General features: G+C 29.5%; 7 protein-coding genes and 1 pseudogene across 10 annotated transcripts in view; 3 read left to right on the plus strand and 5 right to left on the minus strand.

Annotated features, from left to right (window-relative positions):
• Positions 1-4,157: 4,157 nt before the first annotated feature.
• Positions 4,158-8,969, plus strand: LOC114186554 (nuclear transcription factor Y subunit B-9-like). The gene is made up of 2 exons (XM_028074488.2): positions 4,158-4,330; positions 8,123-8,969. The coding sequence occupies exons 1-2, from the start codon at positions 4,276-4,278 to the stop codon at positions 8,740-8,742; spliced, it is 675 nt and encodes a 224-aa protein (XP_027930289.2). The 5' UTR covers positions 4,158-4,275; the 3' UTR covers positions 8,743-8,969.
• Positions 8,970-9,994: 1,025 nt separating this feature from the next.
• LOC114187417 (putative L-type lectin-domain containing receptor kinase S.7 pseudogene) lies at positions 9,995-12,216 on the plus strand (annotated as a pseudogene).
• Positions 12,217-16,789: 4,573 nt separating this feature from the next.
• Positions 16,790-20,985, minus strand: AHG2 (Polynucleotidyl transferase, ribonuclease H-like superfamily protein). The gene is made up of 7 exons (XM_028074688.2): positions 20,605-20,985; positions 20,327-20,457; positions 19,534-19,853; positions 19,249-19,362; positions 18,697-18,823; positions 18,345-18,615; positions 16,790-17,829 (listed from the first exon to the last, which is right to left on the minus strand). The coding sequence occupies exons 1-7, from the start codon at positions 20,964-20,966 to the stop codon at positions 17,004-17,006; spliced, it is 2,151 nt and encodes a 716-aa protein (XP_027930489.2). The 5' UTR covers positions 20,967-20,985; the 3' UTR covers positions 16,790-17,003.
• A 6,459-nt stretch (positions 20,986-27,444) lies between these two features.
• On the plus strand, positions 27,445-30,545 carry NOI (RPM1-interacting protein 4 (RIN4) family protein). 2 transcript variants are annotated; one of them, XM_085675320.1, is made up of 3 exons: positions 27,445-27,694; positions 29,294-29,482; positions 29,975-30,054. In XM_085675320.1, the coding sequence occupies exons 1-3, from the start codon at positions 27,689-27,691 to the stop codon at positions 30,005-30,007; spliced, it is 228 nt and encodes a 75-aa protein (XP_085531446.1). In that variant the 5' UTR covers positions 27,445-27,688; the 3' UTR covers positions 30,008-30,054. The 2 variants fall into 2 exon arrangements, with proteins under 2 accessions (XP_085531446.1, XP_027932415.1); XM_028076614.2 differs by lacking the exon at positions 29,975-30,054 and adding an exon at positions 30,170-30,545 and having other exon boundaries at positions 27,446-27,694.
• Positions 30,546-30,636: 91 nt separating this feature from the next.
• Positions 30,637-32,238, minus strand: LOC114188091 (transmembrane emp24 domain-containing protein p24beta2-like). 2 transcript variants are annotated; one of them, XM_028076613.2, is made up of 5 exons: positions 31,978-32,238; positions 31,453-31,668; positions 31,104-31,290; positions 30,902-31,009; positions 30,637-30,775 (listed from the first exon to the last, which is right to left on the minus strand). In XM_028076613.2, exons 2-5 carry the CDS (start codon positions 31,654-31,656, stop codon positions 30,645-30,647), a joined length of 630 nt encoding a protein of 209 aa, XP_027932414.1. In that variant the 5' UTR covers positions 31,657-31,668; positions 31,978-32,238; the 3' UTR covers positions 30,637-30,644. The 2 variants fall into 2 exon arrangements, with proteins under 2 accessions (XP_027932414.1, XP_027932413.1); XM_028076612.2 differs by lacking the exon at positions 31,978-32,238 and having other exon boundaries at positions 31,453-31,674.
• Positions 32,239-33,025: 787 nt separating this feature from the next.
• Positions 33,026-38,172, minus strand: LOC114188089 (cellulose synthase-like protein E1). Its single transcript, XM_085675318.1, has 8 exons — positions 37,628-38,172; positions 36,397-36,718; positions 35,977-36,117; positions 35,597-35,728; positions 35,281-35,493; positions 34,903-35,133; positions 33,886-34,233; positions 33,026-33,752 (listed from the first exon to the last, which is right to left on the minus strand). Exons 1-8 carry the CDS (start codon positions 37,897-37,899, stop codon positions 33,195-33,197), a joined length of 2,217 nt encoding a protein of 738 aa, XP_085531444.1. The 5' UTR covers positions 37,900-38,172; the 3' UTR covers positions 33,026-33,194.
• Positions 38,173-44,821: 6,649 nt separating this feature from the next.
• On the minus strand, positions 44,822-48,713 carry LOC146885830 (cellulose synthase-like protein E1). Its single transcript, XM_085675319.1, has 8 exons — positions 48,201-48,713; positions 47,752-48,073; positions 47,330-47,470; positions 47,021-47,152; positions 46,704-46,916; positions 46,332-46,562; positions 45,599-45,946; positions 44,822-45,453 (listed from the first exon to the last, which is right to left on the minus strand). Exons 1-8 carry the CDS (start codon positions 48,470-48,472, stop codon positions 44,896-44,898), a joined length of 2,217 nt encoding a protein of 738 aa, XP_085531445.1. The 5' UTR covers positions 48,473-48,713; the 3' UTR covers positions 44,822-44,895.
• A 19,324-nt stretch (positions 48,714-68,037) lies between these two features.
• Positions 68,038-72,089, minus strand: part of LOC114188088 (cellulose synthase-like protein E1) — a 4,970-nt gene continuing 918 nt past the window's right edge. The window contains exons 2-8 of one of the 2 annotated variants that reach the window (XM_028076608.2): positions 71,190-71,511; positions 70,678-70,818; positions 70,254-70,367; positions 69,937-70,149; positions 69,566-69,796; positions 68,954-69,301; positions 68,038-68,808 (exon numbers count right to left, since the gene is read on the minus strand). In XM_028076608.2, the coding sequence (XP_027932409.2) occupies positions 68,248-68,808; positions 68,954-69,301; positions 69,566-69,796; positions 69,937-70,149; positions 70,254-70,367; positions 70,678-70,818; positions 71,190-71,511 (1,930 nt within the window). In that variant the 3' untranslated portion in view covers positions 68,038-68,247. Of the gene's footprint in view, positions 68,809-68,953; positions 69,302-69,565; positions 69,797-69,936; positions 70,150-70,253; positions 70,386-70,677; positions 70,819-71,189; positions 71,512-72,089 lie in introns of both variants that reach the window. The other variant, XM_028076607.2, reaches the window with a different exon arrangement.

The raw sequence follows: 72,089 nt of genomic DNA on the forward strand, positions 1-72,089 counted from the left end.
CTGTCTCTACTGTGGGCACAACTCTTCACAACAATGGGCTTGGTCCGACCCATTTCGAACATGGGCCTATGCCGACTGTTTCGACTATCGACCCAGACCGGCCCTACTCGGTTGTCGGCCTGGGTCGATCCATCTCGACAGTCGGCCCATGTCGTCCTGTCTTGGCTATCATCTCAGGTCGATCCATCTTAGTTGTGGGCCTAGGCTGGCCTGTCTCGTCTTTTGGCCCGGACTAGCCTGTCTCTTCCGTCACCCCGACCAAGTCTTTTTCGGCTTTTTGTCAAACTGTTCTTGCTCGTCTCGACCATTACGATGGCCCATTTCGACTTTCGGGTTGGCCCTCTCGGTCTTTGGTCCAACCTGACCCGATCATCCAATCTCAACCTTTGTTTGGGTCAGTCTAAGACGAAATGACTCCATCTTTGACTCAAACTCAAAATATTGTTTTTAAGAATAGTTAAAGGATTTTAGTGGGCCAAACTCACATTGACTCTAGTCTTAACCCACTTGAGAAAGGGGTTTTGGGAGTTGAGACTTTCTTTTGGACCCTTCATTTGAAGACATCCTCAAAGGGAGCTTGACAAAGAGTGGGCTAGAGATGGCCCATGGACCATTGGTCAAATTAACGTCTCTAAGTAGTTCACACACAAAGTTAAGAGTTCTTTTATACTTTAAAGTAAAAACCTCTATTTACATCTATCTCTTATGTTATCATTAAAATTAATGAAGTTTGAATATCTTCTTTACTCAATAGTTGAAGTGTTCAGTACACATTACATTACACAAGTCAACTACCATTTAGGTAATTTTATCTTTTATTGATCGCATTCAATGTAATACAACACTTCACCATACCGCATATAAATCCATATCAATACTTGTATACATACACGTACATATACATGTACGATATTCATATAATTTAAACACAAATAAATCATTTGAACAATTAAAATTTGAATTAAACTGCATGCAAGTATCGCTTGAATGATTTTTTTTCCATTTGAGTGATATTTCTTAAAGAAAATAAAGAAAACTTCTCATATATATATATATATATATATATATATATGTGTGTGTGTGTGTGTGTGTATGTGTGTGTTTTGTATGGATGAGAAAACAAATTAAGAAGATAGAGAAAAAACAAATATCTCTTAAAACAATGAACCTATTCATATCAAAAGTTGACTCATTCTTTATGTTTTAATGGTCAATGACTTCAACCAAAGAAAGATGCCAGAGAAAAATATGTATGTGTATGTATGTGTGTATGTATGTATATATGTAGGTAGGTAAGTAGATATATATGTATGTATATGTGTGTTGATATGCATGAGAAAACAAATTAAGGTGATAGAGAAAAACAAAGAACTCATTAAAATATTAAAGGTAAATATGCTTTTGGTTCCTTAACTTTCATGAAAAATTAGAATTAGTTCATCTTGCAAACATTAGTTCAATTTATTTAGAAATGTTTGGATTTAGTCCTTTTAATCAAATTTTGTTGAATTTATTTGACGTTTAAAAAGATACAAAAGTTGACTTATTCTTTCTCTTTTAGTGGTCAATGACTTCAACCAACAAAAAATACTAGAGAACAATATAAAAAATGATTAAAAAATTTTATGAAAAAAGATATAAAAGAGACTTTACATGATATGAATTTTAGATTAATGATAAATTTAAAGAAACAATTAATAAAATTATTTTTATTAGTTATAAATGTCGCTTTTAATCTAAATTTAAGTTTCGCCTTGTAAGCAAGTTCTCATTTAAATTAAAATTAATTATAAATCTCTTGCGTTTACTATTATCATTTTAAGTTTACTAGGATTATTTTAAGAAAAACATTAAAGCAACACGATACATATAAAGTAATTTTAACAAAATCTTGTAAAATAAGATTTTAGAGTCTAAGTTCTCTATTGATTTTTTTTATATTGTCTCTTTGTTTTATCTTTAAAAAATATATATTTTTTAATATACTTTAAAACATTAAAATCAAGGTACATTAATATATTTTGAAGGTACAACACGGATATAATATAAAAACTCGAACAAAGAATTTGAATTTGAGTTTTTGTCATACATTTTTTTTACAATTTGTATGGTTTTTTTCCTTCTCTTTTTCATGTGCTTTATTTTTAGGTTTAACTAAATTTCTTCTCTCTTATAAATTTAAAATTTTCAAGTCTTTATTAAAATTTTATGGTCTAAGTAGTAAGCTTTTTTATACTTTTCAAATGAATTTTCATTTATAATTTTTTTTTTTGAAGTGGGTGACATTATTCTTATATTATCCCTAGTAGATGAAAGGTTTATGTTATTGAACATTTCAATTGAGAGTGTTAAACATTCTCATGTGAAAAAAAATATACAATAAATAAAAATATTAAAAAAAATAGTAGAACTATTAAAATGTGAGACATAAAAAGTAATTAATTGGCATACATCATTTAAACATAATTGCATAAAAGTTGTGATGAGATAAAAAAACATCTTGGGAATGTGAATGATATGACAAACCAAACAATTAAAAGAAATAAAAAAAAAAGAAAGTGTTGTAGTATGTGTATATGTGTGTGTGTGTGTGTGTGTGTGTGTGTATATATATATATATATATATATATATATATATATATATATATATATATATATATATATATATATATAAAGTTACTTAAAAGATTGTGAGTATTTTAAAAAATTTAAACGAAAATGAATATTATAGTGGGTATGAAGATAGGAATGAGACAAATATGTACACCTCATTCCAATATTCAATTGAAAAACTCGAATATTCTCTATACTTATACTCATATCCAATTAAAACGAAAATTCTCCATTAAAACTATTAAAAGAGGAACCTAATCTGACAATATCCACAAAACAAGTTTATTTATCATGTTTACTTGTGTTAATCTTTGAAGAACAAAACAACGGTAATTATAATAATTAAATTTAACAATACTAATAAACTTATTATTATTGTTATTATAAGAAAATCTTTTAATACTTATCAAATACTTATGTCGAGAAAAATAACTCACTTGAGCATACTTCACCCATGATAACATATCTTCTAAATTAACAAACTTTTATCCTTAATGAAAAATTTAATAAAGATGATGTTTCATAGTAGTTATCTAGAAATGAATATACAATATAAAAAATTATTTTAATGGTAAAAACAAAAATGAGACTGTATATTTCCAAATAACCCAAACACCTTATTATTTCATTTTTTTATTCACATTTCTCAAAGTTATTCCTGTGTTACTTTTGTCGGCCTTTTCTCTTTTTTTTTTTTCATTAGGAACCAAAAGACAAATTTAATATTTATTTTGATTGTTCATTTTTTTTCTTTTGTAATATAGAGAGAGAGATAAACATGTATAACAAGTTATTTTAGATTTAACAAAAGTAAACAGACAAAACAAAAGAGAAATTCCTTCATCAGTCAGTTTGTTCTCACAAAAAAAGAAAATTATTTGTTAAAGTAAGATTAGTCGAGTCATTACTTGCATTTAACCATTCTCCCCAATGGTAAAAAAGGAAATAATTTTTATGATCTTAGAGAAAAGAAAAAAAAAGATATTTCCAAGCATTGTAGAACAAAACAAGAAGATATTGTAATTATAAAAAATATGTAAATACAATAAATAGTCTTTGAAAGCAATAAATAGTGAAGTTATTTATCTATCTTCTTGTCTTTCAATATAATTAAAATTTTCAGTATTCCTTTGAATGCGTCAAATTAGTCAAAACTTAATTCTAAAAGAAAAATTAATCCCAACACTTTAAATCAGTCAAATTCCTCCATCAAAAACAATAAAACTTTTTTTTCTTAGATGAGCATTAAATATAAAATTTAATTTAATTAAAACGTGTAGAACTTTACAAATTTAGACACGTCAAAATTTGGTATGTCAATTAATCTTTAATTTAACAATACTAATTGAGAAACAATACAAGGAATTAATTAATTACTTTTTCTGAATATTAAATCAATGAAAATATTTACTCCGATAATAAATTCTACCAAAAAAAAATTAGGGTGAAAATAAATTTAGCATTATTTATATTGCATTAATCATAAAAAACCTACAAGGTAACTCTTTACACAACCAAATACTGTGTTTCTCATAACTATGCACTTATAAATATTCAGTAGTTGAACTTCCATGGTGTCAGATTGAAGCATTGAACCTCAAAAATCTGACCCCTTTTTTTGTGGTTTTTAAGGAAGAAAAAAATTTAGTGTTTTCAAAGGCTATGGAGCATGGAGGTTCCTTCTTTCACATTGATCAACATGTGAAATCAAGTTCTGGTAAGTTCTCAACACACCAACAAAACTTCTTATCACAAATAATATGAGTTTTTTTTCTTTTTTTCTTTTTTTATGTATATGTATCTATGTTTGCAATAACCTTTATAAGATACCATTCTAATACTTTTTTTTTCATCATATTCAATCAAAATTTATATAGTTTTGTTATCATATATTTCTACTATTGATGAGCATAGTTTTCGTATACCAAGGGATTGGGTTGAATTTAAGGAAATAATTATCTAATTCCTCTTTTTGTTCTAATGATCTAATTTCATGTTCATTAAATATGCATGTATTTGCATATTTTCAGTTTATGTAAAAGTTTAAGTACATGATCATTAAAGTTTTATTGGTTAGGTTTGTGTAACTTCATATTTTATGAAAAATTATTTAAGAAAATAAAAGTAAAAGTTTATTCTTGAAATATGTGTAATTTTTGATTTAAACTAAACTAATTTATCTTTTCATAAGGGGTATATGTTAACATGTTATAATTTTGATTATCTAAACACAAACACAAAAATTGTAACTTGTTTAAATACATTTATATAAAAAAAAAACGAGTTAAGTCACGTTAAAAATAATGGTTATTGAAATTTATCTTTTTCAATCTTACACTATAAGAAAAATTGATATTATCGATAGTCAAAATCTGTTGATAATGGTTAAAATCTGTCGTTAAATCAACATTATCGACGAATTATCGATGGTCACCGTAAAACTTTTCTCGATAAAAGAAATTATTGTATATAATTATTTGTGATTGCGAGGAACAGAAGAGATGTGAGAAAATGAAATAGTTGGTCAGATTTTGAGTAATGAAGTAGTATAACTTTTATAAAATATCATGTAATTATTTGACACCTTTTAAACATACTTTTGACAAGTGTTTGACATTCACAGGATTCAAATAAATATTAGATATTCATTCAACTTCATTTGAATATGTATAAAAAGAATAAACAAATTTGTTTTTGCTAAACATTTTTCTAACATTGTTATCCTAATAAAGTAAGAAGAAATTAAACCGAAACAATTTATACTATAAACTTAATGCTTTTAATACATTTTATGATGCTTCTTTTCATAAGACATAACCAGTTATTTTAATTATCATGAGATATATATGTTTTAAAATTTTTTGTGAGGTTATTAAGAAACTTTAAGTATGATCATTAATAAGTTATATATGATTTAATGGTTAAATTTGTAAAAGGAAAATTATTTAAGAAAATAAACATTTTTCTCTTGAAGTATATTTATTTTAATATATTATCTTTATTTGTTTATTTTTAAAGAGTGTTCTAACATTTATAATTTCGGATTATCTAAAACACCAAAATATACTTTGTTAAAATAACTTTATTTTTTTAAGAAATAGTATTTGAAAGACATAAAAGACTCGTTTGTTTCAATCTCATTTGGATATGTTTAAAATGCATAAACAAACTCTTACTTTTTACTAAACATTTTTTAAACATTGTTATCTTAATAAAGTAAGAAGAAATTAGAAATGGAAAACTTATACTATAAACTTGAGCTTTTAATATTTTTATGGTGCTTATTTTCATGAGACTTAACCAATTATTTTAATTACTATTGTGAGATATATGTTTTAAATTTTATTGTTAGGTTATTAAAGAACATTAAGAACATGATCATATATTAAGATGTTATCACATTATTTAGTGGTTAGATAACTTAGTATTTCATGAAAAACTATTTAAGAAAATAAGTATTTTTTTTCTTAAAGTATACTTATGGTACTATATACTCTTTGTTATTTTTTTTTAAAGAGTATTCTAACATATTATAATTTTGGATTATCTAAAACACATAAAAAATACATAACTTGTTGAAATATCTACTTTTAAAGAAACTATATTAAGTGTAAATTAAAAATAATGGTTATGGAGATTTGTCTTTTGATATTAGTTGTTCAAATAATAAAAATAAATAAACTATGATAAATGAGAGGTTTTTCCTTTCAAATTTATTTTAGTCTTAGATGTTTAATGAAAAAAATTATTGCATATAATTATTTGTGGTTGTGAGGAATAGAAGATGAGATGTTAAAGAAGGAAATTGTTGATGAAATTATAATAAAAACAACTGATCAAGAGTTTCGAAAATTTTATATTTGTCTTGTTTAATTACAAATTGTTATATATAAGTATTTGTCATTGTGAGGAATAGTAAATATGAATGTAAAGGGAAAAAAATATTGATAAAGTTATGAGTTATAAAACATAGAGACTTTTTAACACCTTATGACACATGTTTGATATTTTTATATTTATATCACTTTAGAATAGTATAGGGTATTGTTTTGTTCCACACTTTTTTGAACACGTTTTTCTATAATTGTTTAATATTTTAAAGATTATAGAATAGTGTGTAATAATATGTCACAATGTTTGATACTTTTCTTAATACATGTTTAACATAGTTTAACATTCTTTAGCATTGTCATATTATATATATATATATATATATATATATATATATATATATATATATATATATATATATATATTTATATTAGACATTTATCCAAACTAATTTGAAGTTGAGTAAAGAAAGGAAGTCTAACTGTTTTTTTAACTAAAGTTTTCTTTAGACATTATTATCCTACCAAAAATAAGAAGAAATTTAAACAAAAACAACTCATTTTACAAATTTTGTTACATCTTGATATTTTTTATGGTGTTTTTTTATAAGCATCAACCAATTATTTCAATTATTAATAAGATATTTCTTAAATTTTATTCTGAGAGTCTTTAAAAAAAGTGTTTTTATAGTGTGAATTATATAGATTTGAAGTTTCATTTGAGTTTGGTGTCATAATCATGTACAATGTCTTGTATTATTTAGTTTTAACATATATGTATACTTACATTTATATTTATGTTACCTTGATTATTGCAAATTTTGTATTGAAGTGATGATGGTAAATGTATATTAAGGGAATAGTTATTTAAATAATTAATGTTTGCATTGGTCAATTTCTAAATTTAAGAATTTGTTTAACTATATCTAATGGTCTATACACAAAGTAATTTAAAATCAAGTGGGGCATTTTTGCTAAGCTAAATTCATAATTATTTTAGTAAAAATCAATTAAATGGTAATGTTTGTGTTATTTTATTTTAAAACTTCTGTTGAATAAAGTCCTAATTCAACTATAGTACTTTCTTTATGTGTTAATCTAATGTCATAATTGTGCCACATATAAACTATTGAGTTTGTTTTTCATGAAGGATAGAAAGTTTTTTTTTTTCATATTTTTTCTTATTCCAATATATTTGTTTTATTTATAAATAACTTTGGCTTTTGCACTTGAAACATGATTTCAATGTGTAGTTGGTCTTTGTTGAAGACTTTTTATTTCAATTTTTTTCTTATAATGAACCTTTATAAGAGAATGCATCTACAATAGTTGAATGAATTTTATTTTACCATTTTTTAACAAATGCTTAAAAAAGAAAATATCACAAAAGTAAGTAATATTTTGTAATTAATGTATACAAACACTAAAAAATTAATTTCTCAAACTAATTGCACCATTTTTATTTAGCCACTACCTTGCACTAATCCAAGAGATTTGTTGAATTGCAGGTAAGAAAAATTTGCAAAGCTTATACCCTTAAATTTTTACACTACTCTAAAGTACACAAAATAATTCCACACATATTTACTAACTAGTTATTTAATAAATTATATTAATTTCCTTAATTCATAGTTTTGGATCTGAGTTCTAAAATGCAATGATGAATCTCTTTCTTGAAGTGTTGAATGATCCATTGGAGCAAGAAAACAACTATGCCAACACAGACACTGCAGCAGCAATAAACTCAAATGAAGTTCAAATCCCTAATGCAGTTCAAATCCCTAATTTGATTGGGAGAGATAAGAGCAAAATGCCAATTACAAATGTGACAAAAATCATGAGAAAATTTCTTCCAAACACTGCAAAAGTCTCTGATGGAGCCAAAGAGATGATTCAACAGAGTGCTACAAATTACATAACACATGTAACAAGAAAGGCCAAGGAGAAGTGCCAGAGTGAGTACAGAAAGATTATGAATGCAGATGACTTGTTATGGGCCATTGAAAATGTGGGCTTTGATGAATACATTGGGCCTCTCAGTACTTTTCTCCAACGTTGTCGCCACATTGAAGGAGGTAGTAGTAATGGGCCTGCTTTTGGGCCTACTTTTGAGCCTGAGCTTAACCCTGTGGAAATGCCCCTTAACGCTGTGGAAATGCCCCACCCTCCTCTACCACCTCCACCACCGACGCCACTGCCACCGCCACCGCCTCCGGCGGCGGAGATGTTTGACCCAAATGGTGTGAGTGGTTTTATCAGCTTTGATCCTTTTTCTCTGTTCCAACAGGATCAGCTCTGAGATGATAATGATCAACAAAGAATAAGTGGCTTGTTTAAAATCAAAGGCAATATAGTTGAATTGTCATTCTCATTGTTCAATTAGGGATACAACTATGAATGTTTATTATATGGGAAAACCAAAGCTTCAAGCTTTGTTTTGGATGAAATAATTTTAGATTGAGTGCATTTATTTTTGTTTACTTTAATGATGATGAATCTCACATTTATAACGGCTATGTTGTTCACCATGAAGTGGCTTGCATTAATATGCTTTGTTTTGAATTGTACTTTGAGGACTTGGTGGGTCAGAAACCAGAGTGACTCACATGGGTTTCAAATTTCAATGATTTCACATCGGAAAATGCTGGATTTTGCTTCTGTCACTTTACATATTTATCATACTTTGAATCCCTCCTTTGACCACCACCTGTTTGATGAAAAAGAAAGGTTTCAAGAATTGTAAAGCCACAAAGTTTCATTTTTCATCAATCTCGTTCATGAAAAGTTTTATTACACAAAATAAGACCTTATTAACTGTTTTTTTAGTAGATTGAAAAAAAAAATGGCTGTCTATGTAGTAAAAGTTGGGATAGGACTACATAGTTTTAAGTTAAATATAAATTTAATCTTTCAGATTATACCCCACTAGTTAAGAAAAATTAAATAAATTTATGAAACCTTTAAGATTTCATTTAACTATACCCTTAAAATTAATTCCTTCTGCAGTTATTTGATTATGATAATTATATAAATTCAATATTCTATTTTTTAAGAAAAAAAAAATTCAAAGGCTTATTTAATGTTTTCATTTCAAAACCTTATCAATCAATAATGAACAATTTTAAAAATTAAATGAGTTATTTAATGAATAAATTTTCATAACTAACACTCCTTCTCTCTATACCTTTTTTTTTTCAATCCTTCTAATTCATTTACTTGAAAAATGTTAAAGTAATCCCAAACTTCTCATAATCCACGATCTCTGTTAGTCTTTTGTCACATATATTCAAATTTTCTAATTCAAAGTAAATTATTAATGAATGATCGAAAAAACATCATACGTTCATAATAATCTCACTAATATCTAGATAATTAGGTAACTAAATTTTTTGCCACAATCCTAAATCCTTTTATCATGAACATATAACTTTTGTGACATAATAACAACCTAAGTTGTTCTTTCCCACTTTCCCACTTTGCAACTTTGCACAACCGTTATGTTCCCACATTCCCACCCATTCCTTATTTAAATCCCATCACCACTTTCACACTTTCTCAATTTTCCCACATTCATCTTCAATCTTACAACAACACCACCATGTTCTTAAGAACCACCACCACCATCTTCTTCATCTTCATCATCACAATCTTCTTCTTTACAACAACAGCAACATCAACTCTTTCTCAGAACAACACAAACTTCTCCTTTTCCTTTCCCTCCTTCACCCTCCGCAACATAACCCTCCTCGGCGACTCCTTCCTCCGCAACGGCCTCGTCGGCCTCACCCTCTCCACCACCGTCCCCGCCTCCTCCTCCGGCACCCTCCTCTTCAACCACCCCATCACCACCACCCCTTCCTTCTCTCTCTCCACCAACTTCACCTTCTCCATCACCAACACCACCACCTCCGCCACCCCCTCCTCCACCTTCTCCTTCTTCCTCAACTCCTCCCACACCCTCCTCTCCCTCCATTTCCACCCCAACCAAAACCATCTCACCCTCGACCTCACCGCCTCCTCAAACTCCTCCATTACCAACTCCACTTCAGTTTATCTCAGCACCGACACTCCCATCACTTCTTGGGTTGATTATCATCATGCCGACAAGAAAAAGCTTCAAGTTTTCTTGAACTGCTCGTCACTAGCCTCTTCCAAGCCTCAAAACCCTGTCTTGAGCGTTGACCTTGACCTCTATGAGTACTTTAAGGATAATCTCTACTTGGGGTTTTCTGGTTCCACGCAAGGAAGCACCGAGCTTATCCAAGTCATGAGTTGGAGTCTGGAGTTTGAGTCAAACTCGCACCCTCTGATCAATGGTTCTAGCAGCCCTTCGAATGTTGCTGTTGAGGGCATTCCTGTTTCTTCTAATTCCACTGAGGGTAGTAAGAATCGTGGCAAGAGATTTTTGTTCGGACTCTGTGTTGCCATTGTTGGTCCTGCTTTTTTCTGTGTGGTGCTTGTGGTTTTGGGGTATTTTTCTTTTCTGAAGTGGCGTGGTTTGAGGAAGAAGAAAGGTTTTGGGACAGTGGGATGTTGTCCAAAAGAGTTTGGTTACAAGGAGGTGAAGTTGGCCACTAAGGGGTTTCATGCTTCAAGGGTAATTGGAAAAGGATCTTTTGGGACAGTGTACAAGGCTTTGTTTGAGTCTTCTGGAACAGTAGCTGCAGTTAAAAGGTCAAGACAGTACGATGGAAAAACCGAGTTTTTGGCAGAATTATCAATTATAGCTAGTTTGAGGCACAAGAATCTGGTTCAACTCCTAGGTTGGTGTGTTGAGAAGGGTGAGTTGCTGCTTGTGTATGAGTACATGCCAAATGGAAGCTTGGACAAGGTACTTTACCAAGAACATGAAGGTGGGAATACTAACAATGTGTTGAGTTGGGTTCATAGGGTTAACATTGCTGTCGGATTGGCTTCTGTTTTGAGTTATCTGCATCAAGAGTGTGAGCAGAGGGTGATTCACAGGGACATCAAAACAGGAAACATATTGCTAGATGGAAGCATGAACCCTAGGTTGGGTGATTTTGGGTTGGCCAAGCTTATGGACCATGACAAGAGTCCTGTTTCAACACTAACTGCAGGGACAATGGGATATCTTGCTCCTGAGTATCTTCAATGTGGAATGGCAAATGAGAAGACTGATGTGTTCAGCTATGGGGTGGTGGTGCTTGAGGTGGCTTGTGGGAGAAGGCCAATTGAGAGAGAGGAGCAAAAGATGGTGAATTTGGTGGATTGGGTTTGGGGGTTGCACTCTCAGGGGAGGATCATTGAAGCTGCTGACAGAAAGTTGAATGGGGAGTTTAAAGAAGGGGAAATGAAGAAGCTTTTGCTGTTGGGGTTGAGTTGTGCTAACCCTGATAGTGCTCAGAGACCTTCCATGAGAAGAGTGTTGCAGATTCTCAACAATGAAGGAGGAGTGTCTCTTGTGGTACCTAAAGAAAAACCAACACTTACTTTTTCTTCTGGCTTGCCTTTGAGTCTTGAAGACATTGTTTCTGATGCTGAGGAAGAGTTGAACTCTGGCCAGGTTGTGTGTGAGATCAAGATTGATTGAAGATGCTGAATTTCTTGTTGTTACTGTTATTTTAATTATTCATTTGATTCTTTATTTCTGTATGAACAATGACATTTGTATTTGTTATTGTAATCTGACATATATAGGGTTCATTGGTTGGAGTTCAAGCTATTACATTGAACTTCATGGTGACAATAATGTATTAAGACAGAGCAAGTTTGTTATATGTTATACCGAAATGAACTTTGTTTCTGGTCATATATGAGTATTTCTCAAACTTGCTCTCTGAAACAATTGTATTGTCCACTTTCTAGTGAAATATATTCTCTCTTAAATATTGAATGGTGTTGCAACTTTGGAGTGAAACATGTTTAATGTGCACACAGAAAAATCTGTTCATTAAACAAAACATTTATCATTCCTATGTTTAGCTTCTGAATCTGACACCAAAGCATCAACATGTGTTGGTGTGTGTGTGTTCAATAGTCTGCTGTATTATTGAAATGGTTTCTCTGTTCTATGCATTTAGTGCACAAGTCTGAACAATTTTTTTGAAGTAATAAATGATTTTTGTGACTTTGATGTAGTAAAAAATGGTTATTTGAATGGTTCAATCATCATATAGTGTGCCAAATATTTTGTATAAAAGTATATATTTGTTATTCAAGATTATGTTAACGTTCACAAGGTTATGTTAGGAACATTTGGTAACTGATTGATTGAATCATATGTTAATTTGCATTATTGGCAGCATTGACTGGACCCATATGGGATTGACTTATGCAACGGCTATTTGAGGCAAACTCTGAAACTTATCATCATCACCATTGACCAATACGAAAAGAAATAAAATCACCAAAAAATAAATTGAGCTGATAAAGAAAGAAACCTCCTACAAAACTATTAATTTATTAATTTGGTTTGTATGGTTAGAGAAAGGCCCACAAACAATATAATATAGTCATCAATTCATTCTAACGTAATTAGATGCTTAATTTCAGAGAACATTCATTAGACCGAAATAACTCTTCATAAATCATTGTAACGTGTTGTTGTAAAGTGCAAATGTATAAACACGGTTAAATTTTATGGCTTGGAATTGTAATTCTCTGTCTATAAAATGAAGAAATGTGTACAGATATTATAAGTATTGCTTCTGTAAATCAAACATGTGAGATGAAGAAGAAAAAAAAAACACAGCATGTGACATTCAAAGCAAATAACGTTAAAACGTCACAAATGAAACATTTGCAACGGTCACTAAACAAGGAATGTGAATGGAATCATTGGTGTGGAAAATAGTAGTAATGGACCCCATCACATGACCTTTGTTGTGGAAACTAAGTTTTTTCCATCACACATATTATTGTATTTGTATAGATGTAATGTGCCAGCTATATTAATAAAGCCTAGAAATATCTTTTTTTTTATTAAAATGTTTAATATTATATAATGGTATATTAATAGTTATTAGTTTTAATATTATTTGTGTTAAATATGTACAAGAATATATCTAATTTAACAAAATATTTATATAATTTACTCAGAGTTGTAGTTCAATCCTGATTACTATAATTGTGCACACACGAAATATCTTTAATGTCATAATTCAATTTTTTGACTTATATTTCTCTATTAGCATTACATATGTACCATAAAAGTTTTGGCGTAAAAAAAAAAAATTTTTTTAAATAACATAATCTTTTAATATATTTGAGTAAAATTATTTTAAAAGATAGAAACAATTTTCAAATTCTCTTACAAAAAATATAGCTTTCATACAAAATAAAATGTGGTAAAGAGAGAAACTTTAAAAAAATTCACAGAAGAGCATTAATTTACAATTATAAAATAATTACTCATCGATCACTTTTTTTTCTCACAAAACAAATAAACTCTATTATATTAATTAATTTATATTAAAATATTATTAACTATAAAAAAAAATTATTCTAACAAATAATTAGTAAAAAAGAGCACTACTCACATATATAGTTTCAAAATTAAATTTAAGATAAATTTATTAATACCATCAATCTAATCACTATGTTTAATCCAATAAAATAGGTAACTGAGTTTCAAAAATAAGGTGATTGAGCCTATTAATTTTTGGTTGAATTAGAATTGTACTAGTTGGAAACAAATTTATGAACATATGAAGCAATATTATATCAAGTTTTGGCAAATTGAAGGGAAGAAATTTCTTTCTTTTTTGGGTTAAATATGTTTTTGGTCCCTCAAGTTTCAGCGAAATTTGGAATTAGTCCCTCATCAAAACTTTTGACCAATTTAGTCCTTCATCTTTAGAGATGGCAAATAAACCCGTACCCGTGGGTATCACCCGAACCCGTCCCCGTTTTGACAGAAAATCCCCGCTTTGACTGGGTATGGGTATGGGTATGGGTAATACCCGAAATTTTCAACTGGGGATGGGGATGGGGATGGGGATATATATATACCCGCCCAAATACCCGTCCCCGCTTAAATTACTAAACTATTTATAATTTATTAAATAATCTAAAAAATATATATAAATAAATAATATATTTACACATAAAATATAATATAATATAATATAATATAATATAGTATATATACATATAAATAAAATATACTTTTATATATATATATATATATATATATATATATATATATTTACACATATACATGTAATATAATATAATATAATATAATATAATATAATATAATATATACATAATAATATAATATAATATATATAATATATACGTATAAAACAAATTAATCATTTAACTAGTGAGATCTTTTATAAACAAATTTATAACATTACAAATTTATAAAAATTTAAAAGAAATATATATATATATATATATATATATATATATATATATATATATATATATATATATATATATATATAAAAGCATAAAATATCTACGCATATACATATAATATATATACATAATAATATAATATATATTATTATATTTATATTATTATATAATATAATATAATATATACTTAAAATAAATATATATCTATATATATATATATATATATATATATATATATATATATATATATATATATATATATATAAACATAAGATATCCACACATATAATATATATATATACATAGTAATATAATATATAATATAATATAATATAATATAATATATATATATAACATATTTCTCATTCTCTTTGTTTTTTGTTATACACTTTGTTTACTCTCTCAATTGTCTGGTTTGTTTTTCAAGATTTAATTTTGAAGGTAATTTTTCTTCTTCTTATTACATAATTTTTACTCTCTGTACATGGTTATGTTCAAATATGTGTTTCTCAATTTCATTCTATGAAATAATTTTTAGGTTACACATTTGATTATCTTTATTTATTTATTTATTTTCATGAAAATGTTTGACTCTTATTTTGTAGCTCTTCTTTTTGTTACTTTGGTTATACACTTTTTTACTCTCTTTTAATTGTTTGGCTTGTTCTTTAAGGTTTAAGCAGATCTTCAAGGTACTTTTCCTTTTATCATAATCTTAATTATACATTTTTTTTTCCGTTATGTTATGTTCAAATGGATATTCTCAAATTTGGGTCACACATTTAATTATCTTTACTCCTTTATGATAATTTTATTTATTATTTATTTTTTGTTTCATGATAATGTTTAATTCTCAATTTTAAGTGCTCAATTGCATAAATCCTTAATTTAATTCAAGATCAAAAGATGAAGAATCTATGTTTAAATTTGAATTATTATTAATTTAATTTTGTTATTTGTGCTATTTCGTTTAAGTGGTATAATATAAATTTTTAATAGTATAAAAAGTATTTGAAATATTTTTAAACTTGATTATTGGTTTTCCTTTTATATTTTGTTAAAAAAGAAATTAACCTTTTTACTTTGTTTGATTTTTTTTTGTTACGTATGTTAGTTTCTAGAGAAAATGAGCACAGGAGATCAAGATTTGCAGGTACCAAGTCCACCACAGTGTTCACAACAACCAACTCCCTTTCAAAGTTCTAATAATGACAGTCAATCTCCATTGAATCCATCTACGCAAACACCTTCAGAAGTTCATGATGAAATACATTCAACAACACAAGTAGAGCCTGAGAAAGGGAAATTGAAAAGTGTTGTGTGGGAACACTTTGAAAAGATAAAAGTTGATGGAAAATACAAAGCTAAATGTAACTATTGCAAGAAAAGAGTATGTTATTTTAATATTGAATATTTTGATAGTATCATGATTCCGTTGGTGTAATTTTTAAATTTTTTTTATAAAAAATATTTAATTGATATATGGAACAATAAAAAAATGGGTATGGGTATAAGAAAATACCCGTTACCCGGTGGGGATGGGTCAAAAGTTGTATACCCGTTGGGTTTGGGGATGAAGATGAATTTTTATTATGGGGATGGGATCATGATACCCGTACCCGCCCCGTTGTCATCCCTATTCATCTTTCAAAATGCGTGAATTTAGTCATTTTAATCAAATTTTGTTAAGTTTATCGGACGTTTCAAATGCATTTCATGATAGTATTTAAATTATTTACATTGTTTGACACATTTTTGCTTCAATGTTAACTTAAATACTATCATCAAATAAACTTAACAAAATTTGATTAAAAGGACTAAATTCATGCATTTTAAAATATGAAGGACTAAATTAGTATAAAGTTTTGATGAGGAACTAATTCCAAAATTTACTGAAACTTGAGGAACCAAAAACATATTTAATCTTCTTTTTTTTTTTTACAATTTGATGTTATTCGACAGAATAACACACCACTGACTACAGTTAACCTTCTAAGACACCGAGTGAAAATCTAAGCTGGGTTAAAAAAGTATAGAATTATCATAGATGAAAAACTATATAAGAAAATTTGTGAGTTTAATCAAATATTCATGATCCTGTAACAGTCAAATGGTTACATTTTTTTTATGATACAATACTAGCCCCGAAGTATAGATTGATATGTAAAAGTTTAATTAGATATAATATTATATCTTCATCCTGACCTTGTACAAGAAGTCATTAGCCAGAAATCACAAGTTGGCTTCTGCAACACAAGAATCTTCATCCACATATGGGGAGACTTGTCTCCGAGATGGAGCATTTCGCAATTCATCAATTGTGTTCTGCTTGGTCCTTTCCACATCCTCCGTAGCAATATTTACATTACCTCGTACACTTGAATTTTCATGTTCTTCGGCCCCCAATACTACCTTTTCTGGCAATTTGGTCTTCCACTTTATACCAACTGCCTTTGCCTGATCAGCAAACAGACATTCTGATAAGGGTGAGCCACAAATTTCTTTATAAGTACCATAATTAACAGCACATGTATTTCCACCTTCCAAAAGTTTTGACAGTGGATGCAAAACCAATAGTGCACCATCACTTCTCTCTAAGGTGTTCTTCAATAAAAGAAAATCAGAAACTAGTTCTGTTTTGCTAAACTGAACGAATACTGCAGTTGCATCCAGGTGGAAGACAGAAACTATAGAAGTTGGTCCAAATACTTTAGATATGCACTCTCTTACTTCAATTGCCTTCAGCGTAGAAGGAAATCCCCAAATAATAACAATGTTCTCAAACAAAATTGTTGGGTACCGCTTCCTGAGGCTATGGCTGGGTGAAGAATCCGCAACCTTATTACCAGTACTTAGATCAATAATGTCCCCATGCATCCAACTAAGATATAAACGATTAACATATTTCTGTAGTTTCTCGTCAAGGGCTAATTGTTTTGAAGAATCGTGGAGTTTGTAATCAATACCTAAATCACTGCATAACTGGGCAAAGATGCATCCAGTCATGAAGGCATCATATCCTGCCGCATGCTTGCCACCAGGGTTCCAGCTGGATGATCTGCATATACACATCTAATGTTGGTATGGGGAAGTACTTTTATCTAAAGAGAGCTTGGACAAAATATGAAATGCAAGAGAACAATACTTAAAGAAGACAAATGGGACACTAAATCATTAGACTTAGCAGTCCAAATTCTGAAGCAATCATATCAAGCTATGTGCAGACATATGTAGACGACAAAACGTCACAAGGGAAATTAAAATGTTATCTATCATTGAACAGCATAGTTCCCACATACCATTATTTATAATATTACCTACCATTAAATAAGAGAGAGAAAAAATGTGTCTACCTTTTAGTTATAAACTTTGCATTCTTGGAGTATGCATCAAAAAAAGAAAAAATGTATAGAAAAAAGGAAAGAACTCTGTCATGTATGAAAACAGTTGAAAACTAATAGTTGAAACATAAACTCAACTGTCATCAAAAAAAGAGTCGCTGATATTGCAGCATTAGATTGATAAATTTAAATCACAATAACCAGGCCAGGACTAAAAAAAGCAGAGACAAACCTCACATCATCAACTTCAACGTCCACTTTCACATGTGAGAGTGAACCTAGATAACTGGTTCTTGAGCCAGCTGCAATTTGTGGGCAAAATGAAGTGAATGCAGCTGCCAGTGATTTTCTGGATCTTTTCATCTTTTCCTGGAGCATAAAATTAGTGTTCAGAAGTATCTTGGTGTCAACAATGTGCGGAAAGCACTTGTTAACTGAGGTAACAAACTCTTCAGGAGTACCAGGAAGAGGGCCTATAAATTTGCTGTAGACATGAGCAATATCTGTATGACGGAATGGTATATAACATTTTAGTGTTGTGTAAAATTAAATAGCTTCTCAACGATTCAGAAAGTCGTTGTTACCTAGAAAACAATTGTGACCAACAATCAACTTCTGTTCCGATGAAAGGAGATCAATAACGTGGCGAAGTCCCACAGCACCTTGAATTTTCATCTTTTCTACGCCGAGATTTTCTTCTTTCACTTTTTTCTGTGAGATTAATTGAAGAATTTAATAGGTGGCTGTGGTATATCAATAAAACTCTGCTACCACATTATATTTTAGCTTTCTCTAATGTTAGACCTAGACATAATATACCAAATTATATACTAACAAAGCACAAACATTATTTTTTTAAAATACATTAGCACAAACATATTAATTTTTTTAATATTAATTGTGTGCAATATCACTATAATTAGGGTTAAGCTTTGTTTTAAGAAAATGCTCAGTCATTTACAGTCTGAACTAGAAATGAAGGATAATATTAGGTCCATTCTTTCAATGGTAATCAAAAGACATAGATCACCACCATCATTATTTCTAAAGTGCAGAAGGAACAATTATATTGAATTCCAATGTAAAATCACATGTGACAATTTAAAAGGAAACAAAACAATATCAAGATTTATTACCAGAAGTAAGTTTAACTCATCCTTTGAGTCTGTATACACAACTAAATGCTGTAAACCGGAAGCCTCACTGTTTACACTGATATAAGAAAGATCTTTGAAGTGTTTTCTGATGACCTGAAAGTATTTAAACTAATAGTCAGAAAAACTCAGCACAAACTTCATAGATGTATAGTACTGCTACGTCTTGAGGAAAAGAATACTGATAAATGACACAATCAAATACCAATATGAAAAGAAACAAAAATGTAAACGTATCATTTAGGGCACAAAATATATAAGCATTACCAACTGAATCAATTTAAGCTGGTGAGAGGTGAATCCATTAAGCCTAAGAGCCGGATGCATCTCAAAAAAAATCTCTTGAAATTTTGAGTCCCCTGTAATTCCTTGAATCTGGTCTTCTAGATTTTGCTCATGTAATAACCCATCACGCCATCCACGGAATTTGTTTTTCATTCGTGCAGTGAACAAAATGTCTGCTGCACTAAGCAACGGCATGTCCCTGACATCTTTTAATTTATAAATGTCTGACCACTCACTATCATGTGCAGAATTCAAACTCCTTAAGGCTTCCCTTTCTTGTTCTCTGGATAAATAAGATATTCCTGACAGTTATCAAGGGTGAAAATTCTCAAACCATAGAAACCATAAATGTCATGATGACGTTACACGTGCAATCAAATACCAATCTTATGAGTCAGTCACAGAAATGGAAGATCAACCAACACCAAAACATCACCAGCAATTCAACTATGGTGGCTACTGGTTAAGGATCATAGGCCTTCGTCATCTTTAATGTCCCCATAGTTCTATAATTTCCTATAACTCTAAAAACCATATATAAAGAGCACTTCCAGTTTGCAAATAAGCTAAAGAGTAAAATCGCAGAGCTCTATGAATATTACCTCTTTTTCCATTGAACCACTAAACATCTAGGCTACAGGCCTAGAAATGAAACACGCATATCTTACTTTTTCCATGTATAGAAATAAAACATGCAAGGACAAACTCCTTTCTTCCATTAGCTTAATAGTTAGTATGAAATGCAATTCACGAAATAAAAGGAAAACTAAGCAACCTTCGTGTATGCAAGCATTAAAATCAAACTGGTATTTAGCCAAGAAATCCATCGAAGTAGTCTGCCAGAGAAATTCATCGCACGGACCCAGACCTGCATGCTCCTGTCGAGGAAAAACAAAGAAACTGTGCCTGCCACGGAGCAATTCTCTATTCAAACCAGCCTTAAAAATAATGTACAAATATACTTAGCCTACAAATAATCCAACGCAAAAAATCACCAACAGAACTAATACTATAAAAATTTACAGTCCAGATAGAATGGATGAAAGAACATACGGATACGCGACAAAGGAGTGATTTGAGGAATCCCAACGGAAGGGGCAAACGCCGAATTGAACGATGGCGAACTTGGTGGCGGAGTCTCGGACTTTGAGGTAGCGCACGTCGGAGCGGTCAAACTCGAAGGACTCACGCCAGGGAGCGCTGGTGATGCCGCTCATCTCGAGGTCGATGGCCACGAAGTCCGACGACCGGACGTGGCGCCGGAGCTCCGCCAGCGACGGTTCGAAGTTTGCGGTGGTCACCGTCTTCAAAGGAAATGCCGAATCGCATTGCGTGGGGGTGGTGGGGGTGGCGGGGGATAGGGCACGTGCAAGCACACGTGAGAGTGACGGAGAGTTAAGTTTGTATGGCTTCATTGTTTGTGCTGCATTTTTTGGGTCAGAGGTTTAGAAGAGGGATAACGGAAAAGAATAGAGGAAGGCGCAGATCTAAACCGTCGTCGTTTTGCCTGAGGGGTTACGATTTGTCGTTTGGGCATGGGCTAATTTTTTGGATCGGCCCAGCATACTTGGATCGAGGACAATTTCTTTCAGGCTTTTTCTTCGTGAACCCCGTGATTACTACCTACACCGCATATTAATTGCAAAAAAGCTAAAATTCCTTCTTGTTGTACCATGCCACCTCTGTCGCTCCCACTTCTTCTAACTACACCTCCCTTCTTTATCATAGTTGCACTCTTGATAAGTTTGTTCTGAAAAGTTAATTCTATAACGTATTAAAATATATGTTATGTGTTTTGAAAAGCATGTTCTAAAAATTTTATTTCATAAATCTTGTCCCCAAATTTTCAAAAACTTGTTTTGAAAGATTTCTAAAATAAATAATTCAAAAATGACCTTTACGGATGGAAAATGTCATCTAAATTATACGGATACATTTAAAAATTATAGGATGAATGAAGAAAAAGCCTTTCTTTTAACACTTCATGCTGTCATACCTTCTTTTGTATTTACACTAGTATACTTGTGTAATGCACCAAATTTTTTAATGTTTTAATAATAAAGTGGAGAGATATTGGATTAATATTTAATATTTTTATAATCAACACATGAAGGAAAGATAAAGCAAACAAAACATATAATTTTTACCAAAAAATATTGTTCTTATTATTGTTAACGTATGCAAAAGCCTTGAAATATTTAAATTTAAAATATCAAAAACTACTGTTATTGTTTAGAAAAAACTATATATAGTTTGACAAAGACAAATGTGAAAAGTTAATTTGTTAGAAAGGAAATATCCTTCAAATATGTTATTCGATTGAAGAATCCTAAGTTTTTACAATAAATTGCAAAAGAAAATTTAACCACATAAAAAAATGGAATCCAAAAGAAAAATGATAAAGAGCATAACCTTATGTCATATTTGCGAAGGATTTCAAATTCATATACATAATGCTCGATGTAAAACTTTGTTCTTTTAAAAACAAAAACTCAGTCACGGTAAAAGGATAGTGCAAAGCTTCTTTTCGAAAAACTCGTTTCTCCTCTTAAATCTCAAGTTGTTTTTCAACCTTTCTTATTCAAATTTCATCGCTTTTGTGATCGAAGGTTGGGGTTCCGATCATCATGAAACCCTCTTCAAATCCAATCGAACAAAATCTCCATTTAAGTAAGTCAAAATTCTAGGTCCTTCAATACCCAATTTGTTTTGGAAACACATGCGATTTTTTCTTAGATTGCATATGACCCCAAGGTCCTTGTTTTCACTCTTTGCGAATTTGTGGTATGTATGGTTCAATATGGTCATCTTTACGTTGTCCCTAGGGGTAGAGCTTTCGCAAGTTTAGAGACAACCTCGAGGTTCTTAGAGTTTTTAGTTGTCTTTGAAGGGGGGAAAGCTAATTTTGTGTTTTTTTATATGTTGTGTTTGTTCTAATTATTAGTTATTGAATGTAATTTGGATGCTATGATTTTTGAATTGTGAATTATAGCTTACTCTTGTCTACACTATGTTTCAATTGTTGAACTTGTTTGATGTTATGAAATTTCATTAAAGTGGTTGTATGCATAGAAATTATGGTATGTTGTTGTCCTCAAAAGCCTTAGTGAGAGTCTTAAATTAAGTAGAATGACACAGATTGAGTTAAAAAATTCAAGATTTTAAGTGTGGGAACATTTACCAAGTGGAAGTAACTTACGAAGTGTCAAATTACACAAATTAAGCTCAAAGAGGAATGTTTTTCTGCTCTGGTATAACATTGGGTGACATTGATATTGTTAGGTGCAATCCAGATAGTGAACTCACTGACTTGTTAGTGTTGTGTGCCACTTCTAGGCCGCTAGGCGCCACCCTTTTTTCAACCTTGAACAATCTTTTGAAAATTGTGATTCTCATTTCGTTAATCGTCAGATAAAGCTACAATTTTAATAGTGTGTCCTAGGCACAAAGTTCTTCACTTTGACTAGTCAAATCTTGAATTTGTTGTCTGTAGTGAGAGCATTTTTCTTGTAAGATTCCCTTATATTAGGTTGTTGACAACTCTGAGCTTTGTTGTTTGTTCGTTGCATAACATTTTCTTCAGCTATCCAATTAATTTGATTCTTTTTTCGTTACGTTCCCAACTCAATTATATTTAATTTGAATATAAGAACATAAATTTTGAACGCTTGCATAACCTATAGTTTTATTTCTAAAATCCCAAATAGTTTGTACCTATGCTGTCAAGTTACAATTTTGCATATTTAAATACTTGTGTGAGAATGTGCAAATTAATTTGGGATTCAATAAAAGCTTATGAACCATTTGGGTGATATAGGGATTGTAAAATATACATATATATATATATATATTATTTTTATTTGAAGGGAATGATGTGTTGTGTTGCGAATGATGAATGGTTGGGGAATAAGGATGTTGTATGTTTTAGTGTGATGAGTTGAGTTATACAAGATAAGTATGATGAAGTAAAGTATGTGATTGAGGTAATTCCAAGGGTCTCGTGGGGAGATTCTATGATAGTTGTTAGGAATCCAAGTGTGAGTCTAAGTCCCACATTGACCAGAATTGAGAAAGTAGAGCACTATATAAGGATAAAGACCCATAAACTCATTGCCTTAAGGTTTTGGGTTGAGAGTGGTGTCAGTGTCTTATGTGGTTAGACTTATATCTCATTGGTGTTGTTCTCCCTAGTGAAACCCCCTCTGTAAAACCTGACAAGTTTTCCTTTAGTGTATGCATACTGCTTGTTTGATTACAGCAACAACAATGTCGCCAATATAAGCATATCGTCGATTACTAGCTCCTAGGATTCGAATACACATCAGTTCACGTGCTCCGCTGTTATCCGCTACATTCAAATTTAGTGTATGCATTGATGTAAGCAGTCAGTAGGTATATCCTGATACTCTAATACCCATTCAAGACTCATGTACAGTAGAATGGGTTATGTGGTGAGAGAGGCAAAGTTATGGTTATTAAGAACGACCCCAAGGTTCTTATGACAATTAAAAGGACTAACCTTGTGTGTACCAACTCAGGTCGAGCAATATTTTTTTTATCACCACAAGTGCAAAAACCACCACGAATCGTACATTAATGCCTAAATCTAGGTACTTGAGTCTAGAGTGTCCTTGTGTATGGTGGGTTACTTTATATTATGCTTTAACACATCCCTAAAGTTTCTCAATTGCCCAACAATCACAAACTAATTATAAGTTTAGCACATAAACCTTCCAATTTCAAATGGAACTAATTCAACTAAAATCCAACTAAATTAAGTAATCATCTATATAACCAAATTTGAATGGACACATACATTTAACTATAGGGTAAAGAATGAGAGAATCAATGTAAACTTTATTCATTGTCAGTGAATCTAATAAGGCGATCTTTGATGACAAATAGAAGGAATTCAAATTGTTTCTCTTATGAGCAACTTTAATGTCAACAACAAAGTCTATGAGTAAAATCTAGTTTGTCAGGGTCAACCATTTTCCAAATTCATAATTGACAGACATATAAACAAGTGTATCCTTATATTTAAAATTAACCATATGATTCAAGCCAAAGAAAATATCTAGAGTAAAATTTGAAAAAAATATACACCTGTAAGAAGTTCAATAAATGAGTTTGATAGGTCCAATAATAAAAATTGAACCAAAATATTATATTTTATGGAAACTTCAATTAAAAGGGAAAATTATGATAGGTAAAAGTCGTGGAGGGTGGAGGGTAAGAAAAGAGAGATGGGTGATGATGTAATAATGTTGTTCAATATAGAAAACTTGCATAAATAACAAACAATTGCAATAGTGTTGTTGTATTTAGGTTATTACTATATTCATAAATAAAACTATTTAGTCATATCATATTTAACACACAAACAATGCTATATGATAATAAAATAATAGAATAATTAAAACACATTATGGGATGGATGAGTTAGTCCATTCTTTGACTCATGTATGTTATGAGTTATGTAAGGTGGAGCAATACTAAATGACTACTTAAGTGTTCAACACCTTACATTCTTATCCCTATACATAAGTTGGTAAGGTATCATTTTCTAATAGGAAGTCTTAATCACTTCTATTATTGTCAATTTGAACTTATTTGTTATGTTCCACATAATTTGTTACTAAATATTTCAAATCATTTTTTTTCCATTATATTTATCATATTAATGTTAATTAAGAAAGAGTTTCTATAAAAAATGTGTTACTCAGATTTATAGTTAATATTAGGAATCCATGTATGTTTAGAAAGTTTAAATTACTAATTACCTATATCGTATGCTCTTAATCTAAAAATATTGAGCCTGTTAATAAAAAAAACTTATTATTATCTCATATTAATTCAATAACATTTTTTTAATATATACTTATAATTTAATTAAAAGCAAGCAAATTCATATAAGAACCTAAATTTAGTATTATATATATTTTTTATCCATAAACATTAGTTCACATCAACTTACACTTATTGTTGAATAACTAAGTCAGACTCTTAACATAATTTAAATCAACATAAACTTGATGTAAAATATAATTTAAATAAGAAAACATAAATAGAATTATACGACATAATTTAAACTAGACAAAAAGTAGCTTAATTTAAACAAGGTAAGAAAATTTAAACATTATTTATCACAAAGTAAAGAGGTTTAGAGGATTATCCATCAACATAATCATTGAAATACGAAAAATCAATGCTGAATTCCACTCCTTGTTTACATTCAATAATAGTTTAGTTGTTGAGTTTTGGTGAAGCTTGCAAAGGGGAAAGTTGATTTTAAGTGCCAAATTACCATTACTTTGGGCTATTTGTCTTTTTAATTGAGAAAAAAAAAAAAAACTATTGGAGGAGAGTGTATTAAGCAGTAGGTATAATTAAAAGAAGAAATAAATTATTTTATTTTGTGTACTTTGAATGATTAAAATAGGGTTTGTAACTCTTTTTCCCATGTGCCTTAACATGTCATGGTTTTTTTTTTCTTTTTTTTATGATTACCATAAAATGAAAACATTTTGGAATGATTTATTATGGGAAAATTGTATTAATATTTTGGAGTGGGTTTCTTATCCATACTAATAATATCACACCTTCTATTTTCGTGGGTCTCAAAAGGTTTTTCATAGTTTTTTTTTTTACTTATACATTAGCCATAATAATTATTTTCTTAAAAATTTAATTAATAAAAAAGGAATTTTATTAAAATATTTTATGGGAGAATTTAATTATTTTAATCATATTCATGAATTAAAAGTAAATTTTAGATTTTCTAACTAATATTACATGAAGTTTTAATTGACAAAAAATGTTATTTTATTGTATTTGAAATTCGATGCCAATAAAATATTAAATAAGTAATAATTATTAATATGGATATGACATTAATGAAAAAATAGAATTCAATTACAACTTACTTGCTGTGACAATATAATTCACCCCTGTGATTGACACATTTATAGAATTAAGAAAATTTTCTATATTGATTTAAATTATAATTAGTAAATGTGCAAAATTACAAAATATATATATAAAATGTTATGTTTATATGGAGAACTTCTATGTGCAAAATTACAAAAATATTAATTGTTTCATTTTTCCTTCTTTCCCTTTAATTCATTCATTGTCTTCATATTCCACCTCATGAAGAAATAAATCCATACCGTATATAATCTTACATCATAAACTACTTCAAGTAGAAATATAATTCAAAATTTTCTCATACTTAAAGTAATATCCTTCAACAAAGTAGCAAATAATAATTTAAATTTCCATAAAATAATTACAGTTAATATTTAATTATATTTCAACTAAGATTTTTTTTTTTAATAAATCGTCCATGTGTGAAACCCTCATAACATCCAAATAAAAAAAGCTGGCGAGTATGGAATACGTTAAAGAAATTAAGATGAAATCTATCATTAAAGAAAATGAATCTTAAAATAGATTTAAAGGTTTAATTATAATAACTGACATAGTGCTGCTGTAATAACATGATATTCATATCATAATATAGTATTAGATTAGCTTAATTATAAGAGAAGAAATAAAATTACAAAGGATGCATCTAATAATTATGATTAAAATGATCACATTTTCTTAAATTGAAATACACTCATCAACATTAATGAAGCATAGTGCATTTAGATTTGCTTAATTGAAAAGGTATCTTTATACGCTCATCATAAAAAAAGTGACCAACTCAGAACCAAGAAAGAAAACGCATCGAAAAAAAGAACGCAACGGCACCTCACGCCGTAACCGTTTGCCAGCTCATTCTTCCGTTCCTTTCCCCAAGCCACGTCAGCAATGACGCTTATTCTAACGGCATCTGTTTGTCCCCGCGGAACACGTAACGACGTTCCGCCAATGGCGTTACGAACTCCGTAAGGCCCACTTTCGGCCCAACCCCAAGTCACAACAAGGTCTTCTTCCTCTTCTTCTGCTACAGCTTCTATCTCTCTTCTTCATCGTCATCGCGCACTTTCTCTCTCCAATATTCTCTCTTTTTATCTCTCCCACTCTCTTTTTTTCTCTCTCAGAATTTTCTTCTCTTTCCGATTCCTCTTATTAATTCCATTTTTCTCGTTCTTCTTCTCTTCCCTGAAAACACCTCCTCGTAGTATTGATGTCGGTATGTGTTGTTTTCTCTCTATTTTTGTTGTTTTTGCAATGATTTGTGTTTTCTCAATTGATTTGATTTTCTCTCTGATCATTGTATTGAGCTGTTGTATGCGATTCCTCAGTAGTCGTTGATTCGTGTTTTCCATATTGTTTTTTTGTTAATTTTACCCCTTTTCCGCTATATTTTTTTGTTTGTTCTCTCCTTTTTTGTTTTACATTTCCGGATTTTGATGCTGTGATCCTTCTTCGATTATTTGAGTTTTGGTTTCGTGTCTTTGAATTATTCGGATTAGCATGCTTTTAGTCTTCCGTGGAGTTTGTGTGCCTTTCTGATTCGATCCTTGTAGGTTGTGTGCTAGAGTTGAATAGTCTTGGGATGTTGCTGCTGAGTGGTGGTTAAGTAAATATTTTAGATATTTTAGTTTTGCCTTTAATTTTGTTTTTGAATATGTGGTTTAACTGTTATATTCTTTCTATTTCTATATTTGGATCACCGAGTGCTTTGGTTGATTTCTTTTCTACTAACTTCTCAATCGTGAAGGCTGTTATTGCTTATCAGTATCGGAATTCGTAGATCGGAGGTGTTGTGATTTATAGTTGATTTCCTTTTTCTTTTGAGTGGGTTAAGTTACTGTATTTTCAGTTGTTTTGTTCTGGCACAACATGGCCTTTTCTGAATTACTATCTCACGGTTTGTTGTATTTTTTCCTCCTGTATTTTTTCATGAATTACGACATGTGCACTTCTGTTCTTGTTGTTTAAACAACTTGGCCAGAGGACTTTTTTTTTTTTTTTTTCTTTTAGCGAATAATAGAATTTAATCAGAAAGGGAGATAGGGAAGTTTATCACTTGAAAATAAGTAATCCGAGTAAAGGAAACGAGAGTGCTAAAAAAACTAACCATAGAAAAGTGAAAAGGAGCTAGGGAAAACTACAAATAACTAACAAATTGTCAATTTCATAGAGCCCTACCCTGGTTGATGTTCACAGAAGGTATAGATTATAGAATTTGTTCCAGTTTCCTAACTAGCAGGACAAATCCAATATTCTCCATGGATGCCGAGTTTGCAAACTACAGATATTAAATCAGTGGGCAGCGAAGGAATGAATGACTGTTAGTATACGGAAAAACCAGAAAGTAGAGGGAACATTATGTGGTTTGTGGACGAGCTGCAAATCATATGTAATTAGTTTTACCAAGAAAGCTGTTCAAATTAAAAATGAGGACTTGACCTAGTGGGAGTGGTGTATCATGGATAAGCAAAAAAGTATTGTAATTAGAACCAATCTATCTGGAGATTGAATAAGAATTCGGAAGAACAATTTTTGTGAATAGACCTCAGAATTATCCACATGGCATCATGTCTAGCATTTAGTTAAATTTCTCTGTTTTTATGTGTTGTGTTTGATCTCCGTTCTTCTATTCTTAATAAACACCCATATAATCTATACTAGTATTCACATCAAACATTTACAGTAGGCAGAAAACCTATTATATTATCAGCTTTCTGTCTAGAGTTTATAATTATCATGTCCAAAAGAATCTTAAGGAATTAATTCAATGCATTTTAGTCTTTATTTTGCATTGGCTAATCTAATTATCACACAGGAAAAGGGTCGGCCACTACCAAAATTTGGCGAATGGGATGTCAATGATCCAGCCTCGGCTGAGGGGTTCACAGTGATATTTAATAAGGCAAGGGATGAAAAAAAGACAGGTGGCAATCCTGAGTCACCAGCAAAGACTGCCGCTGATCCTCACAGCAAACCTGCAGTAGATCCTGGGAAAACTCAGACTGTAAGATGTTGTTTAGTAAACTTCTCTCACTAACCTGACACACAAATAACTTTTTTTATTCATAATCTAACCATGGCATGTTTTTGCCCATCTACAAGAGTAAGTTTAACCTTGCAAAAAAATGTTGATTGTGATGTGTGCTCACCATGTGCCATATATATATATGCTTGTTGTGTTTTTTGCATGAATTGAGAAACTGTTGGACGGCAAAGTAACTCCATATATATGTTGACAAGATGTGCATGTGCTAGACTAATCTGGCCTACTTAATCCCAGATGTATTGAAACCATGATTTTTAGTTTGAGTTATAACCTTGGCTGGGTTTTCTTATCAGTTTCTAGTATTTCACTCTTGCTTAAAATATATTTGGTCTTGTATCAAACTCTGATTAAGATGAAATTAAAAAGATTAGATTGGCCAAATCCAAAACAAAAGAGGAAAAGATGTGCGTATATTTTATTTGGACTAATAATTTGTCTATGGTTGGCCAGCCAGCACTGATTATTTGTGAACCTTTGAAATGAAGTATGTTTGAGCAGATTGCTCAGAAATTGATCTGCATTAGATTGTGGTAGGTTTAGATAGTGATACTGAGATGTTATTAAGATGTGGAGCAGTCAAATTTTAATCCAGTCAGTTTATATATTTGTGGTTTTCTCCTGATGAATGATTTTACGTGGTTTCAGAAAAAATGGTTTTGCTGCATGCAACCTTCTGCCGAATGACAGATAGCAATGGTTGCTCTTTTGAAAAGCCTGAACAGAAACAATGTTTATGTGTAACTAGCTTCACAGTATTTTCTCAAAGATAAGGGCTGTAGAGCCATGAGCGAATTCTACGGAATTTATATTATGTGCTGTAAAAGTGAGCTGCAATGGGGTAAAGGGAAGGAGACAAACTATTATTTGTGTGTGTATCAGTGTTGTGGTTTATTATTAGGAGCCGGGGTTGCTTCCTGTTTTGCCTTGTCTTGCGCTATGAGCTAGAGCGTTGCTTGTCACATTGTATTGCTTGTATTATCAAACAAATCCTATTTTATGAACTCATTTTATTCCCCTTTGATTCCGTTCCTCCGATCGATCAAGTTTTATATCTTGCTATTTATTACAACAATCTGGTATGTGAGTGCAGCCTATATATAAAAGGCCAACAAAGTTGATTCTAAACAGTAGTAGTAAGCTTTCGTTCAAAGAGGCGACGAAGAAGATAAACTTGGAGGGCGCTGGCCCCCATTAGTGCTGCCGATTCAAGTAGCGCCTTGTGAAGCGTTCTCGAGCTCATTGCACTGCCTACTGCAATTGCAAGTCAACAAATAAATTCAAATCTTAGATATGTTATCTGCATCCACGCTAATCAGGTCTATAGACATGAATCCAAAAAATTAAACCAATAGAACCTCAACATGATACGAGATGTACCTATTGCCTGGCGTTCTGTCTGAGCCTCAAGCCAATGCTGTTCATACTGAATGTTGAAAAGAGCTTGTTCTAACTTTAGTATCTCTTCAAACAGAGGAGTTAAATGCTCTGCAAAGATCAACATGTGAACACTCACCAATCAAGGAGGGTCCACAGTTGCAAAAATGTATGAAATTGATTAATTAGTTCATGTATGTCTCACCATCTTTTGCATGATGATCAGAAAATTCAACGTGGTTACTGTGGACATCAAAATCAATTGTTTCATGATAGGGAGACCTGTTGTTGAAGCAGAAGCGATAGGGTCCGGTGCTTCGAGCCACAAATTCAAATATTTCACTTGTCATGTCAAGAAAATCTCGAATTGGTTCACCACCAGGTCCCCTCACCTGAATATCCAACAAAAACTATTGTGTCAACACTTCATTTCTCAACAACTATAATGCAAACAGACAGGACATGTAATAATTTCTGGTAATTCACAATTTTGTTCTCACATGTAATACTTATTAAGAAAACATTTTCACTGAAATATCTTTGCCAGTGCTTACCTCAAGGTCTACACCATCATCAGTATATTGCCAAGATGCATCAATCTTGATGACAACAAATGAAGCATGAACTCTATCCCCTTCGTACTGAACATTATGAGAGAAACAGTCACGTCTGTCAATCACAAATCTGATCCCAAGCACTGCATTCATGCTGCAAAAGATTACCATTGCAGTCGCAAAATTTGATAGCCCTACCTTCATCTCTATCACCACCTTCATTCACACATATTCAACAAGACTCAAGTGAGTAAGCTTAAAACTTTCTTTGCACTTGCACCATTGCCATCATAATTTTTTCATCCATTAGTTTTTGAAAAGCCACATTGTTTGATATGATGAACTGGTCCTTTGATTTCCATGATTTTCACATTCATCATAGCAACTTCTAAAACGTACAACAATGGATATCTCTCGAAAATGAATTCCAAATTAAGAATTTAACCATTCAATCAACGGATCTCATAACAATCAATCAACATGATTAGAAACATACATGCAAGGATCAAATTTGAAGAATGTTACCTTCTTTTATCAATATTTTGCTCCCAAACGAATTTGAAAATTGTAGGATTGTACGAGGAAAAGTTATAGAGGAACGCAAATGGGTTTTTGTTTTGTGGAGCAGTTTTGAAAGTTCGAAGTCTAAGTTTTTAACGATTATGTGAATCATGTTCGAATTTAGACGACACGTGTTGGACTATAATGTAGGAGGAGATAGGAATAGGAGATTGTAAAGTATTGATATAACATAATAAGAAACAATGAATCTATACCTATATATTTATATCTATATATAAGAGATATTTTTTTTGTCTATATCTATATATAACAACAATGATATTTTGACACAATTATTTGACACATGTGGCTTTTTTAAATATAATTTTCAATAATTTTTTTAAGTTACTGACTTAGACATTTGTTGTCCACGCTGGAATCCCAAATTGAACCAAATCCCAAATTTTTGATTGCGCAAATGAGGTGTGAATTGAACCCAGGAGAGCAAAAAACCTAGGTCGCGCCATTGTCTCTCTTCTATCAAACGTGCTCCCTTCAATCGTCATTCTCATTCTTTCAATACCATTCTATATTTCAAAATCTGAAATAGAGATTTATATTAAAACGTCTCTAGATTAAATATAAATATCCTAAATTAAAAAGCAAATTTGAAAATTTGAAGTTTATTGGGAGCTTGTTGAAACTATGGAAGTTGAAGAAGAAGCTGCTTTTGTTTGATTGTAGTAGTTCATATGCTATGTTATTGTTTGAATAAGAAATTTTTTCAATGATCATCTTCTACTAATTTCTCTTATTTTAATTTGCAAAAAAAATATTTAAAATTAATATATATTGAGCAAATTCCACTTATCACCATTTTAAGTTTCATGAATCTGCATAATTATTTTTCTTCAAGGTTTACATTAATATCCCTCATTAATAAAATTAAACGGTGTACCATTATTCAAACAGTTAAAAAGTTAGTGTAATATGTAATGATTTTGGTATATAGTGTTTTTTAAACCATTAGGTTAAATACAGGGGAGAAAATTGTGTATTTTGTAATACTGAATGACAAATACAAATAAAAAGGTCAAATTGTTCATCACTTGAATAAAAAGGCACAACACTACTGGTGAATTGTCATGATTAGGGTACACATTTTCTAAATTATTTCAGTAAAAAGTAGAACTTTGTAAAAATCAAGAACATGAAAACTAAAACTGAAAATATGAAACATCTTAACTAAGGGAAATAAAGAAGGCACATGCACCTAGAGCCAATGCTGTGGATTTTGCTGCAACGGAATTTGGTAATCTTCCCTCATCTTTTCTTAGGAAGAGTCCTTGGTACACAGGTAGATTGATGAGAACCAAAACCCCACTTAGAAGAACTTGCAATCCCATTGCATCAAAAATTCTGAGACCCTCTTCATTGATGAACACTTGCTTGAAGAACATGCCAAGAAGGCAAAACAAATTGAGCAATGCAAGTGTTGCTAGCAGAGTGAGCATTGGGGATGAGTTTCCAAACTCCATGATTTCTTTCTCATATCGTTGGGAAACTTCTTCTTCTGCTACCTTTGCAGATACTACAAAGCTTGATTCTTGAAAGCCAAAACACTTCAAGATCGTATCAACAAAAGCAAAGAGGTAAGAGCTTGTTCTCTTGTACAGCCATATCCGTAGCTCATTCCACCAACCCTTTATCGTGCCTCCTGACCACAAAAACTCCATCAAGCAATAAGAGGAATCGCCAAGAATCACATATGCAAAAGGTATGAACCATGGACTTGACATCTGATCAATGCAACAAGGTAAAATTGTGATGCCATGTCAAAAACTAAAAACACAAACATTCACATGATTTTATCTATTATCTTAAAAGAGAGATTCAGTCCTATGAATAAGGTCTCTCACATCACATTCATACCTGTGGAAACAAGGGAATGCCTTTGAGGAGATAGAGTGAAGGGATGATGCAATAATATAGAGTTGGCCAACTTAAAAACACCCATAGGTTATAGTAACAATATGCCATTTGGAGGCCTGGACTGATGAATCCATAAGCATACCATGCAGGACTGTGCTTGGAAAGCAAAATTTGAAAGCATCCTTCAGACCATCTCTTATGCTGAACTAGTGCTTGTGGCAAGGTGTTTGGAGCTACACCTAAGAATGCTCTCTTTTGAGGATTATAGAACACTGATTTCCATCCTCTGCATTTAATAGACAATCCTGTCATAACATCCTCTAATGAACAACCATATAGCACTCCCATCTGCAATCAAATATTCATATATCTTCAATAGATTAGCCATTGTTACACTATTATAGATAACTTCTTTGTTATCGTGAAAAAAACTATATATCTAAATTATGTAATCATGCATGGAAGATTAAAATTAAAAACTGGTTACATGACCACTTAAAAAAGTGACGTTTATTTTCTTAAAAGTTGACTTTAAACCTATTTCAATCTTACAAAATTAACTTGTAAGATGAGATTTCATCCACTTTTATATATATATATATATATATATATATATATATATATATATATATATATATATATATATATATATATATATTCTAAATTCAACTTGTAAGATGAGGTTTCATACACTTATATATTCTAAATTCAACTTATCTCTAGTTAATGTACAATCTCCAAAATACTCCACCGAGATATATGCATCTCGAGTGTGAGACTAGACATTACTAGATGTCCAACAAACAAAAAATTTCAGTAGGATAGACTTTAAACCTGACTTAATCAACAAAATTGATTTGTAAAGTGAGGTTTACACCTACTTATATACTCTAAATTCATCTTATTTCTAGTTCATATTGTATTTCCAAACACATTTATTTATTAATTTTAAATATGATACAATCACTATCACAATAACAAAGAGCTTGATATAGGGACAAGGAGAAAGAATGTGACCTCTTTTCCCCATAAAGTGTTTTTCTCAAAGGTACAACTAGCAAGAGCCTTTGATTGTTCTTCCCGTTCATCCAAGCCTGCTTCTTTCATATCACCAATATTCTTGTTTTCATTCCAATCTTTCTTATATCGGTCACTGAGCTTTTTCCCACACAGTATCTCTCTTCTGTGAAAGCAGCCAGTTCCAATATACAAAGGCCCGCCAAGTGAATCCAAACCATGGAAATCCACCTTCAATGTTCAAAATTCAAACCATCACAAACTTTCATTTAGGTAATCTACATAGCAGAGTGCCCTTTTGACAAAGAAAACAATGCAAATTAATCATGATTCATGAACAACTTTGGTTTGATAAGCAAAAATCATCAACTAATTTACCTCATAAACTACTCGTAGAGCACCACCATATAGATCATTCTTCGTTATATTCTCAAAACACTGTGGAGTCTGCACATAAGCAATCTCATGACCCTTATCTTCGTCCATTAAGAAGCAGAGAGCATCCCTTAGAGATTGAGAATTGTTTGAGTACATGTCACAATCTACATTAAGGATAATTTCCCCGTTGCTAATCATTGATGACACTCTTATCTGCATTTAGGACCAAGAACACACAATACAACCAATGATTAGTTTCACAGCATCTTTCATAACCCTTACCATAAATGTAATGCATGAAAGGTATATACAACACCAATGAATTCATGGCTCCAGCTTTGAAGTTATGTGCAACTTGAGGTCTCTTCTCACGAGCCAAATATACCAATAGGGGCATAACATTCCCATCTACATCTTTGGCAATCGAGTCCTTTTCATGTAGTAATATCTATAAAGAAAGTAATGCATATTATACTTGGCATAAGTATAGCAGTACACAGAAAACATTAATATTCAAACATTACTTTTAATATTATAATATTAAGTTAAGTGAAGTATCATGTTAGCCTCTATAAATAAAAATTAAATATTAGTTAATGAGACCAATGAGGATCATTAAATATTGTTAAAATTATACATTGGTTATCAGAAGAGGTAGTTTAATAAACCAAAAATGCATAGGAGAAAGTGTCCTACTTGAAGAATTGTGTCATGGTCTCTTCGAGAAGAATATGAATCCCACAATGAAAACCCTTTATGTTTTGAGTGTACTTCTTCTGGTACTCTACCCATCTTTGCAGCATTTTCTATTCGACTTTCCATATCTTGGTACAATTTCTGCACTTTAATTCCATATATTAATGATTTGTTTTATGGTAATTTTTTGCATATGTCAAACAGTTTGTAATCATTAATCAAATCAAAAAAGTGGATAAGGTTTATGAAAAGTTCTTGCCATTCTTTTATAAGATAAAAATGATATTTTTTTCAAACTTTTTGTATATCTTATTAAATTTACTAAAGTTGACCTAGATGAGGTAAAAACACTTGATTTAAGACTATCTTTACTGAAAAAAAGTTATAAAAGAGCAAATAAAATAGCAGAAAAGAAGTGACCTTGATGGTGAGCAACTCATTGGCATGAGCATTTGGGTGAGTGGATGAGTGAATAGTTTTGAAATAAGCAGCTGGTGAGGTGGGGTCCACCTTGAAATTCCTGCAGAATGGAAGCCATTGTTTTGCAAAGATAGAAGCTTCTAAGAGAGCATAGAAGGTAACATCTGATGCAGCATCATCTGAAAGATACACACTGAGTTTCTCTGTTTGATAATCATAAGCCATAACTGATAGCACTGTGTTAATAACCATCACTGGTGGCTCAATTCCTGGATCTGCTGTGCACACAAAGATGTCCACTTTTGGTAACACCTTCTCATATCTGTTTCAATAACATACAATTTATTTCTCTGTTTTATACTTCTCTATGGACTTTCACTGTACTAAGAAGAAAGCTTAAAAGGAAAAAGAAGAAGAAATATTATATATACTTGTTTTATCGGTTTAGTTTCCTATGAAGCCGATAAGTTTAAAAGATTTGGTTTTAATTTTATTTTCATCAATCATATACACATATTAAGTATATAAATTTCTCGTTTCAAAATTAAAAATTCATATATATGTATTTTTAATTTTAGTATTTGATTATAAATTGGCGAGTCCATAAACAAAAAAGTATAATGATTTTGATGGCACACCACTATAAAGAAAAATCAAATGAAAAAGGTGTTTGTGTTTTTTGGTTTAAGAACACACAGCGTTTATTGTGCTTATGTCTTGATGAAGGGTATCCCCACATGACAAAATGCTCTAAATGGGTACCTAATTCACCTTTTCTTCCATAGACAAAATCTATCAATCCTATAACATTTCATAAACTTTACACCTCACACTGCCTATGGCAAAGCCTGACTAAAATATAAATAAATCATCTTGTACTTCAAAAATGAACTAATATTAAAAAAGTTGAACAAATTTAAAGAGATGGAAGAAGTTTAGATTTTTGGAAATTTTACATGGTTCTTTTTAGAGTTTCCAGCACAAGGGATGAAGTTAGCTTACCTCAATGTCACAAGTTTATAAGATGAAGTGGAACCTCAAACAGAAGAATTTAGAAGAAAGAAATGAGACTATTTTTTAGTAACTGAAGTAAGTTGTCATACTAATGATGTTATTCATGATCAATTAATCACAGGTTTGTTATGGCTTTGGATGTTACTGAACTTGAATTGATGATAATGGGTAAAATTTGGATCTGTTTTGACAGTAAACCAGTGAGTGCATGGTGTACCTTTGAGATAGCCTTCGTCTGAAAGGTTCCCTGAAGAGAGGATTCCATCTGAAGGGGTGTCTGAGAAGCCAATAAAGACCAAACCATAGTTCAGCAAAAAACAAGCCAATCCAACCCCATTTCCCAGCTTCACTTTCTCTGGGTATGTGACTCACTCTGAAAACCCAGATGAAGCAAATTCCCACAAACAATGACAAAGAAAAGAGCTTGTAAAAGATTCTTCCTTTGGCCCTCTTTGTCTCAAACAATGGAGAATACTCCATCTCTGCCATATCTTCTGTTACTTTCTTAACTCTTCCACTATTTATGCAATACACAACACATTGTTATGATGAAGACCATGGTAGTAGAGTTCGAAGTTCGTACGATTCTTTTGTGGTTGATATTGATATTCAGATATTCGTCAAATCAAAAACAATTGTACTCACTTCACTTACCTCAAAATGTCTATTCCTAGCAAATGAGAGACCAGAATTCTAGGAAAGTTTTTTACCTCAACTTCTTCAAAGTTTGGATCTTTATTGATAAGTGACAAGACAACCATGTTTGCTCCAAGAAAGATAACAAAAAATTGCTGAAGTCCGTTTTTAAAAGTATTTTTCCTTTATTTCTCCGATAGTAAAACCCTCTCTTCTCTATTTTTCATTAATGCTAAGAAAGGCTGAAAGCTTAACATTTTATATGTTTTATGTTTTTTACCTTTTTATGTTTTTAATGTAACACAGAGAAGGGCTACCTACAATGAGATATTTGAGATTTTTAAATTTTAAGAATTTCATATATAAATTAGATTTCACTATGTCTTTAATTCTTATAGTTTTAGATAAATGTAATTTTTTATTCAAATTGAAATAAGCAAACATTGAAATACACTGATTAGTCTTTAATTAAGTTGTTGTCATTAATTAATGAAAATGGCTGTGAGGTTGAAAAGTAAATACACTTGTAATACATACAAATTTTAATTAGAAAAGAAAGTTTAAATTCATTCTTTATTCTATTTAAAGAAGTTATTCGTAAACTTTAGTTTACCTGAATCATTTTGAAGTATAGTGGTAATCTAAATAACGTTGTACTGAGAGGCAATTTATAGAATAAGATACAGTAATTAAATCATTGGTCAGGTAATAAAATTGATTAAATTATTTTGTCAAAATTATTTCTTAGTAATTTTTTATTAAAAATCTTGCAGTGATGCCTTTATGATGGTGTGTTTGAATGATTCAATTAATCTAAACCAAATCTGAACTTTGAAATGTGACGATCCAATTCAAATCCTACCATTCATTATTTAAACTGTTAGAGTGCAGACTTCTGAGTTCAAAATATGTGCACATCATTTCAAAGCCAAAGTGAAACACGAGCACACTAATTGCTAACCACCAACTTTTGTTATAAGTTTAATTAAATATTGCCAAAAAGTCTTCTAGTTAAATAAATTCACATTGAAAAATTTCTTTGAGACATTGTCGGTGAAATTTTTTAAAATATTATTTTCTTACTAATAAGATATGCAAGGTTGATATTATTATAAGATCTTGTTAACATGTAATATATATTAAATTTTGTGAAAGTTTATAATTAATTATAATAATAAATAAAATCTGACTTTTAAGTTTTTTATCTTTAAAGAACAAAAATGCTTTTAAATATTGTATAATCACGTTTAATATTTTATTTGGTATTTACTCATAAAAATTAAAAAAACAATTAAATAATTATATTTAATATTAAAAATTAAAATATAAGTAAAGTATTAATTTGAGACTTTATTAAATCTCTTTATTCTAACTTGATAACTTTTTATAACATTTTTGTTAACTCAAAAAACCATGTATTAAAAAATAAACAATATTTCAATACTCAAATTATTAATTATAAATACATAAATTTATTAATATAAAAAAATTTAATTACCTAAACTTGTATAAAGATCTTAAAATTTTAAAATTTTAAAATTGCTTATTTTATATCTTAAAAATTTTAAAAATAATTATGTCTTTGTAAAATTTGTTATATATGTTTATATTATTTTAATTAACTGACTTAATTATTTTTCAACTTTTAATATAAAAATAATAAAATTAATACACATTAATTATTTTTTAACTCGTATTCAAACACAGGTTAGTATTCTCCTAGTTATAAACTTTGTTTTTTTTGGGAAAATTGATTGTATGATTAATGGTTAGGTGAGAATCAATGGTAACCTTTATTTTATACAGATTTATATCTCTTTTATTAATCAGAGAGAAATCTTTTATGATATATAAGCTAATGCACTTAAAATATCGTGAGAAAGCTCTTGATCTCCTTTCTTCTATAGTTATTTTCACAACAAAAACTCTTATATATATATATATATATATATATATATATATATATATATATATATATATATATATATATATATATATATATATATATATATGGTTAAAATACCTTTTTATCCCAATTTTCGTCAAATTTTTTCAAATAAGTCCTAATTTTTGTTTTGTGTTCAAATAGGTCCCAATTTTCGTCAATTTTGTTCAATTGAGTCCTTTTTTGCTAACACAGTTTAAATCATTAATGACCATAAATAGTGACTGTCACATGTCATTTCGTGGTTTTTTTGAATTTTTTTAAATGTACACATGTCAACCTAGGAGCGTGCCACGTGTCACTTCGTGGTTTTTTTGAATTTTTTATTTTATTTTATTTGAACTTTTTTGAATTTTTTTTAAATGTCCACGTATCACCCAGTAGCGTGTCACGTGTCAAAGTCAATATTCTATATTCAATTTGGTCCCTATATTTGTTATTTTTGTTCAATTAGGTCCCAATTTTTGTTAACATTAACTAATTTGGTCCCTATCGAAGATGTGACCAAATTTAATTTTTATATCAAAGTTATAATGATGTGAATTTTAATATATTATATAAAAATATTCAATAAAAAATGTGAATTTTAATATAAAAATTAAATTTGGTTTTAATTTGGAGAGGAACCAAATTGGTTAATGTTAACAAAAATTGGGACCTAGTTGAACAAAAATAACAAATATAGGGACCAAATTAAATTTAGAACTTTGACTTTGACATGTGTCACGCTACTAGGTTGACACGTGGACATTTAAAAAAAAAATTTTTAAAATTTAAAAGAAAATTCAAAAAACTACGAAGTGACACGTGGCACACTCCTGGATTGACACATGTACATTTAAAAAAAATTAAAAAAATTAAAAAAAATTAAAATTAAAATTAAAAAATTAAAAAAAATACGAAATGACACGTGGCAGTCACTATTCATGGCCGTTAATGATTTAAACGGTGTTAGCAAAAAATGACTCAATTGAACAAAATTGACGAAAATTGGGATCTATTTGAACACAACTAAAATTAGGACTTATTTGAAAAAACTTGACGAAAATTGAGACCAAAAAGGTATTTTAACCTATATATATATATATATATATATATATATATATATATATATATATATATATTCAAGTTCTTCTCATTTTACAAAATGATATCAAGAACTCGTTGATTTTAGGAGTCTTTAGTGAAAAAGTTTTATACAAACAAGAAAAAAAATACCCATAAAAAAGATGACATCAAATAACAATTCTTTACCTCCACTCCTTTTTTTTAAGAGAGAACTATGATTTGTGGGTTCTAAAAAATAGAATTTACACTACTAAAAAAATTCATATTTCCTGTTAATTTTTTTTTTTTGAAAACTTTTTCGTAGTAAATACTTACTAATTTTCTTGTAAAAAAAAATTGCAAGAAATTACTACCAGTTTTCTGGCAAAATATTTTATATAAAACACTTTTTGCAATAAATTTTGTAGGAAATACTTGCAAATTATATAATTTTGTAAGAAATGATTACCCATGAAAGAATTACCTATCAATTAAAATTCTTTGAAAAAATGGAAGAAAAAAGTATTTTCTTGCAAATTTTTTTAACAAATTTGCAATAAAAAAAAATCTCATGTAATATAAGAATTTCTAGTAGTATTATTTGAGAGCTCAATCTTTGTGGAAAATGGAAGTAATCCAACTCCTTTATCAGAGAACCCAATAGTTTCTCAAACAAGGTTCCATAGTGGCAAAGGAAGGAAGAGCATTTGCCATTATACATGCAACAAGACACAATGATGTTTTTATCAAGATATTGGATCTTATGATAGCAAAAGAGGCTTGGGACAAGCTCAATGAGGAGTTCCAAGGTAGTGAAAGAATAAGGAGGATGAAGGTGTTGAATTTGAGAAGAGAATATGAAGTAATCAAAATGAGGGAATCTAAAATAGTAAAGAAATTTTTTGACAGACTTTATAAAGTAGTTACTCAAATCATATTTCTAGGTGAAGAACTTAAATATTAAAGAGTTGTGGAGAAAATTCTGGTGTTTCTTCTATAGAGGTTTGAGTCAAAAATCTCCTTTCTTGAAGAAAATCAAGATTTTTGTCACATTTCATTTGCAGAACTTGTGAATGCTTTGCAAGCCACTAAGCAGAGAAGATCACTAAAAATGGAAGAAAATGTTGAAGGTGTTTTTGTGTCTAACAATAAAATCAAACCTTAAACTTTTGTTTGGATGAGGGATTTCAACAATTCCAAGAAATTGAAATACCTATTAATTAAATTACTTGCATTTAAATTCTCTTCATTTCTTAAATAATTAGTTTGGATGAAGTAATTGAAATATCTTAAATTTCAATGTTATTGTTTGGATAAAGCAATTTAATTTTTATTTTCACGTAAACTCAACTCTACCTTTGAATATAATTTAACTTAGCTCGACCTTCGATTCTGGATCACTTGTCTCAACTTTTGGTTCAAGTTGACTCAAGTTGATTCGACCTCAACTGGTTCAACCTAGGCCGATTCAAACTAATTCGACCTCAGCCAATTCAAATCGATTTGGCTCGAGTTGACTTGACTTAACATTCAATAGGGTAGATTGGTTTAAGCATTTAGTTTAGGTCGACTTAACTCAACCTTTGGCCTAGGCCGATCCAGCTTGACCTTTGGCCAAGATCGACTCGGCTTGACCTGCAACCAAGGCCGACTCGGCTCGACCTACAACCTGGACCAACTAAGATCGACCTTCAACCAAGGCTAACTTTGCTCAACCTTTAGCTAGGGTTGACCTGGCTCGACTTAGGGCCTGGGTCGGCCTGACTCGACCTTTGACCCGAGCTGACCAGACTCGACCTTCGACCTGGGCCAACTTGTTCGAACCTTCAGCCTGAACTCACTCGTCTCAACCTTTTGTCCGACCTAGCTCGGGTCGACCTTCCACTCAAACTGATGGTCTATATGAGTTAATTTTTTGGACATGTGATTTTTTTTCCTAACCAATGAACAATTTAACAACTTGGAAAATTTCAATTTCTTTATTTTTTAAAGACATTTCAAATTATTCTATTTTTGTTATTTGATATACCTTCTTAAAATTTCCTAATTTCAACTTCTTCATCCAAACATCTCATTTTCCTTCAAAGAATTTCAAACTCTCTAAATAAATAAATTACTCTCTTAAATTGTCTCATCCAAACACATCATAAGGAATAAACAGCTATGAGAAAAGACCTTTTTGGTGGGAAGAAAGACAGTGGAAAAAAAGAAAACACATTAAATAAGGTTGGAAAGAGAAGTTTCCACCTTGCTCTCATTGTAGAAAAATAAAGCATATAGAACATTATTAATGTTTTAGACCTAGATTTTCAAATGTAGGGCCTGCAATCAACTTGGTCATAAAAAGTGTGTAAAAACAAGATAAGGTACCAAGGACAACAAGTTCAAGTTGTTGAGCATTGAAAGCATAATGAGGAGCACTTATTTGTTACCTTTTGCTAATCTGCAAGTAGCAGCAAATAAGCTTAGCTAATAGACATGAGTCATATGGCTTATGATGCAAGTTTTTTTATGAAACTTTATCGCTCCTACTTCCCAAAAGTCATTATTGGCAACAGAGAAAGTGTTGATGTTAAAGGCAAATGAGTAGTTACTGTTGGAACTCCTTCAAGTATTAAATACATCTCAAATGTTTTATTTGTGCCTGATTTAAGTCAAAGTCATTTGAATGTGGGGCAAATGCTTAAAAGGAATTATGCTCTACATTTTGAAAATATAAGATGATCCTTATGGATGTGAGATAATGTCTATAAAAATGAGAGGGAAAAACTTTCCTTTAGAATGGAAATAAACAGTTGGGATAACTTTTCCAAGTAAGGTAGAAGCCTCAAGCCAAAAACAACTTGGAGTTGAACGGAAATAAACAGTTGGGATAACTTTTCCAAGTAAGGTAGAAGCCTCAAGCCAAAAACAACTTGGAGTTGAATATCTTTGAGATCAATATTCATAAATTCAAGAAGAAAATTTAGATGATTTTACAAGGATGAGTTGAGTGTTTTTTCTTAAACAAAAGTTAAAGGTGTTTGATGTTTGCCAAAAGTTAAAGCTTATGGTTGAAAATGAGGCTAGATACAAAACATAAAAGCTCGTATATGATAGTGGAAGTGAGTATACAATAAGGGAGTTTAAACAATTTTTGTGAAAAGGTTGGAATTCAACATCAACTAAATGGTCATTACACACCTCAACAAAATGGGATGAGGGAAAGGAAAAATAGGTCAATTCTGGAGATGACAATATGTTTGCTCTTTGAAAAAGATCTTCCAAAATCGTTTTGGGCAGAAGTGGTTAGTGGTTAATACCTCTACATACATGTTGAATATGATGTCTACCAAAGTCTTGAAAGGAAAAACACTTTTTGAAACATGATATGGAAGAAAGCCTTTGATGGAGCATTGCAGTTCAGAAAATCAGATTACAGACATTATGACTGAAGCACTCTACAAGATTAAGTTTGAAGTATTGAGACGGAGTATCCAAGAAAATTTTGAAGGAAAAGCATTAGGAAATGAGAATTTTCTAAATATTATGTTCTGTAATGTCATGCCAAGTTGCTATTAATTATAAACCTAATTTTGTGGAAAAGTTACTAGTATGATTAATTATTAGGTGAGAATGAGCGACAATATTTACTAGTGTCGAAATTTCTATTAAATCTTCTTACTAATATTTCCATTAAAAAAATTAATATAAAGAAAAAACTTATCTGGAGAAGTCAAATTGCCCTTCCTCTATTATACCTTCAAAATATACTGTACTTTCAAAAAATATTAACTTACATTAATTTTGATGTTTTAAAATATATTAAAAATAATTATAGCTACCAATATCAATTATCACTGAAAATATCAAACATCTTAACTTAAGGAAATAAAGAGGGCACATGTACTTAGAGCCAATGTTGTGGATTTTGCTGCAACAGACATTGGTAATCTTCCCTCATCTTTTCTCAGGAAGAGTCCTTGGTACACTGGTACATTGATGAGAACCAAAACCCCACTTAGAAGAACTTGCAATCCCATTGCATCAAAAATTCTGAGACCCTCTTCATTGATGAACACTTGCTTGAGGAACATGCCAAGAAGGCAAAACAAATTGAGCAATGCAAGTGTTGCTAGCAGAGTGAGCATTGGGGATGAGTTTCCAAACTCCATGATTTCTTTCTCATATCGTTGGGATACTTCTTCTTCTGCTACCTTTGCAGATACTACAAAGCTTGATTCTTGAAAGCCAAAACACTTCAAGATGGTATCAACAAAAGCAAAGGGGTCAGAGCTTGTTCTCTTGTACAGCCATATCCGTAGCTCATTCCACCAACCCTTTACAGCTCCTTTTGACCACAAAAACTCCATCAAGCAGTAAGAGGAATCGCCAAGAATCACATATGCAAAAGGTATGAACCATGGACTTGACATCTGATCAATGCAACAAGGTAAAATTTTGATACCATGTCAAAAACTAAAAACACAAACATTCACATGATTTTATCTAATATCTTAAAAGTGAGATTCAGTCCTTGACAACCACACTTGTGCTGTGAATAAGGTCTCACATTCATACCTTTGGAAACAAGGGAATGCCTCTGAGGAGATAGAGTGAAGGGATGATGCAATAATATAGAATTGGCCAGCAAATAAACACCCACAGGTGATAGTAACAATATGCCATTTGGAGGCCTGGACTGATTAATCCATAAGCATACCATGCAGGACTGAGCTTGGAAAGCAAAATTTGAAAGCCTCCTTCAGACCATCTCTTATGTTGAGCTAGTACTTGTGGCAAGGTGTTTGGAGATACACCTAAGAAAGCTTTCCTTTGAGGGTTATAGAACACTGATTTCCATCCTCTGCATTTAATAGACAATCCTGTCATAACATCCTCTAATGAACAACCATATAGCAGTCCCATCTGCAATCAAATATTCATATATCTTCAATAGATTAGCCATTGTTACACTATTATAGATAACTTCTTTGTTATTCTGAAAAAAACTATAGGTCCAAGTCATATAATCATGCATGGAAGATTAAAACTAAAAACTAGTTATTTTGGTTACATGATGACTTAAAAAACTGACGTTTATTTTCTTAAAAAATGACATTAAGCCTGATTAAATCTCATTAGATCGAGTTGTAAGATGAGATTTGCCCACTTACATACTCTAAATTCGTCTTATTTATAGTTGATATTGTATTTCCAACGCAATTATTTATTAATCTTGATTGTTTAAATATGATACAATCACTATCAGAAAACAAGAGCTAGAGAGAGGGACAATGAAAAAGAATGTGACCTCATTTCCCCATAAAGTGTTTTTCTCAAAGGTACAACTAGCAACAGCCTTTGATTTTCCCTCCAGTTCATGCAAGCTTGCTTCTTTCATATCATCAATATTCTTGTATTCATTCCAATCTTTCTTGTATTGGTCACTGAACTTTCTTCCGCACAATATCTCTCTTCTGTGAAAGCAGCCAGTCCCAATATAAGAAGGTCCTCCAAGTGTGTCCAACCCAGGCAAATCCACCTTCGTACATGTTCAAAATCCAAACCATCACAAAATTTAATTCATGAAATCTAATAGCAGAGTGCCTTTTGTCAAAGAAAACAATGCAAATTAATCATGAACAACTTTGGTTTGATTAGCAAAAATCATCAACTAATTTACCTCACAAACTACTCGTAGAGCACCACCATATAGATCATTCTTCGTGATATTCTCAAAACACTGTGGAGTCTGCACATAAGCAATCTCATGGCCCTTATCTTCATCCATGAAGAAGCAGAGTGCATCCCTTAGAGATTGAGAATTGTTTGAGTACATGTCACAATCTACATTAAGGATAATTTCCCCGTTGCTAATCATTGATGACACTCTTATCTGCATTTAGGACCAAAAACACATAATACAACCAATGATTAATTTCACAGCATCATGCACAAACCTTATCATAAATGTTAATAAATGAAAGGTATATAAAATACCAATGAATTCATGGCTCCAGCTTTGAAGTTATGTGCAACTTGAGGTCTCTTCTCACGAGCCAAATATACCAATAGGGGCATAACATTCCCATCTACATCTTTGTCACTCGAGTCCTTTCCATGTAGTAATATCTATAAAGAAAGTAATACAATCTAGGGATCAGTATAGCAGTACACAGAAAAAACATTAATATCCAAACATTAGTTTTAGTTAATGAGACTAATGTGGAATTTTGTTAATATATATATTGTTAAAATTAAGAATAGCTAGTTTGATAAAGCAAAAGTGCTTAGGAGAAAGTGTCATACTTGAAGAATTGTGCCATGGTCTCTTCGAGAAGAATATGAATCCCACTGTGAAAACCCTTTATGCTTTGAGTGTACTTCTTCTAGTACTCTACCCATCTTGGCTGCATTTTCTATTCGACTTTCCATATCTTGGTACAATTTCTGCACTTTAATTCCATATATTAATGATTTGTTTTATGGTAATTTTTTGCATATGTCAAACAGTTTGTAATCATTAATCAAATCAAAAAAGTGGATAAGGTTTATGAAAAGTTCTTGCCATTCTTTTATAAGATAAAAATGATATTTTTTTCAAACTTTTTGTATATCTTATTAAATTTACTAAAGTTGACCTAGTGATGAGGTAAAAACACTAGATTTAAGACTATCACTACTAAAAAGAAGTTATAAAAGAGCCAATAAAATAGCAGAAAAGAAGTGACCTTGATGGTGAACAACTCATTGGCATGAGCATTTGGGTGAGTAGACGAGTGAATAGTTTTGAAATAAGCAGCTGGTGAGGTGGGGTCCACCTTGAAATTCCTGCAGAATGGAAGCCATTGTTTTGCAAAGATGGAAGCTTCTAAGAGAGCATAGAAGGTAATATCTGAAGCAGCATCATCTGAAAGATACACACTGAGTTTGTGTGGTGGATAATCATAAGCCATAACTGATAGCACTGTGTTAATAACCATCACTGGTGGCTCAATTTCTGGATCTGCTGTGCACACAAAGATGTCCACTTTTGGTAACACCTTCTCATATCTGTTTCAACAACATACACTTTATTTCTCCGTTTTATACTTCTCTATGGCATTGATAGTAAAATTTGGATACGTTTTGATAGTAAAGTAGTGAAAAAAGGTGTAGAAGAAGTGAGTGCATGGTGTACCTTTGAGACAGTCTTTGTCTGAAAGGTTTCCTGAAGAGAGGATTCCATCTGAAGGGGTGTCTGAGAAGCCAATAAAGACCAAACCATAGTTCAGAAAAAAACAAGCCAATCCAACCCCATTTCCCAGCTTCACTTTCTCTGGGTATGCGACTCACTCTGAAAACCCAGATGAAGCAAATTCCCACAAACAATGACAAAGAAAAGAGCTTGTAAAAGATTCTTCCTTTGGCCCTCTTTGTCTCAAACAATGGAGAATACTCCATCTCTGCCATATCTTCTGATACTTTCTACTCTACTTTCTCAACTCTTCCACTATTTATGCAATACACAACACTTTGTTACGGTGAAGAGCCATGGTAGTAGAGTGATATGATTTTTTGAAGTTCTTTGATATTGATATCAGTCAAATCAAAAACAATTCTCGTCACTTCACTTACCTCAAAATGTCTATTCCTAGAAAATGAGAGGGCAGAATCTTTGTTTTTTTTTACCTAAACTTCATCAAAGTTTGCATCTTTGTGGATCAATGACAACCATGTTTCGTCCAAGAAGGGAACAAAAAACTTGCTGATGCAGTCTTTATAAATATTTTTCCTTTATTTCTCCTATAGTAAAATCCTCTCTTGTTTATTTTCATCAATGTTCACAAAGGCTGAAAGGTTAACCTTTTATATGTTTTTTTTACCTTTTTATGTTTTTAATATAACACGGTGAAGGGCTACTGACAATGATATGTTTGAGATTTTTATATTTTAAGAATTTCGTATTAAATCAGATTTCACAATGTATTTAATTCTTACAATTTTTTTTATAAATGTAACTTTCTATTCGAATTGAAATAAGCAAACATCAAAATAGATTTATAAATCTTTAATTACGTTGTTTTTATTAATTAATGAAAATGACATCCAAGAGAAAGATCTATATAAAATATTAACACTTCTAAAATAAGGAAAAGATGATAATATAAAAAAATCTGAAGTTAAAATAAACTAAATTCAGTTATTATATTTATTAATTTATTTTTATATCATTAGCTTATTTTATTTAATTATTATTCTCTACATAACAATACAAAAGTCTATGAGAAATTAATCTAACTCGATATTAATTTTATATTTGAATATTCTAAAATATTTTTTATTGATTTGATCGTGGATATATTTATAGAAGCAATCTCCTTTTGAGAGACTCGAAGCTAAGATACATGGACGTCTCAATTAAATAGATAAAATCAATTTAAATAAACGTCACATATATTAAATATTCAGATAGTGCAGAAAAACGGAATATGACGTACACAGTACCCCAACATATCCATAACAGAAGGAAGAGGCTCCACGAACCTAAACGACGTACAAAAACTTGTCAAGAGCGAGAGAAACTACTACTACTACTAAACTCCAAAAGTTGAGGCCCCATAGTGAGCCCGATAGTCGTCCAAGATATCATCAAACCGCAGCATCTCTATTATTATTACCACTGCTAGAGGTTCTCACATCTGCTCACATCAACAAGGTTGATGATCATCGCAAAGGAGGAAACCACGCACAATCATACAAACAAGCAAAGGGTAAGCTAGTGAAAAAGTTTTCATATCATACACTCAACATACAATTTCATATTCAAGCATAAATGGCGGACATCCACATATGAAGCACCAAACCATATAAGGACACCAAGACTTGACTATCCAGATACGCTCAATAAGGCACCACCACGGGACAGTGGAATTACGTCCTAGCAGTGAGGCGTCACCACGAGGCCTTCGCGAAATTACACCCTTACAAGAGGCACAACCACGTGGCCTACGTGGAATTACATCCTGACCTTAAGGCACCACCACGATACTCGCGTGGAATTACGTCCTTATGTTGAGGCACCACCATGAACTCTCACCATGAGGTTCATGGAATTAAGTCCAATAGGTGAGGCACCACCATGGACTCCCATTAGGAAGGTCCATGGATTTACGTCCAACAGACGAGGCGCCACCAAGAGCTCTTACTACAAGAGTCATGGAATTACGCCCTACCCACACTTTGTACATGTCTCCCAACCAAATCAAAAAGATCCCACGGTACTAACATCATGCATAAACAACCAATCATACATTTCATGCTTTCCAACTCATACACAACAAAGCAATATATCACTTCCACCTCAATCCCATATATTAATCAAGGCATCATCCCTCAAACCATCTAAGTAAGGTGTCCAAACCAGGAAAACAAGCAACCACATCACTGACCAATCACATCAAAGTACACCACTCGCCCCTGTCTCGCTCAGGCGAGGGAGATCCCCTCGCTCAGGCTAGAGCTCGAGTAGTGGAACAGTAGCCCCTGCGAGTTCTCGCTCAGGCGAGCTCCTTCTCGCCTAAGCGAGATCACCTCTCGCTCAAAATGAAGAAAAGTCGCCTGAGCGACTGTTCACGCAGAAAAGTTTGGGTGAGCCTCTGTTAGTCTCACCTAGGCGAGGCATGCTCGCTTGGGTGAGAAAACCAATGTCTGCCACTGTTCACTCGTGAAAAACGCAGAAACAACACCAAAATCATACTTTTACCAATACCGCACAATCAAATCATGGTCATACTTGAAGCATATGATTCAAACTCAGCAAGCATACTAAAAATGTAAATAACGGTAGACCCTAGCTTCCCTTACCTTGAGTGGGAGCACTGAAGTTCACTGAGAATAGGGGAAAATACGGCGACTCAAACCAGCATAGTAAAACCGGATGAGACCTTAGAGTGAAAGTTAGCAGAATGAGGCGTTAGGATTAGGTTTAAGTGTTTTGGGCATTCCCTGGACTGACCTTAGGCCCAACAGATTGGGACAATCCCTTAGCTATTATGATAGAAAAATAAATGGGCTTTACAATACTCGTCGTAAGCCACTTTAGTCAATAGTGGAACACTTCAAATAATTTATCTGCATTCTCATACGACACTGATAGGCATTTTTTTCCTGAGTAAAATCATTTTTGTCTGATTTTCATACAGTATTACTATCACAACTTCTCATGTATATCTATTAATGATACTTATTTAGGATATTTTATTTTCATTAACTTAAATTTGAACTGGTAATTTAACTTAATAATCAAATAATAACTATGCAAGATACATATATGAAGTGAATGATTCAACTAATCTAAACCGAATCTCATTGAGTGCATCAACTTTCAAATGTGACAATCCAAATCATGTCCTATCATTCATTATTAAATACCTTTTTTTTTTCATTCTCTTATTACTTTGGAAAATCTAGTTACTTTAAAAAATTAAATTAGATCCATAATTTCTAGTTTGTTCGATTAAATTTTCTATCTTTTAAAAATATTCAATTTGATTTTTTTTATTAAATTTGTGTTAACTTTTCCGTATATTGTCATATATTAATTCATGATATTTCCATTTTTTTAATTTCTTTTTTTAAATTATCACATATAAAATATTAAGTTATTGTAGTGTCACGCAGCAAACTCATACGCCATCTGCTATTTTCGATGTCACATGATTAGATTGGTCTTTATATCTTGATATAGTTTCAAGCATGAGCGAACTAGTTAAAAGTGTTTTATATATAGTCTTAACAATAATTTATAAACAATAAAAAACAAGTATTAAAGAATAAGTAATAAAAACATACAAAAAAAAATTATACATAACTTATTTCCTGGTCCGACTCAATGGTAGGGATGAAAATAGGGCAGAGTGGGGACGAGTTTCGCTATCTCATCTCCATTCCGATAGAAAAAAGTCATCTATATCTCCATACTCAAACTCAACAGATATCAAATTTTTGTCCCATCTACTTCTTTGTCGAGTAAGAGGTATAATGTACCCGTTTTCTTACTATTTCAATATTAATTTTAATTAATTTTTATAAAATAATAAAAACTTACGGTAAAGGAAACATAATACTATCAAATATTCAATATTAGGAGGATGATTTTTTTTTCGATATCAAATACTTTAAAATAAATTATAATTGTTTACATTTTAGATTAGAATACTAAATAAAATTTCATGAGAACCAAAATATTTATTAAATTTGCAAACATTAATGAAACTTAGTTGATAAATTTAAAAATATTTTTAAAAAAATATAAAAGGAAAAAAATTTCAAATTAAATATATTTTAAATGTTTGTTTACTTCAATTTTTAAATTCTAATGAATCTCTTATTTATACACTAATAAAAGTTATAAACATTATTTGATCAAAATGACGCAAAGAACAAATATTAAACATAATAATAAAATTTTGACATAAATCTTGTATCTTTTGAACTCCGATATATGTTGGGTGGTGATAAAAAAATATTAATGGCAATTACATTAAATTTTTATATTGTAGTAAATAAAAGTTATTTATACAATTATAGTGAAGATATTACAGTATGATTGATAATGAGTTAGAAAATAAAAAATAATTAAATAAAATATATTGAAATAATATTCTACATGATGAAAATAAACAACAAATAAAAATATTAAAAAATAACAAATGTGTGTCTTATAAACAATTCGAGAGACTATTGAAAGAAATCACACAAAGGAAAACAAATGTATAATTAAGGGTATGATAAGATGAAAAATATCTTAACCAAATTTTTTAAATATCCACATATATACACAATGGTTGAGAAATAACAAAAATTGTTTTAACGAAATAAAAGAGTTCTTCAAATGAAACAAAAATTAATAATAATAAGTAAATAATTTTTTTATATTACCTAGTAAATGAAATATTTATGTTATTAAACACTTAAATTAAGTATATTAAACATTCTCATGGAAAGGAAAATATAAAATAAATAAAAATATTAAAAAATAATGGAAATATTCAAATGTGAAACATAATTTTTTTTAATTCACATACAATATTTTAGCATAATTACATAAAGGTTATGATAAGATGAAAAATATATTGGAATGCGAATGAGTTTCATGACAAACCAAATAATTATAAGAAATAAAAAATAGAAAGTGTATATATATATATATATATATATATATATATAGGGTTACTTAATTAATTGTGAATATTTTAATAATTTAAACGAGGACGGAGACATAAATATGACAAGACGGGTATTATTGCGGGAATATGTACATCCTCATACTCAATTGAAAAGGTCTGGATTCCTCATACCCACACCCAATCAATGCGAGGATTCCCCATCAAAACGGTGATGGATTCGGGTAATGGCGAATTTATTTGTCATATCTACTCAAGGGTAAAAAGTAAAACATTCATTTTAGACCTCCAGGAAAAAAAAAAAAAAAGGCCTCGAAAAAAACATTACTACTAATATTTCTCTAGTAAATTAATTACAAAATTATGTTTAAGAAAAATATACTAATATAACTCTATTAAATGGATTATATATTTATGTTTGAGAAAAAAATTTAATTAAATTATTATTAGCGTCGATTTATATTTATTGGTATTAAAAATGATAATTAATAATTTAAAACTTGTTTTAGTAAATTATAATTTTGTTTACGAATAAGATAATTAAGAGAATGATTAATTATCTTTATTCTATAATCTATTTTCTTCTTTTATCTTTGTGTAACTTTTCTTGTTTTCCTTACTTTCTTCTCTTCCAAGAATATATTTTTAGGGTTTTTCATATCACATTCATGAATCTCATCTTTTATGTTTTTTATTTATATTTGTATTGTTGTTGCTTTTATTCTTTATTCTATTTTAAATTTCTATTAATTATAAAAAATCGTGTATAATATGATGATTTTAATTGTCATTTTTTTGAACTGTCATATTTTTCATAATATGATAGTTTCTTTTGTCCAATATGGTAGTTTTTTTTTATCATTGGATATTTTCATTAATAATAAGGAGGACAACAAAATGAAACCATTATCATAAATTACATGTAGAAAAATTATACATAAATCTAATTATTCTATTTCAATAATACAGTTAGAATTAGTTTAAAAATAATTTCAAAAATATTTAATAAAAATATTAATCTTAATATAAATATCAGTATAATATTTGTATAAAAATTAGTTTTGATTTTAATACTGAAGAGGGTCAAAATTGTTTAATTAAAAAAAAAGAATTAAATTGAATAAAAATAGCACATACAAATCATTTTACTAACATGTGTGAATATTTTTATTAGCTGTTTTTTTATTATTGGATATTTTCGGTAATAATAAGTAGGACAACAAAATGATATCATTATCATAAATTACATGTAGAAAAATTAAATATAAATCTAATAATTATATTATAATATAATTAGAATTAGTTTAAAAATAATTCTAAAAATATTTAATAAAAATATCAATTTTAATAAAAATATCATTATAATATTTATATAAAAATTAATTTTGATCTCAATTTGGAAAGAGATAAAATTCGAATGATGATTATAATAAAAATATCATTATAACATTTATATTGTCAAAAAGTCTTAAAAAAATATAGTTTTTTTCACTCATTCGAATAAATTCACGTTGCAAAAACACTTGAGTTGAATTTCTTTGAATTTATATCATAACTATATGAAATTCTAGATGAATTTTCTTGTGCATGTTTTTGTGAATAGATTTGGAGAAATGGATCCGAGAGGAAGAGATGTGAGAGTATTGTTGTTTGGATTAAGAAAAAGATTGTGATAAATTAAGAGAAATAAGATGAAAGTTTATAAAAATTAGTGAATAATGTGACAAGTTTGATAAATTTAAAAATGTGTTTTAATTAATAATGAAAAGTTATTGCCAATCTTTTATAGAATAAAAATGATATTGTTTTTCAAACTTTCCTATATATCTTATTAAATTTACTCATAATTTACTTTAATCCACCTAGTGATGAAGTAAAAACAATAGATTTAAGACTATGACTGCTAAAAAAATTTATGAAATAGCAAATAAAATAGCTGAAAAGAATTGACCTTGATAGTGACCAAATCAAGCACTTGGGCGAGTGGATTAGTGAATAGTTTTGAAATAAGCAGCTGGTGAAGTGGGGTACACCTTAAAATCCCTGCAAAATATATTTATATTTATTTACTTACAAAATAAATGAAATTATTAATTTTATTCTTTAAATACCTGTTTTTTTTAATTTAATCATTTTTCAAATATAAAAATACTGATAAAATAAATAAAAATTATTTATAATTAATTTTATAATTATAATAATAATTTAATTATTTTTTATTATTATAAAAAATAAATACATGTATTTTTTAAAAAAATAAAAAAATAAAAAAATAATATACTTTATAATTTTCTTATGCTCTTTTCTATATTAGTGACAACTGTTTACTTTATTAATTTTGTTGTTATTTTTATTTTTTTTTCTTAATATTCATTATTTTTCTTTTTTGCAATTTTATCCATTAAGTATCTTGATAGATTTTGCATGTGTGCGATTTTGGAGGTGATGAAGGCTTCCCCAAAGAAAAGACTTCAAGAAATATTAGATACGGAGGTGGTATTTCAGCCGAGGGTGAAATAAATTAAAAAAATTTATAATTAATTTTATAATAATAATAATAATTTTTTAATTATCATAAGTATACTCTTAAAATATATATATATATATATATATATATATATATATATATATATATATATTATAAAAAAATATATACTTATAAATTTCTTAGATGCTTTTTTTGATACTGTTTATTTTATTAGTTATTTTTGTTATTTCTAACTTCTTCTTTTTTAATGTTCATTATTATTATTATTGCAATTTTATCTATTTAGTATTGTTTGGATGAGAGATTGAATTTGAAAAAATAGATTTAATTGAATTTGGAAGTAAAGTTGAGGTTGTTTGGATGGAGAGAAATTTGGTGTGATTTTAGAATAAATTTTGTGAAAATTTGTTTTTATATGATTAGTTTAATAGATTAAAAAATATTTTAATGAATGAAATTGTAAGATAAAAATATAAATTAAATTTTAAATTAAAAATTAAAAATTATATCACAAAATAAAAATATATTAAAACAAATTAAACTTATATATTTATATACATAAACAACTAAATTTATATTTATTTATTTTAAGTATTTAATATATAACAATAAAAGAATAAATATATTGTTATATTTTATTTCTTTTTAATTAATTAAATTTTAAATAAAATTTCCATTTATTTTATAAAAAAGTAATATAAAATTTATAAAAATGTATTTGTCATCTTTCCTCGTCCAAAGAAAGTTGGATATTTGTATTTGTCTTTATTTATTCAATTGGGTCGTTTTCTTTGTGTGCAGTGTGCATCGTAATACATACGAGTGCTTTGTTGGTGTCTCCAATAAGTCAAAATTGTTTATTCCAAGAATATGGACAAGAAATTAGGAATATAAATACCCAAAACAATAACTACATTTACTGTACTGAGATAAAAAATAAATTAAAAAAATTAAAAAAACGTGATACATGACATGACATGCCATAAACAATGTTAATTATTTTTATTTATTTTTTAAATGAGATCTAATTAATGCATTTCTGCAAAAGTGAGGACACAATTAACACTTTTTTTTTCACGGTACCAAATTGAAACACCCATACCAAAATATGGATATCATCCAAATAATTAAACCAAAATTAAAGTCATTGTATTGTACATTTTTGAAAGAAAAATATTTAAATCTTGGAAAATCTTTAAAACATGATGATTGGTTGAATATTGATGGATTTGATTTTTTATTCAGAATTAAATATCTTAAGAAAAATTATAGGTTTGGAAAATGATAAACCAATTGACATTCTTAATTATATAAAAAGAATAGATTCTTTTCCAAATACATTTGTAACTTATCAAATAATGTTAACAACCCGTGTCAAATACGAAAGGAGTTCCTAAAAGTTAATAATATAATAAAAACTTATTTAAGATCATCAATATCATTAATGTCTCAAAAGAAATCGAATGTATTAGCTTTATTATCTATTAAAAAAATAATAAATTAAATTAATTATGACAATTTAATAAATAATTTGCATAAAAAAAAGTTCGAAAAATAAATTTTAAATAAAAGACGTCATTTTTTGAGTTTGTTTTAGATCTTTCAAATTCTTAAGTCACCCCTATTTCTTCCAATCCAAATTTGGTGGATTAAGTTTATTTACTTTAATTTTTTAGTTTTAAATTATGAAAAAAAAACTTTTAAAAACGTTTTATAATATAATGCAAAATAAAAAACAATAAAAAATATAAAAGAATAACTTTAAATCAATACTTGAACGTGTTTGATATGTTACTAAAAATAATTTAAACAAAAGAAACATAAGAACTAGAATAGTATATAATTGGAGAAAAACAAAGTAACAGAAATATAAATAAATTAAGGAATAAAGAAATCATTATAAACAAAAAGAACGAAAGTAATTGAAATATAAAAGAATAAAAGACTCAGTATACACCGAAAGTAAATTATATTACCTTTTAAAAAAAATGGAAAAAATAATTAAATAATTAAAAATAAAATAAAATACCACGATAGAACAAAATAAAAATAATGGGTCTAATTGAATTTTTTAAAGAAATTTAGAGGAAAAAAAAGTTATTTAGTCAACATTATTTTAACTTTTAGAGTGCAGACTTTTCGGTTGAAAATCTGTCCAAATCATTTCAAACCAAGCCAAAGTGGAACGCTAGCATAATGTTGTTATTTTTTAAACTTAAATGCAAAATTACAATTTGTGATATTAAATTTTGATATATGGTTTGGTTATCAAATATTAAAAATAAATAAATATAATTAATTTAATTTAACTATGTGAAACTTTTTTAGTATTTTTTAAGAGTTATTTATCCTACTCAAATGTCAACTTATAACAATATTTAACATGTAAAAAAAGTTTACGTTAAAATTATATTTATCTATTTTGTTAAGTTTGGAGATAAGAATGTATTAAAGTTTGAAAAATAGATAAATTTTAATTTGGCATCTAAATTTAGAAATTAATAAAATATTAATATAAATACACTTTTGGTCCCACTTTTTAGGAGAGAATTTCAAATTGGTCTCACAAATTTTTTTCTCAATTCGATCACAATTCTTGAAAAACTAATGTAATTTGACCATCTCCATTAGTACTATATCAACAATGTTAAGAATATCTTATGTGTGAGTTCGTGTTTTTTATTTAATTTTTTTAAAATTGTTTATGCTGAGTGGTATACCATGCAATAGTGTGATGTGACCGTGACAGTGTCATATGTTAATATCAATGTCACGTATTATTATTTTATATTTAATTAAGTCCCTATATTTGTTATTTTAAATCAATCTAGTCTCAGATTTTTTTTTAACAACTTTTAACCCTTAAAACCAAACCAAATTTAATTTTATATTGATATTATAATGATATTTTCATTAAAATTTATATTTTTATTAAATATTTATGGAATTATTTTTAAATAAATTCTAACATTTATATATAAATTATTAAATGTTATATTGTTAATTGTTTTTTATAAATTTATATACAATTATTTAAAATATAAATTTAAATAAGAAAATAATATTAAAATATGATTTAACAAAATATCAATACAAATAAATTTAAAATTTTAAAATAAAATTAAAATAAAGTTTAATGTAAAATATAAATTTAAATAAATTTAATCTCAATAAAAAAAACTTTTTGTGATTGTAAGACCCTAGAAAATGGTGTTTTAAAAGTGACAGTGGTTTAAAAATAGTGAGACTCGATTATTTTAATATTAAAATGTTTTAGTATAAATAGAATTGTTATAAACGAGTATCATTCTTTTAAAACACACTATCTCTCTATAAATCACTTTTCTAGAGTTCTCTGACTTCTCTCTATTCTGTCTCTCTGGTCATCTGATTGAAGAACCGAGACCGTAGGATTGATCCTCTCGGCGAGCTCTTCAAATTGGACCGATCAGTTTCTCCGTTCGCGTAAGTTGAGTTTCCGCTCTCTTTTTAGTATTTTTTTTGTTTTCTGTTGCATGCAAGCCCTCTTCCGTTTGCATGCGATGTTTTAATCATCAATATGAGTCTTTGCTTATCAGTGATCATAATGGTATGTCCTGATCGTTCTTGTGATGTTTCTATTTGTAGATAGAGCATCCTGTGGAGTTAGAGGTGTTGACGTTTTAAGGCGTTGACGTTTATAAAGTTGTCTAAACAGGATAACAAGTAAGGGAAGCTAACTGTTTTACTTGAATTTCATATAGAAATCATTCTGATGACTTTGAATTGCATGATTGATTGTTGTATGAGTGCTTGAACTGTGTAATTGAGTGTATGCTTGGATTATGTTAGATTTCTTTACTGTTGCATGTGAGAACAAATTGGGAATCTGGTATTTTCGCCTAAGCGAGCAGCTCTCGCCTGAGCGAAAACACCAGAAACTCATCTCCTGTTTCTGCGCGAGATCTCGCCTAGGCGAGCCGGTCTTGCTTGAGCGAGAGTCACTCTCGTCTAAGCGAGACAGCTTAGCTTGAGCGAGAATTCGCTCAGAGTTTGGGTTGTTCTCTATTTCGAGCCTTGCTCAAGCGAGAATGACTTGCCTAAGCGAGAGAGACCTTTCGCCTGGGCGAGACCTTTCAGCTTGGGCGAGAACCTTTGCAGCTAAGTGTTATTTCTCTGTTTCTAATGGATGAAGCTATGTTTAAATGTTAAAATGTGAACTTAGTTATGATATGCATGAATTGTTATGACTGGTAATATGCGTGGTGAAATTGCATGAAGTTGGAATATGAGAAGAAGTGGTTGAATTAGAATTTCAAGGGAAATTCAAAGGAAATTCAAAAGAGTATGTTAGTGTGTGTAAGGACGTGAGGACTCCGTATGGGTTGGTATCCTGACGCTCCAATAACCATTAAGGCTCATGTAGAGTGTAATGGATTATGTCGTGAGGAGTAGCAGGAGGTCCTAGTCTGTGGACCCGATTCAGTCACAGACGTGAAGGGGACTTACCTTGGGAGTGGTTGGGTGATAACCCCTTGTGTCCAAACTCTGCAAAGTTTGGGAACCTTCACAGGTGCAAGCCACCTAGAGATCTAACGTCGCTTACATAATCCGGATATCGAGTCTAGAGTAATATATCTGCATTGTGTTTGTGGTGGTCTATGTGATTCTGGTGAAAACGAGAGAGATTGCATTATTTGTTTATAATTGAATTGCATGATTTTTCTTATCAGATTAGCTTACTCTTGGTTTTTGTGTGTCTGTCTCGTGTTGTATGTTTTCCTTTTACGATGATCACCTATTCGGTGGGAGCAGATGTGGTTGTAGTGTCAAAGGCACTTCTGGAGGATGAAGAGCCATCGTTTTAGGGTTGAAGAAGAGGTTTCCAGTGGGAGCTTTAGCAGTGGTCAGTTTAAGTATAAAGTTTATTAGTTTAGTTTAAGTGTATAAGTGATGTATTTTTATAGTCATATCTTTTGTAAGACTATATTAATATATTGTGTGCACTGAATTATCAGTTTTGGAACTATGATGAAACTCCCTATTTTTATTAGTTTTAAGCTGTTGAAATTGAGATGTTACAGTGATCACTTTTATTAGCTTTTTTTATAACTGGATATTTTCATTAATAATAAGTAGTACAACAAAAATGAAAGAATTATCATAAATTACATGTAGCCAAATCATACATAAATCTAAACATTCTATCATAATAATACAATTAGAGTTAGTTTAAAAATAATTTCAAAAATATGTAATAAAAATATTAATCTTAACATAAATAGCACTATAATATTTGTATTAAAGTTAGTTTTAGTTTCAATATTAAAGATGATGAAATTACTTAATTTAAAAAATTGAATTGAATTAAAATAGCAAATAGAAAGAATTTTATTAACGTAATGTGTGTGAATACTTTTATTAGCTCTTCTTTTATATTGGATATTTTCAGTAATAATAAGCAGGACAACAAAATGAGATCATTAACATAAATTATATATAGCAAAAATTAAACATAAATCTAATAATTTTATCGTAATAATACAGTTAGAATTAGTTTAAAAATAATTTCAAAAATATTTAATAAAAATATCAATTGTAACAAAAATATCATTATAATATTTATATAAAAATTAATTTTGATCTCAATACAAAATTTCAGTAATTATTATAATAAAAATATCATTATAACATTAATATTGCTAAAAAGTCTTATAAAAATTTAGTTTTCTTTGAATTTATATCTTAACTATATGAAATTCTAGATGAATTTTCTTGTCTTTGTTTTTGTGAGTAGATTTGGAGAAATGGATATGAGAGTGTTGTTGTTTGGATAAAAAAAAGATGATAAAAAATTAAAAGAAATAAGATGAAAATTTATAAAAGTTAGTGAATAATGTAACAAATTTAATAAATTTAAAAATGTGTTTTAATTTATAAAAATTAAATATTAAATATAAAAATAATTTAAAATAAAATATAATTAGTGTAAATTATATTAGAATGTAATACAAAACAGTAACATTGGCACGGTGTAGGTTTGAAAATTCTCCTTACTTTTTCATATCTCATAATATAACAAATATACAGTTAAACTATAAGGATTTTAGATCCTAAACTTCCGATCCTTTATTAATCTAACGAAGTGTTTATAACTAATTTACAAGAATCATACCTCTTAGCTTCTGGACTTGAATGAATATTTTATGTTTTACTTGTCCATGTAACAACTTCTGGTACTCTAACCATCTTGGCTGAATTTCCATATCTTTGTACAATTTCTGCACTTTAATTCTTTATATTAATTATTTGTTTATGGTAACTTTTTGCATATGTCAATTATAGATAAACAGTCTGTAGTCATTAATTAAATAAAAACAAAATGGATAAGATTTATGAAAAGTTCTTGCCATTTTTTTATAGAATAAAAATGATAATTTTTTTAAACTTTCTTATATATCTTATTAAATTTACTCATAATTTACTTACGTTCACCTGGTGAAGTAAAAAACAATAGATTTAAGACTACGACTGCTCAAAAATTTGATAAAAGAGCAAATAAAATAGCTTAAAAGAAGTGACCTGATGGTGACCACCAAATCAAACATTTGGGCCAGTGGCTTAGTAAATAGTTTTGAAATAAGCAGCGGGTGAAATGAGGTACACCTTAAAATTCCAGCAAAAAATATTTATATTTATTTACTTATAAAATAAATAAATTTATTAATTTTATTCTTTAAATATATGTTTTATTATATTTAACCATTTTATAAATATAAAAATACCGGTAAAATAAATAAAAATTATTTATATTAATTTTATAATTATAAAAATAATAATTTTATTATTTTTTATTATCATAAAATATATATATATATATATATATATATATATATATATAATTTAAAAATAAATAATATATACATAAATAAATAAATAATATACTTTATAAATTTCTCGCATGCTCTTTTCCATTTTAGCAACGACTGCTTACTTTATTAATTTTTTGTTAATTTTAATTTCTCTTTTTCTTAATATTCATTATTTTTCTTTTTTGCAATTTTATCCATTAAGTGTCTTGACAGCGATATTGCATGTGCGATTTTGATTTTGGAGGTGATGAAGATTGCGTGTCCGAGAAGACTACAATAAATATTAGATACGGGAGTGGTGCTTGGGCAGAGGGTGCAAGAAATAAAATTTATTTATAATTAATTTTATAATTATAATTAATTTTTTAATTTTTTTATTATCATAATTATACTCTTATAATATATATATATATATATATATATATATATAAAGAATATATTTATAAATTTCTTAGATGCTATTTTCCATAGTAATAACTGTTTACTTTATTAGTTATTTTGTTATTTCTATTTTTTTTCTTAATGTTCATTATTTTTTTTTTATAATTTTATTTATTTGGTTTTGTTTGAATGAGAGAGTGAAAATTTAGAAAGGTAAATTTGAATGAATTTGAAAATGAATGTGAGGTGGTCTGGATTAAGAGAGATGTGATGTGATTTAAGAATAAAATTTGTGAAAATATGTGATTATATAATTAGTTTAATAGATTAAAAGACATTTTAATGAATGAAATTGTAAGATAAAAATATAAATTAAAGTTAAAATAAATTTTAAATTAAAAACTAAAAACTATATCACAAAACAAAAATATATTAAACAAATTAAAATTAAATATATATATATATATATATATATAACTAAATTTATATTTATATATTTTAATTATTTAATATATAATAATAAAAGAATAAATATATTATTATATTTTCTTTTTTTAATTAATCAATTTTTAAATAAATTTTTAATTTATTTTATAAAAAATATTATAAAAGTTATAAAAATTTATTTCTCATCATCCCTCCATTCCAACAAAAAGAGTTTGACAACTTTGGGTCGTTTTCGTTCGGGAAATGCCTGTATCTATCCGTGTTTACTAGTTTGTTATTGAAAACTTACTTAGGAGTTTATTGCTTTTGAAAACTTACTTATTTAAAAAACAATCTGAGTTTTTAAACATAAAATAATAACTTTAAAAAATATAAAATGTTTTTTAACCAAGGAAAATGAATAAAAATTGATACAGGATGTAATCGATTATTAACATAAAATTAAAAAAAATAAACTAATTATATTATGTAATCATTTATGATGAAAATTTACTTTATTATAAATTAAAAATAATATGAATTGAATTTAGAAAGCAATTGATTATCAAGTTTAATTTATAAAATTAAAACTAATATTTAATTTTTTTATTAATAAATATTTATAAAATTATGAGAATTTTAAAAAAGAATTAATTTTTTTATATAATTTTATACTTATATAGAACGTTAATTTTTTTTCTTAATTTTAATTTATATAATTTCATACTTATAAATAAGAAACATGACATAAACCACATTTATGAGAGGATGTGAGACGGGAGTGGCTTGCAAAAGTCATTGTCAGAATAATGGGATTAACCTTCACAAAGCGTAATGGTCATTGTCAGAACAACTGGATCAACCTTCATAAAACACATCCTTCAAAAAAAACTGTCACAGACACATTCTTGGACAGGGTGTTTTCGTCCAAGAATGACAAGAAATGAGAAAATATAAATGCCCAAAACCACTGTATTGAGATCAGTGCAAGGGATTCCTGTTTGATACCTCCATTTGATTCATCTTCTTTTACTATGAATAGCAACAAAGCGTACCTTCTCCTTATGGCATTACAGTTAACTTGCATTGAGATCAAGTATGGAGTCTCTAAAACCGATCCCTTCCAACCATCATCACTGTTGCTTTTCCTTTTTGCTATGTTTTCTCATGTTCTTGCATCTTCTGCTGACATCACTAAACCAATTATCATCATAACATTTCACGCCTCAGGGATAACTGCATGTCAAACACTCTTATGGACTCTCACTGCTCACCTTCTATGCTTTTCTGTCATCAACTTCCTTCTTTTACTGCTCGCCATTTTCTTCTTCTTTCACTCTCTCACTCACCTCCTCCTTTGCTTCATCAACTACTACATCACTCACCACCTCCATCCTACACCTCCGACTGCTTTGCAGATGCCAAATCAACAACTACAACCACATGAAGCTCAGGTCTAACATTCAAACGTGGCCTGCTTCGTCGATATCTAGGTTTTCAATTGTTACTGTAATGTTTTCTCTATGTTTTTGTTTACCAACATGTTTTGTTACTGTAATGCTTTCTCTGTGTTTTTTTCTTTTTACAAGTTCGATTTATGTTCCTATTGATTTAGCGGTTTAAGTACACCTGGATATTTACTTCATTATAAGTCAAATCTCACTCTTTTTAGATCTTTTTCTATTTAGATTTGGTTCTGAGTTTATTGTTGAATTTTGAAATTTTTTATTAGTGGTACTTTCACATAACTTCTCCCAAACTTATGGTATGAAGGTTGCACACCTTTTATTTCTATATTTGTTTTTTCTTTATACATGGGAGGAGAAATAATGTTTTTTGTGGAGAAATTTGTCATTACAACGAAAAATAAAAATGAAGACAATCGTGCATAATTAAACTCAAACTGATACCGCTACAGAATAAAAAGGAGAAAACAATATTTTTCTATTAGGTGGTGGTGGTGAGCATGACAAAAACTAAAAAGAGTTTATCACTATAAATAACATTTAATGTATTCTATCAACTTTTCATCTTTCCTTAATCAAATAATACAATTTATTTATTCAATTTAATTGATATTTATCTTTGACTTTGAATATGTGTACCATAAGCTGTGTTCCCACACACTTTTCTTCTTTTCATGTACGTTTATCTTCTTAATATATTCTTTCAATTTTCGAAACGGATTTTTCATTGTAATTATTGAGAACACAACATAAAAAACCTTCGAAAAAAATATTTATTTTGGGCGTGGTAGGACTATTTATACTTATTATAAAGAATAAGGTTGAAAAAATAAACATGAATTTACATATATTGTCCCACATTTTTTAAAATATTGACGAAAAATAATTAAATTAACTAAATATGAGTAAAAGTAATATTTTTAAATTTAATATAGGATGAAATAAGTATTATGTATTCATTTCTATATATCCATTGTAATTATTGAAAAAGAATAAAATGTATCATTTTAGTATTAATTTTTATAATATTATATATATATATATATTAATTTTGTTTTTATATGAAAAATATTATATATATATATATATATATATATATATATATATATATATCATCATCTTAGTTTGAATAGTTAAGATTAATTGTATGAATTGGGAATTTATTTCATAACTGTTTAACATAAAATATAATCTTAATTACGTTAAATAGTACATACTACCACATCACTTTGTCCATTAAGTATAATATTGATCAAAATTAATTGATTTAACTATTCAATCTACCTTGTTAGTTATTTAAACTATGCCAAAATTATCAATAAATAGTGTTTTTTTCTCTCTAATAGATAACGTTTTTAAGCGCTATCTATTAGAGTGATATCTATTAATAGATAGTGTTTATAAAAAAACACTATCTAATGATACCTTATAAACATGGCTTGGCTCAGAAAGCGCTATCTATGTATTATTTTAAAAACAACACTTCTTAGAAAAAGTGTTATCTATCAATATATTTATACATAACACTTGAAAAAATAAGTACGATCTATATTTTTTATTTATTTTTCATCATTTTTTTCAAACAATCAATGAGTATTGGTTTGATTTTTTTTATAATTTATTTAATTTTTTGTTCATTCTGTTTATTTTAGTATTATCTTTTGCGGAAAATATTTATGATAATTATAACAATCAATAAAAACTTACCAAATGTGAATATGCATACATTATTTTCTGGGCAACTGTTTTCTTTTTATAGATAGTAAACACTTATAAAATAAAAATTAAAAATAGTAAACAAACTACTTTAAATGAACACATAAAAAAAAAAAAAAAAGAGCTTGGCAGCTTATATCAAATCAAGCTTCTAACCAAAATGGCCGAAGTAGTCAACAAATATAAATTACGCCTCAAATCCTGTATGAAATCATAAATTAAAAAAAAAAATTATGATCAGTTAGTATGTAGTGGTTTGAGAAAGAAAGAACTCAGACAATGAAGAAAAATTATTATTAATTACATAATCATGTTTTATATTTAAGTTTCTAACTCATCAAAATTTTAAAGGAATTTATTTTAACATTACAAAATATTTGATTATAAGTGAAATATGTTTTTAATTCCTTAACTTTAGTTAAAAATTAAAATTAGTTTCTCTTACAAATGCTAGACTAATTTAATCATAAATATATGAATTTAGTTTTTTTAACTAAATTTTATTAAATTTATTTAATATTTTTAAAATATTTTTTTTATTAATATTAAAACAAAAATATGTCAAACGGTATAAAATAACTAAAATATTACTATAAAATATATTTAAATTTAAAATATTTTGATTAAAAAACTATATCCATATATTTATAAAATTGAGAGACTAAAATAAATTAATTTTTAAAAAAAAGAGTAATTCTAATTTTTAGTAAAAGATTAAATAACTAAAAATCACGATGATATCAAATCCACATGACAATAAGAATATTCTTCTTTTTCCCACTTTCCGAACAGTTATGCCGAATATAATATGAGGAAGATTTTTCAAATATGGGGAGAAGTGGCAGAGGTGTTGACAGAAAGAAAGTTAAATACGTGGGGATTAACAAATACGGTTTTGTTCGGTCCCATGATCTTAAGAATGTTTTGAAAGTAGAAAAAAAAATGATACAACTAGGATTGCCACTATGAAATGTTTTGTCTTATTTTGTAATAAAAAATATTTTTTATTTTATATTTAAGATTGTATATAAATTTTGTATTTCACATTATATCCAAAATATAATATGTAATACAAATTTACATTCTAAAAATATATAATGTGAAATACAAATTTGTATTTACATTTCATAATATTTCTAAATTAAATAATCTAAAAACATTCCAACCTAAAGATTAAATTTGAAATTTGCAAGGTTGGTGGTTGAAATTATGTAAGTTGAGAAAGAAACTACCTTTGTTTGATTGTAGTAGTTGATATGCTATGAATTATAGATTTGTTTGTTATTGTTTGAATAAGACATTTTGCAGAGATAATTTTTTACTAATATCTTTTATTTCCATATTTGCAAAAAAAAAAATATGTAAAATTAAAATATATTGAGCAAATTCCACTTGTCGCACCCTTTTAAGTTTTATGAATCTACATAATTATTTTTTTCAAACAGTTAAAGACTTAATGTAATATGTAATGATCTTGGTATACAGTGTTTTTAAACCATTAGATTAAATATAGGGGAGAAAATAATATAAGAAAATTGTGTATTTTCTAATACTGAATGACAAATACAAATAAAAAAAGGTGAAATTGTTCATGACTTGAATAAAAAGCACAACACTACTGGTGAATTGTGATGATTATTAGGATACACATTTTCTAAATTATTCCACTAAAAATTAGAATATTGTAAAAATCAAGAACATGAAAAAACTAAGGCTGAAAATATCAAAGATCTTAACTTGTGCAAATAAAGACGGCACATGCAGCTAGAGCCAATGCTGTGGATTTTGCTGCAACAGACATTGGTAATCTTCCCTCATCTTTTCTCAGGAAGAGTCCTTGGTACACTGGTACATTGATGAGAACCAAAACCCCACTTAGAAGAACTTGCAATCCCATTGCATCAAAAATTCTGAGACCCTCTTCATTGATGAACACTTGCTCGAGGAACATCATGCCAAGAAGGCAAAACAAATTGAGCAATGCAAGTGTTGCTAGCAGAGTGAGCATTGGGGATGAGTTTCCAAACTCCATGATTTCTTTCTCATATCGTTGGGATACTTCTTCTTCTGCTACCTTTGCAGATACTACAAAGCTTGATTCTTGAAAGCCAAAACACTTCAAGATCGCATCAACAAAAGCAAAGGGGTAAGAGCTTGTTCTCTTGTACAGCCATATCCGTAGCTCATTCCACCAACCCTTTATCGTGCCTCCTGACCACAAAAACTCCATCAAGCAGTAAGAGGAATCGCCAAGAATCACATATGCAAAAGGTATGAACCATGGACTTGACATCTGATCAATGCAACAAGGTAAAATTTTGATGCCATGTCAAAAACTAAAAACACAAACATTCACATGATTTTATCTAATATCTTAAAAGAGAGATTCAGTCCTTGACAACCATACTTGTGCTGTGAAAAAGGTCTCACATTCATACCTTTGGAAACAATGGAATGCCTCTGAGGAGATAGAGTGAAGGGATGATGCAGTAATATAGAGTTGGCCAGCAAATAAACACCCACAGGTGATAGTAACAATATGCCATTTGGAGGCCTGGACTGATTAATCCATAAGCATACCATGCAGGACTGTACTTGGAAAGCAAAATTTGAAAGCCTCCTTCAGACCATCTCTTATGTTGAACTAGTGCTTGTGGCAAGGTGTTTGGGGCTACACCTAAGAAAGCTTTTCTTTGAGGATTATAGAACACTGATTTCCATCCTCTGCATTTTATTGACAATCCTGTCACGACATCCTCTACTGAACAACCATATAGCAGTCCCATCTGCAATCAAATATTCATATATCTTCAATAGATTAGTCATCATTACACTATTATAGATAACTTCTTTATTATAGTGAAAAAAGCTATATATTGAAGTCATATATAATCATGCATGGAAGATTAAAACTAAAAGCTAATTACTGATTACAGGACCACTTAAAAAAGTGAGGTTCATTTATCTATTAATCATGATCGTTTCAATATGATCCAATCACTATCACAATAACAAGAGCTTGAGAGAGGGCCAATGAGAAAGAATGTGACCTCTTTTCCCCATAAAGTGTTTTTCTCAAAGGTACAACTAGCAAGAGCCTTTGATTGTTCTTCCAGTTCATGCAAGCTTGCTTCTTTCATATCATCAATCTTCTTGTATTCATTCCAATCTTTCTTGTATTGGTCACTGAACTTTCTCCCACACAGTATCTCTCTTCTGTGAAAGCAGCCAGTTCCAATATACAAAGGCCCACCAAGTGAATCCAAACCATGAAAATCCACCTTCAATGTTCAAAATTCAAACCGTCACAAACTCTAATTTAGGTAATCTACATAGCAGAGTGCCCTTTTGTCAAACAAAACAATGCAAATTAATCATGACCAACTTTGGTTTGATAAGAAAAAATCATAGACTAATTTACCTGATAAATTGTTAGAAGAGCACCACCATATAGATCATTCTTCGTTATATTCTCAAAACACTGTGGAGTCTGCACATAAGCAATCTCATGACCCTTATCTTCGTCCATTAAGAAGCAGAGAGCATCCCTTAGAGATTGAGAATTGTTTGAGTACATGTCACAATCTACATTAAGGATAATTTCCCCGTTGCTAATCAAAGATGACACTCTTATCTGCATTTAGGACCAAAAACACATAATACAACAAATGATTAATTTCACAGCATCATGCACAAACCTTATCATAAATGTTAATAAATGAAAGGTATATAAAATACCAATGAATTCATGGCTCCAGCTTTGAAGTTATGTGCAACTTGTGGTCTCTTCTCACGAGCTAAATATACCAATAGTGGCATGACATTCCCATCTACATCTTTGGCACTCGAGTCCTTTTCATGTAGTAATATCAATTAACAAAATAATGTATATTATACCAGGCATAAGTATAGCAGTACACATAGAAAACATTAATATTCAAACATTACTTTTAATATTATAATATTAAGTGAAGCATCATGTTAGCCTCTATATATAAAAATTAAATTTTAGTTATTTCGGACCTTTATTAATATATATATATATATATATATATATATATATATATATATATATATATATATATATATTGTTAAAACTATACATTAAGTATCAGAATAGCTAGTTTAATAAAGCAAAAGTGCTTAGGAGAAAGTGTCATACTTGAAGAATTGTGCCATGGTCTCTTCGAGAAGAATATGAATCCCACTGTGAAAACCCTTTATGCTTTGAGTGTACTTCTTCTGGTACTCTACCCATCTTGCCTGCATTTTCTATTCGACTTTCCATATCTTGGTACAATTTCTGCACTTCAATTCCATGCATTAATGATTTGTTTTATGGTAATTTTTTCGTATGTCAAGTACAGACAAACAATTTGCAATCATTAATTAAATCAAAAGTGGATAAGTTTTGTGGATGCCACATGCATTGGGATTCAATCTCACATGCATAGATGTGTACAAATTATTATGGGTTTGAAGCATTGATCAATGTTTATTCTTCAATGAAAAGTTCTTGCCATTCTTTTATAAGGTAAAAGTGTTTTTTTTTTTCAAACTTTTTTTATATATCTTATTAAATTTATTAAAGTTGACGTAGTGATGAGGTAAAAACACTAGATTTAAGACTATCACTACTACAAAAAAGTTATAAAATAGCAGAAAAGAAGTGACCTTGATGGTAAGCAACTCGTTGGCATGAGCATTTGGGTGAGTGGACGAGTGAATAGTTTTGAAATAAGCAGCTGGTGAGGTGGGATCCACCTTGAAATTCCTGCAGAATGGAAGCCATTGTTTTGCAAAGATGGAAGCTTCTAAGAGAGCATAGAAGGTAATATCTGAAGCAGCATCATCTGAAAGATACACACTGAGTTTGTGTGGTGGATAATCATAAGCCATAACTGATAGCACTGTGTTAATAACCATCACTGGTGGCTCAATTTCTGGATCTGCTGTGCACACAAAGATGTCCACTTTTGGTAACACCTTCTCATATCTGTTTCAATAACATACACTTTATTTCTCCGTTTTATACTTTCACTGTACAAAGAAGGAAGCATGAAAGGGAAAAAAGAAGAAGAAATATATATACTTGTTTTAGCAGTTTAGTTTCCTATGAATTAGGCAGACGACGAGTTTAAAAGATTTGGATTTAATTTTATTTTCATCAATCATATATACATATAAGTATAGAAATTTCTCGTTTCAAAATTAAAAATTCATATATACGTATTGTTCATTTTAGTATTTGATTATAATTTGGTGAGTCCCTACTCAAAACAAAACAAGTATAATGATTTTGATGACACACCACTATAAAGAAAAATCACATGAAAAAGGTGTTTTCTTTTTTTGTTTTGTCTGAACACAGCGTTTATTGTGCTTATGTCTTGATGAAGGGTATCCACACAGGACAAAATGCTCCAAATGGGTAGGTACCTAATTCACTTTTTCTTCCATAGACAAAATCTATCAATCCTATAAAATTTCATAAACTTTAGACCTCACACTGCCTAAGACAAAACCTAACTAAAATATAAATAAATCCTTTTGTACTTCAAAAATGAATTTGTA

Source organism: Vigna unguiculata, chromosome 6 (genome assembly GCF_037176805.1).
Source record: "Vigna unguiculata cultivar grain cowpea cultivar isolate G323 ecotype 2 chromosome 6, ASM3717680v1, whole genome shotgun sequence".
Lineage (NCBI taxonomy): Eukaryota > Viridiplantae > Streptophyta > Magnoliopsida > Fabales > Fabaceae > Vigna > Vigna unguiculata.

Excerpts from the sequence above, each read along its gene's own strand:
- LOC114186554 (XM_028074488.2), top strand. The coding sequence starts at position 4,276 with ATGGAGCATGGAGGTTCCTTCTTTCACATTGATCAACATGTGAAATCA. Across the intron at positions 4,331-8,122 it reads ACATGTGAAATCAAGTTCTG|TGTTGAATGATCCATTGGAG; the intron begins GTAAGTTCTCAA and ends TCTTTCTTGAAG.
- AHG2 (XM_028074688.2), bottom strand. The coding sequence starts at position 20,966 with ATGAAGCCATACAAACTTAACTCTCCGTCACTCTCACGTGTGCTTGCA. Across the intron at positions 18,824-19,248 it reads ATGAGTTAAACTTACTTCTG|AAAAAAGTGAAAGAAGAAAA; the intron begins GTAATAAATCTT and ends TTAATCTCACAG. Across the intron at positions 17,830-18,344 it reads GTTGAAGTTGATGATGTGAG|ATCATCCAGCTGGAACCCTG; the intron begins GTTTGTCTCTGC and ends GTGTATATGCAG.
- NOI (XM_028076614.2), top strand. Across the intron at positions 29,483-30,169 it reads ATCCTGGGAAAACTCAGACT|AAAAAATGGTTTTGCTGCAT; the intron begins GTAAGATGTTGT and ends ACGTGGTTTCAG.
- LOC114188091 (XM_028076612.2), bottom strand. The coding sequence starts at position 31,674 with ATGAAGGTGGTGATAGAGATGAAGGTAGGGCTATCAAATTTTGCGACT. Across the intron at positions 31,291-31,452 it reads ATGATGGTGTAGACCTTGAG|GTGAGGGGACCTGGTGGTGA; the intron begins GTAAGCACTGGC and ends TTGGATATTCAG. Across the intron at positions 30,776-30,901 it reads GACAGAACGCCAGGCAATAG|TAGGCAGTGCAATGAGCTCG; the intron begins GTACATCTCGTA and ends TTGCAATTGCAG.
- LOC114188089 (XM_085675318.1), bottom strand. The coding sequence starts at position 37,899 with ATGGCAGAGATGGAGTATTCTCCATTGTTTGAGACAAAGAGGGCCAAA. Across the intron at positions 36,118-36,396 it reads ATGAGTTGCTCACCATCAAG|AAATTGTACCAAGATATGGA; the intron begins GTCACTTCTTTT and ends ATTAAAGTGCAG. Across the intron at positions 35,494-35,596 it reads CTGGAGCCATGAATTCATTG|ATAAGAGTGTCATCAATGAT; the intron begins GTGTTGTATATA and ends TCCTAAATGCAG.
- LOC146885830 (XM_085675319.1), bottom strand. The coding sequence starts at position 48,472 with ATGGCAGAGATGGAGTATTCTCCATTGTTTGAGACAAAGAGGGCCAAA. Across the intron at positions 47,153-47,329 it reads ACCATGGCACAATTCTTCAA|ATATTACTACATGGAAAGGA; the intron begins GTATGACACTTT and ends CTTTCTTTATAG. Across the intron at positions 46,563-46,703 it reads CTCTACGAGTAGTTTGTGAG|GTGGATTTGCCTGGGTTGGA; the intron begins GTAAATTAGTTG and ends ACATGTACGAAG.